At 36.5% G+C, this 72,089-nt stretch overlaps 4 protein-coding genes and 2 long non-coding RNA genes across 10 annotated transcripts in view; 4 read left to right on the forward strand and 2 right to left on the reverse strand.

Moving 5' to 3' along the window:
* Nucleotides 1-2,005: 2,005 nt before the first annotated feature.
* Nucleotides 2,006-5,646, forward strand: fam43b (family with sequence similarity 43 member B). Its single transcript, XM_048179089.1, has one exon. It carries the CDS (start codon nucleotides 3,667-3,669, stop codon nucleotides 4,609-4,611), a length of 945 nt encoding a protein of 314 aa, XP_048035046.1. The 5' UTR covers nucleotides 2,006-3,666; the 3' UTR covers nucleotides 4,612-5,646.
* Nucleotides 5,647-19,429: 13,783 nt separating this feature from the next.
* Nucleotides 19,430-22,818, reverse strand: LOC125260516. The gene is made up of 3 exons (XR_007183058.1): nucleotides 22,756-22,818; nucleotides 21,334-21,523; nucleotides 19,430-19,797 (listed from the first exon to the last, which is right to left on the reverse strand). It is a non-coding gene; the product is annotated as an uncharacterized LOC125260516 (long non-coding RNA).
* A 13,349-nt stretch (nucleotides 22,819-36,167) lies between these two features.
* LOC125260687 lies at nucleotides 36,168-45,266 on the forward strand. Its single transcript, XR_007183109.1, has 3 exons — nucleotides 36,168-36,590; nucleotides 42,624-42,660; nucleotides 44,875-45,266. It is a non-coding gene; the product is annotated as an uncharacterized LOC125260687 (long non-coding RNA).
* A 1,401-nt stretch (nucleotides 45,267-46,667) lies between these two features.
* zmp:0000001088 (trypsin) lies at nucleotides 46,668-57,255 on the reverse strand. 2 transcript variants are annotated; one of them, XM_048179141.1, is made up of 5 exons: nucleotides 56,747-57,098; nucleotides 55,017-55,188; nucleotides 52,249-52,390; nucleotides 49,819-50,082; nucleotides 46,668-47,665 (listed from the first exon to the last, which is right to left on the reverse strand). In XM_048179141.1, exons 1-5 carry the CDS (start codon nucleotides 56,811-56,813, stop codon nucleotides 47,495-47,497), a joined length of 816 nt encoding a protein of 271 aa, XP_048035098.1. In that variant the 5' UTR covers nucleotides 56,814-57,098; the 3' UTR covers nucleotides 46,668-47,494. The 2 variants fall into 2 exon arrangements, with proteins under 2 accessions (XP_048035098.1, XP_048035099.1); XM_048179142.1 differs by lacking the exon at nucleotides 55,017-55,188 and having other exon boundaries at nucleotides 56,747-57,255.
* A 7,373-nt stretch (nucleotides 57,256-64,628) lies between these two features.
* LOC125260608 (trypsin) lies at nucleotides 64,629-70,849 on the forward strand. 4 transcript variants are annotated; one of them, XM_048179070.1, is made up of 6 exons: nucleotides 64,629-65,190; nucleotides 65,469-65,527; nucleotides 65,915-66,065; nucleotides 66,193-66,334; nucleotides 66,654-66,902; nucleotides 70,092-70,849. In XM_048179070.1, exons 2-6 carry the CDS (start codon nucleotides 65,479-65,481, stop codon nucleotides 70,242-70,244), a joined length of 744 nt encoding a protein of 247 aa, XP_048035027.1. In that variant the 5' UTR covers nucleotides 64,629-65,190; nucleotides 65,469-65,478; the 3' UTR covers nucleotides 70,245-70,849. The 4 variants fall into 4 exon arrangements, with proteins under 4 accessions (XP_048035027.1, XP_048035028.1, XP_048035026.1 ...); XM_048179071.1 differs by having other exon boundaries at nucleotides 64,629-65,173; XM_048179069.1 differs by having other exon boundaries at nucleotides 64,631-65,173; nucleotides 65,421-65,527.
* A 231-nt stretch (nucleotides 70,850-71,080) lies between these two features.
* LOC125260609 (cytidine deaminase-like) overlaps nucleotides 71,081-72,089 on the forward strand; it is a 3,634-nt gene continuing 2,625 nt past the window's right edge. Inside the window, exon 1 of the mRNA XM_048179072.1 lies at nucleotides 71,081-71,282. Within this exon, the coding sequence (XP_048035029.1) occupies nucleotides 71,111-71,282 (172 nt within the window). The 5' untranslated portion in view covers nucleotides 71,081-71,110. The remainder of the gene's footprint in view (nucleotides 71,283-72,089) is intronic.

Consider the following 72,089-nt stretch of genomic DNA (forward strand, 5'->3'; position numbering starts at 1 on the left):
TGTTTCCTAAGTGTAATTTTTAGTTCAAGGTTAATGTTGTCATGGGATGTGCCTCAATTCATTTTTCCAGTCAGTGTCTTCTGTACATTTGTTCACAGAGACTGCCATGCCATTGTTTAAACTGAAAACTGTGGTTTACAATAATTATTATCTGATAAACATGCTCCTAAACAGAACATACATTTGCAATCGCAGAGAATCCATTCTTATTTCCATATTTATGAGTTTAATTACATTGATTGAACTATAGCACTCAACCTTGTCCATCTTTGTGAATGTTCCCAAGTAAACCTTAAGGCTTCTGAAATATACTACAGAAAAATATGGAAAATATAGAAGAGCGTTTGCCATTGCTAGACATTGTTTCTCTCAGAGTTAAACTCAAAACAACACTTAAAAGTTTATGAAACTGTACAAAGCACATTAATATTTAATGAGGCTACTGAGGCAGTTTATGATTGGTTGTCCGTTTCATAACGCAGTGTTACATTCCAGAACTGTGTAGTTGGTAAATCTCAACCTCAAACCAGTCAAGAAAATTGCATAGATTGAATTTCACTACAAAATCAAACTTTGATAAAAGAAAAGGAAGCTTAATTTTAGGACCCTTGAGGTTTATTTTTTTAAATTGTCCCCCAGAATTCTCATTACCATAATGCAAAAAATCGAATTTGCATTACATGAAATGCAAAATATATTTAAATATTAAAGCATTTATACATAATGGTAGTAATTTTTGTACTGCTTTTAATTTGTGGTCATTAAAAAATTAAATTTTTGACAGAAATGGCAATCGAATATGACCTGAATATTTTCTTTATACTTTTTGTGACAGTTGGACTATAAGGTGGACCAGGGGTTAAAAGCAAAACCATATGCACACAAAACACACAAAAAATCCCAGTCGGGATCATTAATATGTACGCCCCCAATATTTGCATATGCCAGCTCATGTTCAAGGCATTAGACAAGGGCAGCCAGTATTAACGTCTGTATCTGTGCACAGCTGAATCATCAGACTAGGTAAGCAAGCAAGAACAATAGCAAAAAATGGCAGATGGAGCAATAATAACTGACATGATCCATGATTACATGATATTTTTAGTGATATTTGTAAATTGTCTTTCTAAATGTTTCGTTAGCATGTTGCTAATGTACTGTTAAATGTGGTTAAAGTTACCAACGTTTCTTACTGTATTCGCGGAGACAAGAGCCGTCGGTATTTTCATTTTTAAACACTTGCACAACTTCATTCTTTATAAATCTCTCCAAACAGTGTAGCATTAGCCAGTTAGCCACAGAGCATACTATCAAATTCATTCAGAATCAAATGTAAACATCCAAATAAATACTATACTCACATGATCCGATCCATGCATGCAGCATGCATGACAAACATCTTGTAAAGATCCATTTGAGGGTTAAACTAGCTCATGACCAACTAATAAACCAGCTCAAATCAGGTGCCATGCTTCATAACATACCACAGCATATGCTGGTTTTTTCAACAGGGTACCCCTTTAAGTTAAAAATGCCTTGACCCAGGATTAAACATTGTGTGATGAAGCATGAGTGATGCAATACTTAAAAATAGTCAGCAACTAAGCAGTTAACTGCTTCAGCATGCTCTTTATATGTTCCATCCTTTGTTCTGTGAATGACTAACACAAAAATCAACACAAAAATTCCCCTGCGTGTTATAACAGTTCAGTAATGACTGATTGTAAGTAGGAACCAATCCATCAAACGGAGAAGTAATCTCAGAGTGACAGGAGCAGTTCCACTCCTCTGCGCAGTCTATCGGATTGATGGAAATGCTTCTCGATGTAATGCATAACTGCTGACCTGCCCCGGCAGAACGGCTCGTCCAATACACTTCAGCCCAATGAGATCCTGAGACTAACACACTGTGGGGAACATTGAAAAGGCTCATCAGCTTGCAAGCCGTCTAACATATAACTGTATAAAAGCAACACTGTAATCTGGTTTCAGTAGGAAAGGAACATTTATTGACATGTTTCATTTTGTAAAGCACATTCATTACTACATTACGGTTTTGTTATAGGATTAGTTCACCCAAAAATGACAGTTATTTAATTAGTCATGTCATTTCAAATCTGTATGTTTTTTCTTCTTCTGTGGAACACAAAAGGAGAGATTAATAAATGTACTGGTTTCTCATTTCCATTCAATTTTAAATTAAAAAGGACTGGACCTTTCAAGCTTTAGAAATTTAGAGATTCAAATGCTCTATAAAGTGGTCCATACAATTTTTGTGCCATATTTCAAGTCTTCTGAAGCCATACGATATTATCTTTGTGTGAGGAACTGTGCAAAATTTGCTATTTATTGATGATCTTTCCCTACACTGAGCTCAAGTTAACCACTATGACCAAGTCATTGAGTAAACAGGATGCGAGAACCAGATCTGTCTGATTTGTGAACAAATCATTCAAAGATTTGTAATGTTTCTCAATTCAGAAGACTCAAAAGAATAGACTCTCAGCATGCCAAAGAGAACAAAAGCTTATTTTCAGTGAGTCACATCTTACATTTTCATATCGCATCAAAGAACTGGTGCAAAATGTTATATTGTCTGCTTTTATAATACTTTAGGTTTTTGAAGCTCCAGTCCCAGTTCATTGTGATTGCATGAAAAAAGGAGATCAGCATATTATTGAAAATTCCTTTTTTTGTTCTCCGTGAAAGAAAGATATATATATAGGTTTGGGAAAACATGAGGGTGAGTACATTTTTGGATGAACTAGTCATTTAAGAAATTAATACAATTATTAATCAAAGAGGAATTTTCCTAATCTAGTTGTCCAATAATCCTGGCATTGTATAATATAAATATTGTTGTCTCCTGGATGAATTGCTTTTGTTCCTCTTTTGTAAGTTGCTTTGGATAAAAGTGTTTGCTAAATGCAACCATTTAAAAGTACATGTAAAATCAACTTGAATAATGATAAAAAAATGTGAAGTCTAGAGCAGAATAGTGACACATAGCTCTTATTCTCCTCCTTTCATTCATTGTAATGAAATTATAGCTGAAAAAAAGTGATTCATCCTTTCAGGCAAAATTGTGAACATGTTCAAATGTCAAGAAGCATATGTCTCTCCAGTCATTTCAGGTTCTGCAGCCTACGCAGTTGCTGCACTGGACATTTAATAACCACGTTAACGTGTTTGTTCTAGCACCTTTTTCTTTTGCACTCGTTACGTAAAGTCAATTCCTGGAGTTTTCCAGAAGCCGAATAAATTAAATTAGGGCTGGGCGGTGTGATGGTATATAACGATGGTAGAAATGACTCCCAGCAGGTCAAAGTATTCCTGTAGGACACTCTGACACAAGGATGAACCCTCTCCTTCTGCCCAAGGGTTAAAGTCCATCAGGTGAGAAGACGGTGAGGGGTTTGAAGGAGTTAAACGAGGATCGTCGAGGCTTCAAGCCCAGCGCTGATCAGCACTCAGTGATGCAGGAGGAGGAGGAAGAGGAAGGAGGAGCGAACAGAGCAGCTGAGCCTTTCTGCTTTCAGTCTCTCATCAGCGTGTGCCAGAGCAGTTTCCTTTGCTGTGCTTCTCTGAGAAACACACACACACCAGAACGCTCTTCATTACTGGTTGGGGGAGAGTGCTGAATCCTTTTCTCTCTCTGCTTGGATCATGCTGCCCTGGAAAAGGAGTAAGTTTTTGCTGGTGGAGAATGAGTCCAAAAGCAAGCCAAAAAGTCTTGGAGCCGGGCTGACCTACCATTCTTTGCTGTCGACTTTGCTTCACTCTTGCCCGGACCTCGTTCCAGACTGCCCATTCCAGTGGCTGGGAAGTGTCTTCCACAGCAAACGGCAGAAAGTGGAGCTCAATAAAGAGGAACCCACCTACAAGGTGCGTTACCTGGGCAGCGCGGTCACCATCATGGCTAAAGGCGAGGACTGTACGCAGGAGGCGGTGGCCAAGATTTGGACTCGCAGCAACTACGGCGAACAGAGCGCCAAGATGAAGCTCACCGTCGGGCCTCACGGCATTCGCATGGGGGCGGATAGAGGTGGCAAAAAGAAGCCCGTTCACCTCTATTCCCTCAACCGCATCACATACTGCACAGCTGACCCCTTTCGCCCCAAGATTTTTGCTTGGATTTACAGGCATCAGGTGAAGAATAAAGCAGTTGTGCTACGCTGCCATGCTGTCCTGTTGCCGAAGGCAGAAAAGGCCAGAGCGTTAGCGCTCAGCCTGTACCAAAACTCAACGTCCGCATTCACGGAGTTCAAGCGGCTAAAGCGCCAATCCGACTTCCGTCATTGCCAACAGCAGCTGTTGGGCGAAGACATTGTGCCTCTTATGCCTCTTCGGAGACTCCTAAATGGCCAATGCCACTACCAGCCACCTACAGAAAAGCCTGGGAGTGCAACACGGCTCTCTTCGATTACTGAGGAAGAGGAGGAGGAGGAGGAGGACCGACAGGGGGATGCGCAATCCAACGCCACCACGACAAACGCCGTAACATCCGGTCCCCCTCCAGAGAAAGATCTGGGGAAGATCGTAAATAGACTAGACGAGGTTTCGATTACCAGCTGGGATGAAGCACAGATGACTATCAGCACTCTGGTGTGAGGTCACACGGATACAGTTTAGCGCCCTCACCTTTGAGCCTCTGTCCTGTCGCCTTTCCTGCCAACCCACTCTGTCTGGTACGTCCATTGATGCACCGTGAAACAGCCCTCCAAAACTCGGGGTAAGGACCGTTGGCACTCGCGAATGCTGCCTGCAGAGGAAGCGTTCCATGAGATGCATGGAGAGGGAGAGCAAGTACAAGCACAATACAAGGAGGACCACAGGTACACCAATCATTCGGAGTTGGTCGAGAGCTTACACCGAAAAGCCTTTATCTACCCCCGACATCGAGCAAAGCTTAAACTGCTCACCCAAAGACAATAAAGCATTCATCTCGTACTCAAGCCACCAAGTGATTTTTTTTTTTTTTTGGTTGAGTACTTGCCAAGTGCTTTAGACTGATGGACTATAAGAAGGATCCTTAAAATGTGACTTTTTGTACGGCCAGTCTGTCTTTTGATGTTCGTAACTGTCCCCCGGTGACCTCTCTCTACAGGCTCAGCTTCAATGGGATGCGGTTAAAGCTGGTTTATTGGCACTGGGAGCAGCACTAATGAATTAAACCATAACTTAGGAATCGAGCCATTGACTTGACATGTTTACTGCTACCATTCGTCATAGCTCTGCTAATCAGTAATGCATAACAAGTGGAGGCATCACCTGTGATGTTTGAGATGGGCCTTTTAAAATGTTTTTAAATGGTATCAATTTTACACTGTGATTTGTCTGGGACCAATGGCAGCAACGTATCTTGTGTTTATATAAAAGAGCATTTGTAATTTATGCTGAATTTGTGTTGGTGTAATGTGGTAGTCATAAAAACTCATTTTTATGCCGTTCACATGAAGGTCGTAGCTTCCATCTGTCAACCCTGGCATGTGTTTTGTAATTTCAGTGCAACGTATTAATCTTCTGGAAACTGATTGGGGAAAACGGTGAAACATTTTTCTAATACTAACATCTTTTTCTGCACAATGGAACACTGTCAGTGTGAAAAATTGCATAATAAAAATGTTTGCTTATATTAATTATGAATTTTTAGAGCCCCAGCTTTCTATTTATTTCATCTCGGGAATATCGGATTGAGTTTATTTGAAGGATTTGAAAATGCGAACTGCTGATTTTCAGGCTGTATTTCAAAAGATCATTTCTAGCTTAAATAAATATTTAATTCAAAGAAAATGAAAAAAAAATCCATTGACATCCTGTGAGTGGGCTGTGGAAGGAACTGATTTCATCTGTTGCTGAGGGGCATTTAGCTTTTCCCTCAAAGTGAGGCAATTAATCAGCCGATTGAATTGTACAGAATGTGAGCATAAAACACCTGGGCAGGCAGCGCAGAGCTTTCAGCTTGACATGAAATCATCCAGAAGAGCCTTCAACAGCCTCTCAGCGCATAGTTGATTACAGCGAACAAAAGGACAAGCGCATAAATACACAAAATTCCATAAGATCTGCATCAAATTCACCACAACAAGATCTGCTTCTTGAAGTGCAGTTGAAAACGGTTTCAGTAGTGGTGCTTGCTAGGACAAATATCACGATTGCTATTGCTCATACTTAGGGTTAGGCAATTGATTAACTCGTTCCACACCGGTTGTGCTGTGGGTATGATTTATTCCTCAAATCATGTGATTTGTGAGGAGACTTGTGCTATTAGTTTTCTAAGTGATTATACCTGCAATTTTCGATAAAGTCCCATAGAGTTATGTTGAAGGACCCAAGCCACATCTAGAGACTTGAGGGTGGATTATTGACTATTATAGCCAGTAAGAAACCACCGAGCAATCAACCAGAACACCTATGAAACTGCATAGCTACACCTTGGCAATCATATACAAAACCCATTGTGGCACCACTTACCATTTTCTACATTAAATGTGCCAATGTAGTTTGTTTTGTGGTTTATTTAGTTTACAGCACCAGATACATTTTTAAATTATAAAACTTAAATTATTTGAGGTAGTGTAGGATGCTTTAGGTGACTTGTTAAGTTATCTTAATTTGACTGAGTGGATAGAAGTAAAAAAAATGCTTACTTTTTTTTTAGTGGTCTTTATTTTTTAACAGATATTTGAGGGATTTTTAACAGAAATGAACGAGGCAGAGAGAGAAAGAGAGAGAGAGAGATGTGTCAACAACACATACAGTCAGAAAATGATGTCCAGATGGCAGCAGAAAGGTGCATTATGAGAGGAACACACATTTTACATGATTGTGAAGCATGTGTTTCACAAGTATTATTTTGACAAATTCTGTCTTTTGCTTTCTCTGATGTTGTGCTTTATGTTTCGTGCTTTAATTCTGTATGCTGCTATTTTCATTTTGTGTTTGGAAAACAAAAGGAGTTAATATATGACTTAAACCCTTGGTTTCACAGACAAGGTCCCAGGCTAAAATGCATGTTTGAGCTGGTGTAACTGAAAGCAACTTGCACTGACATATCCTAAAATATCTCATTGCCATTGTTTTGTCTCAAGATGCACACCAGTAATGTATTTTTCTAAGGCGCGCACCTTTTTTAAAGCTACTTACATGTCCTTAATTGAACTAAGGCCTAGCTTAATCTAAACCTTGTCTGTGAAACCAGGCCTAAATCTACTGTAGTGCACAACTCATACAGTCTGCTTTTATAATGATTTTAGAGCTTGACAAATGTGGTCAATAACTGTTGTTTTATAAAAATGTGTTGTATATATATAAAAGAAAACTCTTCAAAATTTCTCTTGTGTGTACCAAAGAAGGAAAAAAAAACTGGTAACACTTTACTTAAAGCCCTTATGTATAATGCATTATAAAGGTATTCATAATGTATGCTATAATGCATTACATCTTTTTATAAATAACTGTAACCAAAGATAAAATGCCTTATAATATTTGCAGATTCTGAAATTGGTTGTTTGTCATGTATTTTTTCAATGCATTATACTTTCTAAATGTGTATTAATGAATAGATAAGTATTATAAAGTATTATAAATGTGGTTACATTATTCATCAGACCATATAATGCATTATAAGGTGCATTATAAGGCATAATTAATGAATTAAAATACTTAAAGGCTCTAATTAAAGTGTTAAAAATGGGTTTTGACCAAATATGAGGATGAGTTCATTTTTTGGTGAACTATTCCTAATAAGGTTGAGTTAACACACTACTTTTAAAAAGTTTGCGGTCAGTAAGATATTCTTTGTCATTTCATTCAAATGTGCCAATAAAGATATTTATAATGTTAAAAATTATTTCTATTTCAAATAAATGTTGTTCTTTTGAATTTTCTGTATTCATCAAAGAATCCTGAAAAAAAAAAAAGTTTTGCAGTTTACACAAGCTGCACAACTGTTTTCAACATTGATATTAAGAAATGTTTCTTGAGCAGCAAATCAGCATGTTAGAATGATTTCTGAAGGATCACGTGACAGAAATACATTACATTTTAAAATATAAATCGTAATAATACTTGTTGGGCATAAGAGACTTCTTTCAAAGACATTGAACAAATCCTGTATTTATGTGTCTAGGTATATGACAGATTGACATCCTGATCTGGAAATGTATTGGCTGTGATGGACACCATTTTGTCCCTGGGATGGGATTCTGTAAGTGTAATCTCACCTCTAACTCTCTAACTGTTAGAAAATGTAAGTGTGGGTTTGAGTGACACAATAATGGGAGTGAAGGGTGTAACTTCTCTCCTGTAAGCCTCAATGAAAGTGTTAATAGCCTCCTCTGGAGGCACAGAGGGGAACAAGGTGTGCTGGGCCGGGACATACAGGATCAATGAGCCATCTTTCAGGCATACAGGTAGAGAGAGCGATAAAAAGGATGACAGCACAGTTCCAGGTGTGGGTGTGTGTGTGTGTTTAAAAGCGAGAGATAAAGAGAGAGACTTGCATTTGTATTCCTCAGCAGCACTGTTCTTCTTCCCTTGAACAGCAGTGCTGTATTCTGCATTATTACTTCTAAACACACACTGTGCCAGATCAAATTCCCTGAAGGTTCAATCATAAATAGTTAATTCCCTGAGAAATATTTGCGCAAATAGTTACAGAGCAAAGATGTTTGCTCTATTCAAATGTAGTTAAGCAGTGCTTTTATAGTGTTTAGCTGCTAAATAAACATGGTTTTATTTAAATCTCCAAAACAAATTGTCAAATAAAAGGCCAAATAAGACAAACCTGATTGATTTTCTGAACAGATCTGGAAACAGAGTACAGAACTCAAGGTGGTTTGGTAGAAACTGTTTATGCATTATTTTAAAGTCATCAAGAAAATATAAGAAATATGTTTTTAAGAACCAAATATGTCACTCATGACAATTTGAGAGAGTTGATGAACTGGTATGATATTGTATGACTTGGCTTGCATGAAATGTTACACTACCATTCAAAAGTTTGGGGTCGGTAAGGTTTTTTTATGTTTTTGATAGAAGTCTCATATGTTCTCCTATTTATTTGATCAAAAACACAGTAAAACAGTAATATTGTGAAGTATTATTACAGTTTAATCAATAATCCTTCAGAAATCATTCTAATATGCTGATTTTTTTATAATAAAAACAATATAAATGTCTTTACTGTCACTTTAAAAAAAAAATATCTTACTGACCCCTAACGGTAGTGTCTATAATGAGGATTCCTGTAGCTCAAACAGTAGAGCATGGTGCTAGCAATGAACTGACAGTCTTAAAATTTACTTCAACATGCATTCCTGATATTATTGTGCGTGCTTTCCAAAGGAATAAATGTCTCCAAGATGACTTCCTATTTGAAAATGCGTCAAATTATGGAAGTAAAATGAGTAGAAAAATGCATTTATGTTAATTTTAGATCTTTATTTAAATAAGGATAATAATAGATTCAAAAGGAAGGCAATGCAATTCTACCACACAAAATCGTTGCATGAAATTAGATTGCCTGCAGTACAATTGTTATGCAACGCTATCATAAATCAGGCCAAAAAAAACCTGTCCACGCTGAACCAACAGTGTCCAAGCTAAAACAGCTTAACTGTTATTAGCGCTACAGAGCAGTATATTCCAAACAAAAGCCACCCACAAGAGACATGTGCTCACTGACACTCACAAATAAAGAGGTGCTGAATTTTGCATGACCTTTCAAAAACAGTGCTTGCACACCGTTACAACCATATATATTCCAAAGATATTATCCTCCCGTTAAGACCAGCCAACATCTGCACTGTTATAAGCTATAGAATCTGTGTGACCTGAATATTTCAGTGTTTTCATCCAAAATATTCTCTTTGCTTGTGCGTTTTCTCGACTCATATTTTTCTTTGCACACAGAACAAGATGAGGAGAAACTTTAATAGGGAGAAGATTCTTCAAAGATCAAAGCAAGACCTTTGATGTTGATGCATCGCTTGTTTTAGCATCAGCATCAAAATTTAACTGGCAGAAAAATAAAGAGAATAAGGCAGGCTCATTTGCCCCTAAGTGTCAGATGTTTGAGACTAGTAACATTTAAAGAAAACATGAAATCAAAATTGACCCATTCATTAATGCCCATTATTCATTAATAAATCACTTTCCTGCTGATGTAACAAAGTAAACTGAACTGATTTATCAGGATTTTAATCAGTCTGGAAATCCGGAAGCATGTTTAAAAGTTATGAGTTTAGTGCTTTAAATTTTGGCAAAGACTTAAGATATAAAAAGATGGTGCACTCATATTACTATGAGTGGGAGAAAATGCAATGCGGAATATGGCAGAGTAAGTCCCGCCTTCTATATAAAAGAGCCAATCACCAATTGGTAAAGTCATTGCATCACTGCAGCTGCCTTTAGAAGCTCTATTTGCTGTCGAAACAGTCATTGTTCTGAGCAAATTGGCTGGTCTAGTCTGAAAGATGCCATTTTTTGGCATGATTTGTGCATTTTAAGGAGATATACATGTGTTATATAAAGACACCTATAAATGTTTATATTTAAAGACCCAGTTATATTGTGATAAAAATTGAAAGTGAAAAAGTGAAATATTATCTGGAAAACTTTTACCAAATTTACAAGTCAAGTCAAGTCATCTTCATTTATATAGTGCTTTTCACAATTGTTTCAAAGCAGCTTCACAGTGACAATAGGAAAATTATTATCAAGCTAAAGTTTGTTTTTGATTGAATCACTTCCGTTGTAGAATTCGTTAATTATTACTTTAATAATGACACCGTTTAAATGACACCTTTCCTACTGAAAACCAAATACCTTTAATGCATTCTTGCCGCTCATTTACGTGTTTAGTCTATAGGTTTGCATGTTTGAGTGTGTATGTGCGCAGAAGCTTGGTCTTAATAGTAATAATTTAATCTAGGGTGCATTCCCAGGTTTAAGCATCTCTGGACAAGACTTTCCACCAACATGGTCATCTCGAATTCCAATATGACACAGTCTACGATCGCCAGCTGGCCTGCGAATCTACTGACGTAAATTTCAGCATTGGAGAGCTAATTATGAGCTTGATAGTGTGAAACAGAGGGCCTGCACTAAACTAGCCCCTGTTGTGCTAATATCCTCAATTATCCTGCTAACATTAGTGACACTGATGTCGCCTTTTAAATGTCAGCACTCTAGCAAAGAGCCAAACACTTATTCAGCACTGAGTCATAATGACCTCACAGACCCTGCCAACAAGCATCGTCCAATCAAACAATCCTCTGCCACATTGATTTATAATTACTGATACTTGCTAAGGCAAACATCGTTAAAACTATTGCTCAAACTTTGGGTCTGGGGTTTGTGGAAATCCTAAGCATTAAATACAGGTGCATCTGTTTATTTTTTCATGCAGTTGTTGAAAAGAGATGTGATGTGCTATTATTAAGACTTATGATTGCTTGGCAGACAATATAACAGGATCATGCATCAGACAGATGCATCCATCAGTAAACACTGGGGAAAAAGGCCCTAATTAGTAAATTATGTGTACTTTATTATTATGCAATCCTCCCTCACCTCATTGCTGGGCACGTTTTATTACTTTTCTGTGAAAAACAATATATTGGATTAGGTCTTATGACATGCTCCTCCTCTGGGTGAAATCCAGTACCTCAGCTGATGCAATAACACACGGTCTCTTTCCAATAAGATTTTTGCAGAACATTTTCTACCTCTGGCAAGAGCTTTCAGATATTTCTCTGATTGCCGCTTTGAGACATGCAGCTCTTAAACCCTTTATGCGTTTCAGAGAGAAAAATCGGGATGACTTTGAAATGCATGCAAAAAACCTTTATCAAAAAGCTCCAACTGCCTCTGGGTTGATCTCATTGGCTGCAAAGCAGCAATGAAACCTGCAGCCAAAAGTTTGTGATCCCCCTCAGAGGCGGAGAAATGACATGCCTGGAGGATATACATTAATACAGACACTAATTAACAAACAGGCATGCTTAGATCCAAACTAGGTGCGAAACCACTTTTCAAGTTAGTGGGTTGTCTTGAGCGACTTTTGATATTTATGACAGCAATATTTGGGCACTGCGCTTTAATTTAAAGGGTTAAATTTAGTGACAACTTCTCTGAAAGCATTTTAGCATGCTGACAGTCTCACAGTCTATCTATACTACACAAGCATAACAACGCAGCTATTTAAATTAGTCATGACACACTGCGCTGTTTGCTTTCCATGTAGACACAATGAAAGTTACATTAAGCATACTAATGCAGTTGAGTTAACACATTAAAACTCTCCCCAGGAATTTGCATCCGTAAAGGACATCCTTTAAAGCACTGCTGCTTAAAACGTTAAAGCTAAATCTAGATACTCACTAATTATATACTAATAGCCTATGTTGTTGGTTGAGCAGCAGATCATCCTGGCCAATCCGTAATGCACTCATTTAACTCAAATTTCACAAGAGAGGAAATATTTTATTACTCTAGCTATTAAAGGGTTAGTTCACCCAAAAATGAAAATTCTGTCATTTATTACTTACCCTCATGCCGTTCCACACCCGTAAGACCTTCGTTAATCTTCGGAACACAAATTAAGATAGCAATGTCAATTCGTCTCTCAAGATCCATAAAGGTACTAAAAACATATTTAAATCAGTTCATGTGAGCACAGTGGTTCAATATTATTATTATAAAGCGACGAGAATATTTTTGGAGCGCCAAAATAACGACTTATTTAGTGATGGCCGATTTCAAAACACTGCTTCATGAAGCATCGGAGCACAAATGAATCAGTGTGTCGAATCATAATTCAGATCGCGTGTCAAACTGCCAATGGCTGAAATCACGTGACTTTGGCGCTCCGAACAGCAGATTCGATACACTGATTCATCTGTGCTCCGATGCTTCCTGAAACATTGTTTTGAAATCGGCCATCACTATATACGGTAAGTCGTTATTTTGTTATTTTTGGCGCACCAAAAATATTCTCGTCGCTTTATAATATTAATATTGATCCACTGTACTCACATGAACTGATTTAAATATGTTTTTAGTACCTTTATGGATCTTGAGAGAGGAAGTGACATTGCTTCCTATGGAGGCCTCACTGAGCCATCGGATTAAAATATCTTAATTTGTGTTCCGAAGATGAACGAAGGTCTTACGGGTGTGGAACGGCATGAGAGTAAGTAGTAATAAATGACATAATTTTCATTTTTGGGTGAACTAACCCATTAAAGTTGTCAAAAATTATGTTTTTTCCCCCCAGTTTTATTGTACTTCAGTTTGACATGCCACAATAACCATGTACGGTCTTGTAGCAGAAGTTCATTTGAGGTGTTTTGGCTTAAAGGGATAGTTCACCCTAAAATGAAAATTTTGGCATAATTTACTCACCCTCAAGTTGTTCCAAACCTGTATGAATTTCTTTCTTCTGCTGAACACAAAAGAAGATACTTTGAAGAATATGTGTAACCAAAGTATAGCTCCCCATTGTTTTCCATAGTATTGAGAAAAAATCAGTGGGTCCCATCAACAAGTTTCGTTACCGGCATTCTTCAAAATATCTTCTTTTGTGTTCAGCAAAAGAAAGAAATTCATAAAGGTTTGGAACAACTTGAGGGTGAGTAAATCATGACAGAATTTTAACAAAAGCTAAATTATTGATATAAATTGAATTCCTTTTAACTATGTCTGTAACTTTGCTTGACTTTCAGTTTCATGCAGTTGTCTCCAAGTTGCATCAAAGCTTTTTTCAAAGGTGACAGTGAATTTCACAGGAAATCAAACATAACCTCTCGACCTTGATTCAACCTCTACACTCTAATAAAATGCTCAGGTTTTCTTGGCACATAAATAAATAGATAAAAATTCAATAATAATCCTTTATAGATTCAACAGCACAGTGAGCTCTCCTCCATACAGACAAGCTGATTGAGTTAATGAGGCGGTAGAAACCTTTATTATTTCATAATATTCTGTCCTTCAGCTCTGCTCAGAGAGGTGTTTTATAATGCAACTGAATTTATTAAGACACTGGAATATGTAATATTCTCATTGGAACAGCTCAAAGCTACATTCATCCTTCATTAACCAGGTTATAAAATAGTCACTTACATAACATTTATTTCCTGTTACTAAACTTTTCTCCTGTGGCTGTTGAATGTGTCCTCTGAATAAATGTGTTGACATTTTAAGTGTCACTTTAGTCAGATGTCTCCCACAGGCTGACATGTCAGATCCTTGGAGCCGGATGGAAGGGATACTCAAGCATGGATTTTTGCCATTTAGTCCATTTACTTAATTAAAAATTAAAATGCAACTCAATTCTTGAACATTTTGTCAAAACTTATTGCATGCAATGAATGTAAATGTGTCATTTTTTTTTTTTTTTTTTTTTTTTACAATATATTGTATGAGGGCGATTGAAGATGAGGACGGCGGCTCTGGAGGAGGGTACAGAGCAGGCAGAGGAAAGGGAATCAGGGATGAAGACTGAGGAGAAAACCAGGGTAGCGAAGATGGTGAGAGGAGCCAGGGCGGATCCAGGAGCAGGAGGATCCAGATGGTGACCCAGAGTCCAGTCAGAGTCCAGTGCCCCATGGTGGAGTCGAGGGAGGAGCCTTGGTGGAGATTTTTATCGACGAAGCCGTAGAAACGACGGATGGAGACGGAGCTGGTGGAGAGGGAGCCCAGCACAGATGGAGAGCAGATGGACCAGCATGACACTGCAGGCTTTGGAGGCCGAGACAGAGCTGTAGCGACGACCCACCTAGGTGGAACCAGGTAACCGGAGAGCTGAGGTGGAGCCGGACCAACTGAGGGCCAAGGTGGAGCCAAAGGGAGGGCGGAGCCAGACAGAGCCGTAGGGGTAGACAGTGGATGGCTTACAAGTCCATGGCACGGGCAAGGTAACATTTGTGCGAGGTGGAGCTGGAGGATCGAGGGAGCCTGGTGGAGCCATAGGTCCGATGGTCCCAGGTGGAGCCGAGGGAGGAGCCAAGGCAAAGGAGACACGGCGACTGGCTGAGGTGGAGTGACGGGAACAGGTGGTGTGGTGTATTACGGTTACTTTATTTGGGTGGTGTGTGTGTGTGCATGCTTATCAGGGAGAAGTGCCTATACAAAGAATTCCGCTCTCTTTTGACGTCATACAGGACACACTCGAAAAAAAACTCTCCGAATCCGGAAGTAGTGTATTTGGCACAGAAATACTCCATCATACGTCCAACTTGTGTTTTGAAACTTTGGCCATGTTTAGCATGAGAATGCAACTCTTTAACAGTGTAAATAAGTCAGAATGCATGAAATAGCATTACACCCCTTCTTTAAATCACAATAGATCACTCTGAAAAAACAAGAAACACAACAACATTAAACTCAGACAATACAGGACAAAGAACTAGTGAGAACTCAGGGCTTATGTACAAACAGTTTAATCAATATAGAAAAATAACAGGTTTGGGGAACTAATTAACACCATAGAAACAAACTAGTGGTGGGAAAATAAGAACAAAGGAAACAGGAACTAGATCTAAATCAAAACAGAATATACACACGACCCATTTAACATTTTTACAATTTTAAATTTAAATCATGTAAAATCGTAAATTTTCATAGAAAATGTCTAACTTTCTAACTAATTATTTATGGTAAGCTTTATATAAATGTAGTAATGTTAATGATCTTAATCCAAAATTTTTTATAGGGGTTCAAGGGTTGGTTGAACATCCCTGAGTTTAAATTATTTCTCATTGTAATTATGTTAAACTTTATGTAATTTAGTAATGTTAATGTTTTTAAACATACTGTAATGTTTTTAAAATCTATATTGGGAGTCTCTGAGTCTGTAAAAGCTGAACATCCTTGTCTGCTTTAAAATTTAAGTGAATGAATGTAGATTAATTTGATTGAAAACTCTTGGCAGTAATATTGTCATGATTGCTGACTTAACTGATGGTGTGGACACAATTTAATTAGTAGTTAAAATGTTTATACAACAAGACTGAACAAATCCATTCGAACAAATTATTTGGGGTTGAAAAAGTGTTATTGTGTGGGAAAGTCTCCCTCAATTTAATTAAGTTTATTGAACATGTTCATTTCTTGAGTGAAGAGAATACCAATGGCTTTGAAGACAGCATGAAAAGTGTCTGAACTGCTGCAAAGCCAAACACGATGTGCATAAGAGAATCTGCAGTCCATTATGGTAATTTGTCCTTTTGTTAACTCTTTTCCATCTGTAACTTACGGTGCTGGGAAAGCTAAGTTTGAAACTCTATTTGTAGCAGTTCAAGTTATTCTTTTAAAAATGTAGTTAGCTACTAACAAGAAGCAGGGGTTAAAATCTTTATGATTAGATAATATAAGTGGAGAGGAAAAGTTCACTTTTTAATTGGCTGGTAACTGGAATTTCTTTCCTAACTGTCTGACTTTGAGTCCTTGGGGAGAACAGAGCCACTGTCCATAATTGAGACCAGCGGACTGGGCTGAGCCTTCGTGCATGGACTGCCAAAGGAGGAAGCTCCTATAAATCCCTTTCATATGAATGTCAGCGAATAGGGCCGTTTTTGAAGCCCTTCCAAAATAGGAGGTGCAAAAAAAAATCTTTCGATAGGTCCGCTTATCCTCAAGCGCAGGTGGCTAAAGCACAAAAGTTATTGAAATGGTGCCGTGTATCCTCGCCCCCTCGGCTCCTCCGTATAAATGGATGTCTTGATCATTTTCGCCGCAGAGCGCTCTGTCATTTATGATGGGATAGATAGAGGTGGCTCTTAAAGCTTTGCATTATTTATGCAAGATATGCTTGCTGTTTTTCAAGGCCAGATGTTCAAGGTTGTTTGCAGATGATGCTTTGAGAATGCATTGCTTTTTTCTTGCATGCAAGAAAGTTTTCATGCCACTTGGTTTGATATTTTGTGTGCAATGCAATGACAATGTCCAAAAGTGTCCTTTTTCAGCCACTATATGTTGTGCATTTATTCTATTCGATAATGCTTTTGCTGTGCCTGTAGTTATATGTCTGTCTCTTTCTCTGAGTAATCAATGTTAGCCCATCTGCTTATAAAATCATGCCAGAGCACTGAAGAACTGGAGTCTGAAAGCTGGGTTTGAGTTATGAGTTTACAGCTTTGATCGCATCATGTTATGCAACATTCAGGAACATTCTGTCTGCGCAAATTCTGCAACCCATTCCCAGACGCTCTCAGACACAGACATCAAACCGGCTTGCTAGGGAAGGATTTTTTAGACTAATTTGACAGAACAGGAAGCTGGCTAGCTGCAAATTTGCACATAAGATGAAACAGTTTCAGAAACACACATTGCACTTTGGGGAAGTGTAAAAATGGTAGTAAACCCTCTGAGTCCCACACTGGGCATTGCGTTTGGCAACAGAAAGTAACTTGTTTATACCTTCAATACCAATATATCAATACTTAATAGAGTTGTCAAATGTACCGACTCTACCAAGTTTGTACTGAAATTTTAAAATGTGACAATACCAGCATTTCCCCCTAGCATTTTGAGACTTGATTAGCTACAATGATCAACGCTTCAAAAACATGTTGTAAATAGACATCTTTGATGCTCTTCACCGAGCGCTTACACGGATACAAACGGGAGCATTTAAAAGTAGGCAACTATCAGTGGATCCCTGTTGTGTGCGTGAACACAATGGCTAATCAGAGGTGTTTATGAATCAAACAGCCCTCAAAATGCTAGGGGGAAATAGTCAAACGTTTCATCAGACCAGGTGACCTTCTTCCAATGCTCCAAGGTCCAGTTCCAATGTTCGCGTATCCATTATAGGTGCTTTCGACGGTAAATGCTGGGCACTTGCCTATGCAGCAGAGTGCGATTCACTGTGTTGTGACACATTCCTCCCATAACCATCATTAAAATTTTGTGTGACTTGTACCACAGTAGACCTTACTGTTGGCTTGGACCAGTTGGGATAGCTTTTGTTGCCCTTGTGCTTCAGTGAGCCTTGGGCGCCAAACACCCTATTGCCGGTTTATGGTTTGTTCCTCTTTGAGCATCAACACGTTGATTACTAGAACTTATTGTTTGCTTATTATCTAATCTACCCAGACCTATATTCGCTTCACTTGACTGGTCATAATGTTTTGGCTCATCAGTGTACATATTGAGAAAAAGCCCTGGGAATTATGAGGGAAAAGGTCTGTGGTGTGTATGTAATATTAACTATATATCAAAAGGTCACATGCTAATGCTGCCTGCGTCATTGCGTGCTAACCCAAGGACCAACATTAATCGCTGTTATTTGGGTCTGACACTTGACATTTTGAGGTTTCTGAATGGGTTTGAGTGAATGATGTGACTCAAGGTTTGTGCACTACAGGTTTTGGTGCTTGTGTGCATTGCATTTATTCTTAAAACTAAATCATTTCTCTAATATAATTTTGTATTACCTCCAACCGTAGACCCAGGTGTCAGGCAATGGGTTTTATGGTACAATTATAATTTCTGCTCAGCACATTGTGGGATTTACATTAGATGGCACTTGCAGCCCGGATGTTTATTTCCCCCCAATATAATGGAGCATGTTGGCAGGATTGTTAGGGCTGCAGAATTGGCGTGTTGAAATACAGGGGGGGGTTGGGAAGGATTAGTTTAAGTGCTCTGCACTGTAGGCAATACCTGTGTGGTTCAGATAACGGTCAAATGCTCTTGTATTTGCTGCTAGCTAGAATTGGTTCTGATCCACGGCTCTCTGGAGATAGACGACAGGCAGGAAGTGTCAGGCACCAGACTTGAAATGAGGGAACATGGGCTATGTTCCAAATCGGAAAACAACAGGTGCTTTGCCATGCCCATACACAAAACCCTGCTAAACTAACTCTGTAGTTAGTGTATATATATATATATATATATATATATATATATATATATGTACTCCTAACTGACAAAGAATATGCAGCTCCTTATATTCTTTGCTGTTATGTAATCTATTTGCATTCACTTAATCATTGTAATTATGACATGCAGTAGCGGGAATCATTTGGTAAAATTATGTGTTCAGTGCATTGCGTCTGGTTCTGCCCTCTCATGTTCTAGGTCTCTTATAAATTTGAATTATTCAAGGAATAAAATGTGACTCAGTGAGACAGAAAAGGAACAGACAATTTGTGCTAACAAGACAGCACTATGTAGTGTTCACAGTTCTTTATTACACCCACTCGCTAACAGAAGACAGACACTGGAATGATTGTGCCTTCAATTCTGGCTGATCAGCAATGTTGTAAAACCCCAAGATGCTGAAGACAGGCAATTACTTAGTTTACTTCAGACTCTCTCGCTTTCTCATTTTGTTTTTCAGTAGCATCTGGTCTGTGTTTGGATTAAAGATTAAAGATAAATGTATATTAGATATGCATTTAAATATTGGCTTTAATTACTATGTATTGATTGTCTCTAAGTGAAGTAATGAAAATATAAAATAAATAAAATATATCCCAAGCAATCAAATAAATTAATGTTAAAAAATCTATACCAGAAGTAGTTGCAAATTAAAATTCTGTCAGATCTCAAAAACTCTTTATTTATAGGGTTAACGGCTTGCTCAAGTGTTCTGCCTTGAGGGTTCATTTCCGTTCTCAGTCCAAATCCTCCTGCCAGTCACGTCTGCCTCTAGGCTTTGAGTGTGCCTCGGTCTGGCCACTTCATCATACAAACATACAGACAGGCTAATCTCTGAGCTCTCCAAATAATATCATCCTCATAAGCCAATGACAAGTCTGCTCACAGCGTGAAGGAACTGCTCTGACAGGGCCAAACAATAAACAGGAACAGACAAAAAGCATTAGGAAAGCATATTTTAAATGTTTTGAACTTCAAATATTTGTCTAATGCACTTTTGCAAATTGTATTAAAATGAATATAATACACATAACACATTAAATAGTGTAAAATAGATTTCTGTAGTCAGCGCCGATAGCCTCGTGGGTAGCGCCGTTGCGCTTGGGGCGACCCGAGTCCCAAGGACCTTTCCCGATCGTGCCCCCCTCACTCTCTCCCACTTCGCTACCTGTCTACATACTGTCCTATTATAATAAAAGGCAAAAATCTAAAGAAAAAAAAAAAAAAAGATTTTTATAGTCAACATTAAACAGTGTTCATAACCGTTTTACAATCTAACATGAACAGGAATTGATTGGGATGAAAATTAAGAGGGCTTGATGTCTCTGGTGTAAATATTTGTTATAAATATTTTGATGAAAAAATAAAGACATTGGATATTGTGCACTGATAAATCATGCATAAATGTATTAGGTCAATTTTGATTTCATGTTAACTTTGGCAGCTCTTTAACAGCTCTGGTCTTTGGTAATGTGTCAAATGCTATCTATGATCCCACATTGTTTCTAATTTTTGCATTCATTATTCAAAAGGATGTTTTGTATTCCATGAACAAACACATCCGTCCCAAATGGCTTGGCAGCATGAGAATGAAGGCACAGACTGTACATCTGAATCCAGACCCACGCCAGCAGCTGATAGTTATACCCATTCATATGGCCTCCAGAGATCTCCATTCAGTGTGTGCTGAAGGACCTCCATGGGGTTAAATGAATCCAATTAGGTGACTGCTGCCTAAAGGTAAGAATGTATATTTAAACATTATAAATACTATTTCAGTATCCAGTGAGTGGTGTTTTTTTAGGATGATGAAATCTTTCACTGGATGCTAACCTTCATAGAGTGGTGCTTGGCTGTGCAAAACTCAGTGGGTGGTTGCCAGGTCATTGCTATGCAGTTGCTAAGGTGTTTAGAATGTTTTTGGCATGTTATGTGGTTGCTAGGGTGTTCTGGATGGTTACATTCTGGCCCAAGTCACGACTCTTTAGTTGTCTCCCAAATGACGCACTGTACACAATGTGCTATGTACTCAACTGTGTAGTCTATGAATTTTATAAGGTTATTTTATCATCCAGCATCAAAGTCTGATATTTCCATCCCCTCCACGATTTAATTAAAACTGTGAGTTAAGTTAGGTGCATGAAGAGTCCAACTGTCCAAATTAGTGCATCATCTAGATATTTAAAGTGCACTTTGTCTTTTTGGAGTTTAGTTAGGATCATTTTACTGACTCGGATCTTTGAATCTCGTTCATCAAATCGAACGAATCTTTTTTCCAAGTCATTTAGTTCAATAGCCAATTCCCCAACACATCAACTTACGTGACATTTATCACATTTATAATAAGAAAAAAACTGCAATGCAAGGCTAAATAATGAGAAACAGAAACTATTAATTAATTGCTTTAACGAGTCTGTCAGGTCTGTTGGTTTACCTCACCTTCCGATCTGAGTCGGTCGTTCATCCCGTGACATGATAGATAGATATGTATATCTATGGTGACTCCCCATCCCCGTGTCGCCATGGAAACCCCTATTTGTTGTATGTAGGTTTCCGATTGAAAGGGGTTTTCAGCATAATGGTAGGTTTTGAGTGTGCTTCAGGTGTAAAGGTAGGTTTTCAGAGCGGTCTGTCAAAAAATAATAATATAATAAGTATGTATAATATACTATATATATACATATAGTATGTATATATAATAACAAATATAATAAGTAAATGATAAAGAATTGGTTGTGAGGGTTAAGTCTTCTCGATGTTCAAAGTTAATGAGAATAAGCGTGATTTTTTTTTCCCTCAAACCACTTCACCAGAATTCCAGCTAACTTCCAGCTAATTTAATTTGTTAACCCTCTACCGGACGCATTATGATAAATCTATATAAAAAAAATATTTGACTCTTTTTCTTTTCTTAGAATGGCTTAACTTGAAGTGCTGTAAAAAAAAGTTTGGAAAAAAATATTATTTTAAGGTACTTTATGATATGTTTCCATATGGCAACAACGTACAATAGTGGAAATAACCTAGAATTAGTGTAAGTGTATATAGTTAATATTTTTCCTCGGAAATTATGTTTGTATTGAATCAATTGGTGCTATTATAAGCTTTAGCAGTAAATATAAACAACACCTTATACTTATTTTCCAACATCTTGTGCTTTTATTTATTCCATTTCATTTTTTGCTGAATAATGCTTTATATTCTTTGAATTTCATTACGTTTTTCGTGAATATTATTTAAATTAGCAAATGTAGACAGTTAAAAAGAAATCTAATACTGTTCATCATGTATCATAAAACATAAAATCAAAAACATTGCATTGTGGCATGAAAATTCAACATTACGGGCGAGATCTTATGAGAGGAAGGTTATGAACATGAACCCCCCATAATCCTTGAAACTTCACCTTTTTTCTGTACGAAACTTCAAAAAGCAGTTTTTTTTCAGAGGTGAGACACATGTACACATCACATTTGGTGCACTTTACCCTAACAATACACTTACATCCACTTGCACTTGCCTTTTTGAGACACCATGGCAGGCCAATGGTAGGCCAATGGTTGGTCTGGGCCAGTATACTGGCTGTAGTGGCAGGTCTCTGATGTTGATTTAATCCATAATACAAATGCCATGGCAGTCCTTAACATATGACTAATCAACATTATATCACTAGCATTAATGTTTTTATTGTTACATCTTAACAGACTGCAGCTGGCCTTTGCTAGCTTGCTAACCTATTATAATAATGGCATTCCATTATTGTGCAGTGTTGCCATATGGCAACACAGACATTTGATCGATTTACCAAAAACTAATTTCATAAAAACTTTTTTGAGTGGTGAATATGTCATCATAACTTACCTGAGATGATGTTAACAATTTTTTTTGTGAATGTGACATGGGCGGGGCCTTGTTTGTTAGTTTGCTTTCAGCAACTACCAACAAGAGACGGCAGTCTGTCAGAAATCACGCCACAGAAAAAAATTGCATGTCATGTGACTTAACCAAAGCACATCATTGGCTAAACTAAAGTCTTCTCTTACCAAAAAAAAAACAAAAAAAAACGAGAATGTTCTCTTAAAGAGACAGTGGCAAGGAAATGAACACAAAGAGTATGTTGCCATATGGCAACACTATGTGGTAGAGGGTTAGGTTACAGTGATGGGTAGGTTTGGGGTCAGTTTTTGATGTAGGCAATAGGGTATAATACTGTGTTAGACATGACCAATAAAATTGGCTGCAGGGCGGCATGGGCCTGGCTTCACACTTGGATGTGGGTCGGGTTGGACGTCCACCGCATGCAGGCTGCAGCGAGATGCTTCTCACTGCTCCAGGTGTGTATGTGTCCACAGTTTGCAGTGTGTGTGTGTTCACTACTCATACTGTGTGCACACTATCTTGGATGGGTTAAATGCAGAGAACAAATTCCGAGCAGGGGTTAGCACTGGCCTTCACATGACATTCACTTTTTCCTTTTTTTCGCTTTCACTATTTATACTACAAAACGGCTCTGAATAGTGCATAAGTACGCAAATAGGGACACACATGGCTTCAATGCAAGAAAGATTTTTTTCACCCATTTTATCATCCATCAGGTGAAAAGTCACAATTTAAGAAATGTTAAACACATTTAACATACAGTATATCAATTAATTCCACAGATTTTTCACCACAATTAGAAGATGTGTAAAGATTTTGCCTTCTCATCATAACTCTTGCTCTTGCTGGAAGATGCTATGTATAGCAACGCTATTTATCTGGCATTTTTCTCCATTGATGGTGATATAAATGTTTCCATGTATTTTGATGGAATACATTATCTGCCAGCAACATATGAACTGCATTCATTATATTAAATTTTTTCTGAGCCTGATTTTTTTTTTTTTTTTTTTGAAGGCTCAAAGCATGAAATAGACTCACGATGGCTCAAAACAACCTGCCTTCAGCAAAGATGAGCAACCCATGAGCAAAGATGTTGAAACTGCGCACTTCAGGGAGGTCCTGTGCCATTTTAGCAACTTCATTTGAGATGGAAAGCTAAGGTTTTGCACTATGAATTGCTGTAGCAAATTATCTACTTTAACTGAAAGCTAAATACATGCTTGAGACAAGTTAGACTGCAAGAAAGAAACCAATTTCCAATTGCATAGCAAGTCCCATGTAAACAATTCCCTGTTAAGCAAGGTTTACACGACTGATAGACTGTAATCAGTAAAAAGTGTACAGTAATGTAGATATCCTCTGATCTGGAAAATTCAGATAGTCGCTATTAATTTTTCTGCCCTACGGCACGCTCATTACGCTCATAAATAGTGTAAATCTCATTTAAACCAAGACTGCTGTAGGTGCATCTATCCATGCATATAATTCTCAGACATACTCAGAAGAACAGTGTCGGCCCACATCTCCCTGCTGGCACCGTGTGGAAGATGTGTATGCAAGCTCTGCTTAAGTAGGAGCAAACAGAGACCGCATTTACATTTCAATTTGGCAGCGAGATATAGCAAGATTGTACAATCTCTCTCTCATTTTCTGCAGGGCTCAAGATAATTATAGATTGATTCAATGCTTCCTGCCTTCGAAAAAAAACAAGCTTTTCAGTGACTCTGCTACTCCCAGAACCAAAAGGTAATCTAGGAATGAGGTTCATGGCCGATTGGACATCACTTTAATGCACAACTAGGGAGCAAAATGCAAATGCCAGAAATAATGTAGTTCAGAGATTTTAAATAGGGAATCGGGGAATAGGGGAAAATGAATCAAAATTATATGCCAGTTGGTTAAATCATTATTAATATTGATTATTAACACTGCGGCAGGTAAATCTAATCATTGAATATATGTTACAAAAGTGACTTTTTTTAAGTGTTATGCACTCATAAGCACCATGTTTTAAAGATGCTGCTTAAAGTAAAAATGGTAAAAATAAATAAAAATATGCATGTTTAGGCCCCTCTATTCTATCAGTCAAGCCACAATTATTTATATAGTTCTTTATATAATATTTAATTGTTTTAAAGAAGCTGCACATTAATAAAACAAGAAAATAACAGTGTTAATGAAAGTACAATTCATTTAAAATTATGAAACAAGTTCAGTTCAGCTAGAAGCAGCTCTAAGGCAGTTATTCAGCTCAAGTCAGTTCGATGTTGATTCAGTTAAGTTCAATAACAGTGTTGATGATGCAAAGTGTGATATATCCAGCTCAGTTCAGTTCAAATTTTGTTCTTATCTGATAGTGTCAGTGCAGTTAAATCGAAAATATTACTGAATATTAATTTAAACCCCTATTAGAAAATCATAAAAGGCAAAATAGAAGTAAAATTACAAAAACAGTTTAATGGTCATGTCAGGATAAAATATTAATATTTTGAAATCAAGCAAACTTGAGTAGGAGTTATGAAAGTGGACTTTGGAGAAAAAGATATAAAATGCTTCAAATGTGGAGGTATTTTTTTCCGTTTAAACTAAAAACTTTAATTAATTTCACAATTAATTATGCAAATTAATTTTACTTCTAGTAATTAGTGATGTGAAGTGATTTCATCTGGAATTATTTGGAGATGTGAAAAGAAGACATTCCTTATTACAATAAAGCCAGACCAAATTAATTTTTTATTTTTATTTTTTTGGGAGTAATGTTCACCGTTTATGAATGTTTTGTGTTCAAATGTTTATTAAGAAAATAAAGAGGTTAAATTTTGATTTCACATTGACTTTAAGCATGTTGATATGTAGTTTGTCCTGTAAAATGTCTGACAATGTCAGGCCCATTCACACCAAGAACAATAACTATGCGCACTGCATAGTTGCATAGTATAGTTGCATAGTACTAATTGCGCACTGCAGTTTATGTCATCTGCCATTTTAAATCCTCGAGCTCTTTAAAGCAGGATGGATTCTGTCTGGCTGTTGATGTTTTTATCTTTCATCAGCTGGAAAAAATCGTTCTGAAAGTGATTCCAACGATATCATTCCTCTGTGCTGTTATCGTTATAGTTGTGATGTGGACTCTATTTAGAAAGATTTTTAGAACTATATCTTTATTGTTATCGTTATAGTTATCGTCTTTGGTGTAAACAGGAATTTACAGTTTGTTGCATTGCATTGTGACAACCAGACAACCTAGACAACCAAGACAACCCAGAATGTTTGTTGTCATAATGCGTTTCTATTTAGTATGAAATGCACTCAAATCTTGGTTGTCTAAAATGGAGCAGAAAATCAGTCTGTCAATAAAAAACCTCTCACTGAGGAAAGTATTGAGTGTTGATTCCCGATTGTTGGCCGAGTTGAGCTTTTGTGCCAAAATAAACCCTTTGGATCTTGAGATTGCTTTGGAATTGACTTTCTGGGTCGACAGCATTTATACACTTATAAACTGCAATTACAAGGGAGAAAAGGACCAGGATCAGGCTTTGTTACATTATCTGCACGGTGACAATTTTCCATTGTGCAAACCTGTAATATAGTCCACATGATAGAACAGTTCAGCCCACGATGTGAATGAACTAAAGGTGAGAGAAGAGAGGGAACAACAGATAGATAGAAAATAAAATAAGACACATTTTCCTGCAGCCCAAGCAAAAAAGGAACAAAGCATTGTTTAGCTGTTGTAGCATTGGTCTGTTTCTCACACAAAGCTGTCGCATTGCTTCAGATAACGTATCTATAGTGCATGAGTTGTATAGGTGACATTTATGATGCTTTTGTGTCCTTTTTGAAGCTTGAAAACTTTAATCTTCATTCATTAAATTTTTTGTTCACAATTTCTCCTTTTGTGTTCTACTGAAGAAAGAAAGTCATATGGTCTGGGATGGCATGAGGCTGAGTAAATGATGAGCTATTCCTTTAGGTTTATTGATTCAGCCACAGCGAACATCCCATTTTATCTCTCAGTTTGACACAATCAGAGCGAACGCCTCTAAGATTGAAGAGTCCCTCATATGAATAACCATCTCTGTTTACATGGAGGAGGTGTTTGGTGTGCTATATCGGGAATGCTAAGTGTCTTTCAGAAGTGATGGGACATGCAACTATGTATACTTTAGTTTGTGTTAGTAGTGGGAAATGATTGATAAACTGATGCATGTGTGCTAGACTGACGTATGTCATTCCTTCTGTAGTGTAATGTAACATATTGCAGTATTTAATGACAATTTTATGCTGTAGTTGACTTTCTGATGACGCACTTCGCAGTGTCATTTTCACGGTTTATAAAAACAATGCAGAATCCATTCAAAACAATATGTGCTTGTTTGCAGTCTTGGATGCTAGCTAATGTCTTTAAGTTAATTTATTTTAAAGGTGTCCTAGAACATTTTTTCACAAGATGTAATATAGGTCTAAGGTGTCCCCTGAATGTGTCTGTGAAGTTTCAGCTCAAAATACCTCATAGATTTTTTTTTATTAACTTTTGTAACTGCCTATTTTGGGGCATCATTATAAATGCGCCGATTCAGGCTGCGGCCCCTTTAAATCCTCGCGCTCCCCGCCCCCAAGCTCGCGACTGCCTTAAACAGCATAAACAAAGTTCACACAGCTAATATAACCCTCAAAATGGATCTTTACAAAGTGTTTGTCATGCAGCATGTCTAATCGCGTAAGTATAGTATTTATTTGGATGTTTACATTTGATTCTGAATGAGTTTGATAGTGCTTCGTGGCTAAAGCTAACATTACACACTGTTGGAGAGATTTATAAAGAATGAAGTTGTGTTTATGAATTATGCAGACTGCAAGTGTTTAAAAATGAAAATAGCGAAGGCTCTCTTGTCTCCATGAATACAATAAGAAACGATGGTAACTTTAACCACATTTAATAGTACATTAGCAACATGCTAACGAAACATTTAGAAAGACAATTTACAAATATCACTAAAAATATCATGTAATCATGGATCATGTCAGTTATTATTGCTCCATCTGCCATTTTTCGCTGTTGTCCTTGCTTGCTTACCTAGTCTGATGATTCGGCTGTGCAGCTCCAGATGTTAATACTGGCTTGTCTAATGCCTTGAATGGCTGGCATATGCAAATATTGGGGGCGTGCGTATTAATGATCCCGACTGTTACGTAACAGTCGGTGTTATGTTGAGATTCGCCTGTTCTTCGGAGGTCTTTTAAACAAATGAGATTTACATAAGAAGGAGGAAACAATGGAGTTTTAGACTCACTGTATGTCATTTCCATGTACTTCCATGTACTCTTGTTATTCAACTATGCCGAGGTAAATTCAATTTTCAATTCTATGGCACCTTTAAAAATCTCCTGCTGATATTGCACATCTATCTCACTAGCTGACATTGTTGTCCATATGGTATCCATGCTTTTCATCTATATTTAACAGCCCTTAGACTACGAGAGCCATTTCAATCTTTTATGAATCAAGAACATTACCCAGTATTTTTAGTTCAGTTTCCTTTTCTCCTTTCCCTCTCGGACTCTGTACTAGCAGGGTACCTAGGGGCATGTTTTTGTCTGGCATTAAAGCAGCCATGCTGAGACCATCAGACAGCTTCCAGATTAGAAAATGAAAGACTGTGAGCAACGCAGATTCTGTTGCCAGGGAACTGCATAAATCAACTTGTCATTGGCTAGGCCGTGATGATTCAAAGGTTTGCTGACCACTTGTTGTTCAGCAGTTTGGTTGTAGTCGTATTTTTCTGGTGAACGTTGATGCTGATTGTCTGATTTTCAGTGCCTGATTTAGAATAACAGCAAATAAACCTGATAGCTTATAGAGCATCTAAGTTTTTGCCAAGCAGCTGCACTCTGTTTTCAAACTAGTTTAATGCACTTTTTAGGGCAGGGGTGCTGAGTGCTGCACCTGGAGATCTACTTTCCTGAAGTTCAAACACACCTGAACCAGGTCAAGTTGACTTTAAAAATTACAAACAGATGTGTTGGAGAAGTTTAAATTCATCCAAGCCTCCGATATAGAGCATTGCAGTGATGGCGTATTTTTGTAGGCCAACCTGCAAGTTAGCATTACCCATGGTTCCCTCAACAAAAACCCAATAGGATTTTCCCAGTGGCTTTTGTGTAATTGCAGAAAATAAGCTTTGTGACCAACAAAAATTGTATGATTCTTACTGTGCATGTTTTGGTACTCATGGTAATCTTTGCAAATGAATACAACTTTAATGAATTTTGAAGCCTAAATTCAATCACCTAAAGTAAAAAGCTAAATGTAGGCTATAAACGGTACACAAGGATCGCATGACTTCAACCTCTCCATCACTTAACTTCCGACAACTTTTTCAGTCTTTATTTAAAATACATTTTCCCTGAAAGTTTGAATAAGAATAGTTTGCAAAAGACATAATGAGACTATAAAAGTGATTAGTAGATGCGTTTTCCTGTTTGGTGTGGTGATGTTTTAATGTCCCCGACAACCTCTGTAGTCCCATTTTAGACACTTGTTAGCAACCGCCTTGTTCGAGACAAGTAAAATCTTAAAAAATACTAACCCGATTCCAAAAAAGTTGGGACACTGTACAAATTGTGAATAAAAAAGGAATGCAATAATTTACAAATCTCATAAACTTATATTTTATTCACAATAGAATATAGATAACATATCAAATGTTGAAAGAGAGACATTTTGAAATGTCATGCCAAATATTGACTCATTTTGGATTTCATGAGAGCTACACATTCCAAAAAAGTTGGGACAGGTAGCAATAAGAGTCCGGAAAAGTTAAATGTACATATAAGGAACAGCTGGAGGACCAATTTGCAACTTATTAGGTCAAATGGCAACATGATTGGGTTTAAAAAGAGCCTCTCAGAGTGGCAGTGTCTCTCAGAAGTCAAGATGGGCAGAGGATCACCAATTCCCCCAATGCTGTGGCGAAAAATAGTGGAGCAATATCAGAAAGGAGTTTCTCAGAGAAAAATTGCAAAGAGTTTGAAGTTATCATCATCTACAGTACATAATATTATCCAAAGATTCAGAGAATCTGGAACAATCTCTGTGCGTAAGGGTCAAAGCCGGAAAACCATACTGGATGCCCGTGATCTTCGGGCCCTTAGACGGCACTGCATCACATACAGGAATGCTACTGTAATGGAAATCCCAACATGGGCTCAGGAATACTTCCAGAAAACATTGTCGGTGAACACAATCCACCGTGCCATTCGCCGTTGCTGGCTAAAACTCTATAGGTCAAAAAAGAAGCCATATCTAAACATGATCCAGAAGCGCAGGCGTTTTCTCTGGGCCAAGGCTCATTTAAAATGGACTGTGGCAAAGTGGAAAACTGTTCTGTGGTCAGACGAATCAAAATTTGAAGTTCTTTTTGGAAACCTGGGACGCCATGTCGTCCGGACTAAAGAGCGCTCAGTTCAGAAGCCTGCATCTCTGATGGTATGGGGTTGCATGAGTGCATGTGGCATGGGCAGCTTACACATCTGGAAAGGCACCATCAATGCTGAAAGGTATATCCAAGTTCTAGAACAACATATGCTCCCATCCAGACGTCGTCTCTTTCAGGGAAGACCTTGCATTTTCCAACATGACAATGCTAGACCACATACTGCATCAATTACTACATCATGGCTGCGTAGAAGAAGGATCCGGGTACTGAAATGGCCAGCCTGCAGTCCAGATCTTTCACCCATAGAAAACATTTGGCACATCATAAAGGGGAAGATGCGACAAAGAAGACCTAAGACAGTTGAGCAACTAGAAGCCTGTATTAGACAAGAATGGGACAACATTCCTATTCCTAAACTTGAGCAACTTGTCTCCTCAGTCCCCAGACGTTTGCCGACTGTTATAAAAAGAAGAGGGGATGCCACACAGTGGTAAACATGGCCTTGTCCCAACTTTTTTGAGATGTGTTGATGCCATGAAATTTAAAATCAACCTATTTTTCCCTTAAAATAATACATTTTCTCAGTTTAAACATTTGATATCTCATCTATGTTGTATTCTGAATAAAATATTGAAATTTGAAACTTCCACATCATTGCATTCTGTTTTTATTCACAATTTGTACAGTGTCCCAACTTTTTTGGATCGGGTTTGTACATGCACAAGGGGTTATTACTGATTTATTTTATGTCATAGAATAAAATGTGAAAATATCTTGAGCTTGTGTTTACCACAGACTTTATTTCAGGCATTTAAAAACCCATTTAAAGCTGTAGTGTGTATTTTTTTTTGGTTAAAGGGTCATGAAACCCCCCCTATTTGAGCCTGGTCGTTCACATCTCAATGCTTAAAAACTCTGTAAAAAAATGGGCGTGTAAAGCTCTGGAAAAAAGGGAGTGTAGAGGGGGGGAAGAGGGGAGAGAACAACCAATAAAACACAGACATACAACACATTCATTATACAGCATAATTAATATTAATATATAAGCACGGAGAAAAATGACAACAAACTCAAGACTTGATGAAATATGTGTGCATACACCGTGCTGGTTCATGTTTGGTGCAGGAGAATGTGTGAAATATGTATATAAAAACTTTAAACACAGATACTTTATTCTGTATATGAGCTATGAGCCATGTGGCTAGGGTTGTTAAATTCATCGCGGAGCTCCACGCTGAAACCGATCATGTGCGCTCCACGTGTAACAATTGTAATTTTCAGTGTGGTGACTTGACAGCAAACATTAGATTCAACTGCGCTGAGGAGCCGGGCCGATACACAACCCACGTAAGGATGATAATTCCGCAAATAACTGCAATTGCAGGTTTCAAACAGAGATGGCGACAAAGAAGCAAAACTTACAGACTGCAGCTTTAAACAACTAATTGACTTTGGGATGATGGAAACAAAGTGTTAAAATGCTAACGTTTCTGTGTTTTGGCCTACAAAAATGCACCATTCCTGCAGCACTCTATAGCATACACAAGATTCGTCGTTTACTGCATCCTAAATCATATTTGCTACATTGACAGTAGGATGCGAGAATATGCTAGTATGACATACGGTTTCTGATAGATTTTTATAAGAACTCCATTCATTTGTGTTTGCTTTTTAGGCTAATATTGCCCACAGCCCCTTTGCAAAGGTTTTCTGATAGGGTATTTGCTCTTAAATCTCATTTTCAAACAGATTTTTTTTTAAATTTAAATTAATAAAATTACATCATGAGTGGTCCCATGACACTGGAGAATCAATGGTATCAACATCAGACCTGAGGTGAAACATCTAAAGATACCATTTTTAATTTGAACGTGTGGACTTTGGGAAGCTTAGAAAATAGTGTGAGTTGTATGGACCACATTTATAGTGCTTTTATGATGTCAAAATGATCTCTGGGAGTGGGTGTTACAGGAGGGATGTGACAAGTAAATTGGTGTGTCTAAATTGCAGTGTCATTTTAACAACCTCAATTTATGAAAATCAACCCTATTCCCACTCACAGGTTTTATCTCTTTGTCAAACACAGAGAACAGAGTGTTTGAGGTGCCGAGCAGAAGAAACTTGCTGTTAATTAGTTGTTTAAAGACGATATCTCACACACTGAACTGTCAGCCACACAAGGTTTGTCCCTGCAAACACGTCCACTAGGAGTTTCTGTTCCTCCTGTCATTATGTAAAGATTTACATGCTGTAACAATGAGAAAGAAAGTATTTGATATTTGATTATGTATTTAGAATGTTCATCTCTGTCGTTACTTGCTCATCCCAATGGATTTCACTTGGAAAACAGGATCAACAATTATCCAGGTTTTCCAAAGTAGCTCATGGTGGAACTGCAGAGGATTCATGAAACTGTACAGTTGTGGTATGTAACATCTTTTCACAATCTGGTCAATTCCCATGCACTGGATAAAATCAAATCTAGCACTACATCAATTTGTACTCAGATTTCTCTTCTGAATATCAAGTTTTACTCTGAAATATATCTGATTATGGAAGCTAAAGGGTTTGTGAATTGTGATGGGCATGTTCGAAACACTGCTTTACGAAACCTTTACAAAGCTTTTGTTTCAAAGAAATGCTTTGAAGGGCATATCAAACTGACCAAATCACATGATTTCAGCAAGCGAGGATTTGTCATACGACTTCAAAATATTTTGAAATGTGAGGTTGATGATAGTTCAATAAAGTAGAATTTCTTTAAAGGTGCCCTAGAATTAAAATTGAATTTACCTTGGCATAGTTGAATAACAAGAGTTCAGTACATGGAAATGACATACAGTGAGTCTCAAACACCATTGTTTCCTCCTTCTTATGTAAATCTCATTTGTTTAAAAGACCTCAGAAGAACAGGCGAATCTCAACATAACACAGACTGTTAAGTAACAGTCGGGATCAATTAACATGTACGCCCCCAATATTTGCATATGCCAGCCCATGTTCAAGGCATTACACAAGGGCAGCCAGTATTAACGTCTGGATCTGTGCACAGCTGAATCATCGGACTAGGTAAGCAAGCAAGGACAATAGCGAAAAATGGCAGATGGAGCAATAATAACTGACATGATCCATGATAACATGATATTTTTAGTGATATTTGTAAACTGTCTTTCTAAATGTTTCATTAGCATGTTGCTAATGTACTGTTAAATGTGGTTAAAGTTACCATCATTTCTTTCTGTATTCATGGAGACAAGACTGTCTTTATTTTCATTATTAAACACTTGCAGTCTGCATAATTCATAAACACAACTTCATTCTTTATAAATCTCTCCAACAGTGTGTAATGTTAGCTTTAGCCACGAAGCACTATCAAACTCATTCAGAATCAAATGTAAACCTTCAAAATAAATACAATACTCATATAATCTGATGTATGCATGCAGCATGCATGACGAACACTTTGTAAAGATCCATTTTGAGGGTTATATTAGCTGTATGAACTTTGTTTATGCAATGATAGTGTTGAGGGGGTGGAGAGCGCGAGCAATTAAAGGGGCAGCAGCCTAAATCGGCGCATTTCTAATTATGCCCCAAAATAGGCAGTTAAAAAAATTAATTAAAAAAAATCTATGGGGCATTTTGAGCTGAAACTTAACAGACACATTCAGGGGACACCTTAGACTTATATTACATCTTGTAAAAAAACGTTCGATGGCACCTTTAAACTCTTTAAACTTACATGATTGATGTCCTCAGCACACAGAGACTCGAGTTCTTCGAAACAATAAAGCATTTTTGAATCAAAGTTTTGAAAAGCATCACTCAAAGCGGTTCATTTAAACCTTATTTTTGTGTAAACAGGTTTTTTTTAATTAATAGCTATTTTTATTTTTTAAAGTGTGAAGATTTTCAATAATATTTTCCAAAAGGTACTAAAAGTAAATCATGCTTTTTTTGTTTATATCATAAATTTGATTTATTTTTCATATTTCCGAACTCTGGAACTAAGAAAACGAAGATGAAATAAATGTAATATGCAGTGGTATTACTGTATTTCATTAGTTCACAATTGTGTTTAATCCAGTGAAAACCAACAAAACAATCACCAAAACTCAATTTTCAAATCTATCATTGACCGTATAAACGTAACTAAGAATCTAAACCCATCTTAATCAATTGGCATACAACTCCTCTAATCAATTCAATGCACTGCTTTCAAGGATTATAGATGGATCAGTGGCCAAAAGAGCCATTTAATCTTTTATTCATCAGTGTTTGTTGAACACCTCAATTAATCATTATGCAGTGCCACATTGCCAAGACTGTCTAACAGGCTTTCCATGGCACTTCTGAACAATCATACATTCTTGTATCTTTGGAAGCCTTGAAATAGTTGTGTACTCATTCTCAGATCTGGTTTATGGACTGTAGTTTACCATGTTTGGTATAGCCATAGCCAAATTTAAACTAATTGAACACTTTGAATGGCATTGTAATTTCACAACACCAACAGAGGAGTCAGATTAGATTGAATAGACAGACAAAAGGTGAAATTATATTACTGCTTTTACTGCAGGTAGAAAAAAATATATACTGTAGGTAATAGATTGAGAGACAAATGTGTGGAAAAAACTACTGCAGCAGCATTTTCTCTGCTGTGCAGGCCAGATAAATGGAATTTATAACCTCCCTCCAATTCAACACAGCTGCTCACAGTAATGAGTAAATGAATCTGATTGGCTTAGATTGAGAGGTGTCTAATTGGATGTGTAGCAAATCTCCAGCTACTTAAAGGGTTAGTTCACCCAAAAATGAAAATAATGTCATTAATTACTCACCCTCATGTCGTTCTACACCCATGAGACCTTTGTTCATCTTCAGAATATTGTTTGTGCACCAAAAAAAAAAACGACTTTTTAACAATATCCAGTGATGGCAGATTTCTAACACTGCTTCAGAGTGTTATGAATCTTTTGAGTCGAATCAGTGATTCGGATCGCGTATCAAACCGCCAAAGTGCTGAAATCACGTGACTTTGGCACTCCGATCCACTGATTTGATTCGTAAAGCTCCGAAGCTTCAAGAAGCAGTGTTTTGAAATCTGCCATCACTAGATATTGTTAAAAAGTCATTATTTTGTTTTTTGGCACACAAAAAAATATCGCTTTATAATATTAAGGTAGAACCACTGAACTCACATGAACTGATTTAAATATGTTTTTAGTACCTTTATGGATCTTGATAGAGGGAGTGCCATTGCTGTCAATGCAGACCTCACTGAGCCATCAGATTTAATCAAAAATATCTTAATTTGTGTTCAGAAAAAGATGAACGAAGGTCTTACGGGTGTAGAACGACATGAGGGTGAGTAATTAATGACATTATTTTCATTTTTGGGTGAAGTAACCCTTTAAACGCTCACCAGCACATACAGTAAGCTATATAAAGCTATAAAATTGTTGTAACTAGCTCAGATTATTTTATCTTGAACATAGTTGATGAGAAATATATAAGTTTATATTTAAATCTCTGATGTTTGATTGGAGACTTTGTATTTTGAGACACTGTTGAGATATTTTTGTATTTTTTTATGAGGCTTTGTCCACATGATATATACAGATATTTCTGAAAACATTATCCACACCGACAGCATTTTACAACTAGATAATGTAAAAACACTTCAAAACACTGACATAACCCAATATTTAAAAATATATAATAAAATTAACCTGTTTACATGAATCACAGAAAACTGAAAATCTTTTTTTCTCTCTCTCTCTCAAAAAGATCAGTTTTCAAAAACCTCAATATTCAGTGATCTAACATGCTATTTACACATAATTGGCAGGCCAAAACTCAAGGGACAGAATTACTCAAGTCAGAATTACTGTTTACTTATGGATGGGGAGTGAAACACATGAGTGATTACTGGGGTCATTTTTGTCAGGATAAAACTTGTCTCCGTTTGCTCTTACTGCTGTCTAGGAAAAACAGGTGAGATTTTAAAGAGATGTGATTTTTCTTTCCTATGAAACTCTCATTACTCACTGTATATTACATATTCTCAGCTAATATTAGAGTCTCAGTGCAGTGCTGCCCCAGAGGCTCCCTCAGGCTCAGAGATAATTTCTTCCTTGTTTTAGGAATGACTCCGACATAACCTCCTGATTCCCATCAGCCCCGTGTCCGGCAGCATTCCATCACTCTTTGACTGTATCGATTTGGCCGTCTCTCTTGTCGGCCTCATCACTGCACCTCATCACTGTATACGTATGTCTGAGGATGACTGCAGGTGTTGTGGGTCGACGTGCTGCAGCATACGGGCAAAATGCAATTCACCTTTGTTTCGAGAGCCCTTGGCTTTTCTGTCTGGTAAGTGGCCACTAAGGGGAATAGATCTGTTCGCTTCCATTATGACACTCGGAAATGCTCGCCTGGTGGACAATCATGTCTGACCTTAAAATTGATCTTGAGTATAAAAGTTTGTGATGTTCTTTAACCATATAAATTCTTTGGAAGCAAAAAACATCACAAATTATAACCACGAGTGTAGTTGTTGAGGCAGACATCACTGCTGTTCACTTTTTCAAAACTCTTCGAAGTATAATTCATCCTGAACAGAATATCATACAGACCTGATTGCTGGTTCTTTTGACTTGGGCCACCTAGCAACAACCCAGAAGACCCCAGCAACAACCTAGTGACCAACTAATCCCTACAGCAACCACATAGCAATGCCTCAGCAACCATTTGCAAGCTACGGGAACTGTATGGGAAAATACTAAGGGTGTAACGGTACATGTATTCGTCCTGAACTGTCACAGTTTGGTGCATACAGTCGGACGACGAATACTGTCAGTCACAGGTGATCCACATTCCAATCCAGAAGGGGGCGCGCACGGTAATGCAATGCTGTTTTCTAACCGCCACAAAAGGAAGAAGCGCATGATCTATGACAATCTATGCATAGATATTTTATGTGTAATCTCTTAATCCTTAAATGCATGACTGTTTCGCCAATCATTCTTACATATTCGGGTCTTTATCAACCCAGATCTATATCTAACACAGAAGGATCTCTACCTGTCGCGATAATATAAAACTCCTCTGATATTAGAGTAACAATTACAGAAGAATAAAATAAAGCATATTTTGTTACCTTTTGTAGCTTGAAAGGGCTCCGTTTGAGCAGATGTTTTATGCCATCATTACTGTCCTCGTCAGAGCTCATTTCCCAGTAAATTCAGCAAATAATGGGCTAGTTTTATGTTTGAGGTCACGAATATGAGCCCATTCACGATCTCAAAGGTATTCTCAAAACTATATAATTTTCAACATCTTCAAAATCAATATTTCTATCGCTAACAGCTTCACCAGATCCAGTAAGAATTACAGTCATATTTGATTGCATTCAGTACTTGCTCTGCAGTAAATCGCTGAGCCATTTCATGTTTTTCTTATTATTTAGTTTTTTGTCTGAATGAATCGTCACTTCATCATTGTATATCAGACATTGCCACCTTGTGGAATAAAGGTGAATTGCACTTATTCTGTCATCTAAGATTCAATTATTGTTGTGCAGAAAGAATATATGTACACTAATACACACCTCGGGTCGTTAGCGTCCCTATACAATTTTTACAAAAAATGAATACAAAAATAGGCATTCTTTTATAATTTTATGATTTTTTCTTGTTATATTCTTTATAATGAACTGATTGAGGAATACCAAGAAGGTTGATGTCTAACTTTAAAAAATGAACGAGGAGGATGGTAGTGAATGATGTCCCGGGTCACTAAAGACCCGAGGTATGCATTTAAGGGTTAACCAGTGTTTCAACCACGGAAAGACATCAATAAAACAGCTTGAGAATAATATTTCACGTAGCATTACATTTACCTCAGGCAAGTCATTTACTGTCCACAGCGTTTTAGTTCACTAGAGAAGTGAACTCTAGAGGGGAGGATTTCACTAAATATATGCACAATATTAGCTTATATATTCCTTATATTTACTTTATCTCTTAGTAATGTCCTAATTATTTAATATATGTTTAAATAAATTTGTCATTTCAATACCGAGGTACATACCGAACCTTCATGTTTGTGTACCGTTACACCCCTAGAAATTATGATTCCTGACCACTGTCAATCCTCCTGGGTAGAAATTGGCATTAAATAACTTTTAAATGACAGGAAATGTGTTGTGTTTATACAATCTCTGAGGTGTCCCATTGATGTCTTTTTTACCATTTCTGAAATGATTAATTTTCAAGCCCAGAATTTGAGGGTGAATCTCAGCATGTATGACACCTCCATTAGATTCAATGCTGTTATATTGGATGTATTGGATGCATATTGTTGTATATTTGACTGCATATTGCCAGAAAACGATGACTGGGACCTTTTGAAACAATTTACCCATTTCTGCTAAGTGTATAGGACTGTCTAATCATTTAATGGCCCAAAGCAGATTGGCTCAGCAATAACTGCAGAGAAAAATGAGCATTGACTGCAACAAACAGAAAATACTGATTGCCAAAGCACCTTTATGGATGCGGGTGAAAAACAGGAGACGTGGTAATTTCAGCTCTGCACTGTAATGATGCTATAAAATTGGAAATATCTCCTGCAATTTTGTACAATAGCTAAAACTGATGTTTAAATAAAATACTGATGAAAAGCACCTCTCAGCAGTATACAGAGGAAAAACAATTCAGCTCAGTGAACATTCAACTGACCAGACATACCACACTTCAAAGCTGAAATGATGTGTCAGCTGTAACCTACGGTGAAATTTCAGTGAGTGGGCGCAATAAAACGACGGTGACCTGCTTTTCTGCATCTCTCTTTAAAGGCTTCTAAGTGCACTTATGCATCTGTCCTCAAGACTTAAGCACAGACGAAGACGATGAACAATGTGAGATTCATCACCATTTCGACCTTTTGTTATGAAACACTGAAAATACTGTAGGATGTGAGTCAGGGGGTAGGATGGAGAATGTTAATTATGAGCCATTAAGTCTTCTACCAGGCTACTTCAGCAGTGCATTGCAATGAAACATTATTTATGTCCAACTGATGTCCCATTTTCTCCATTCACCCACTCAGTTCCGGTCTCATCTTTATGGGGAGGGCGCCAAGCTGATTTATCTGTGCAGGTCTCTGAGGAACTGTAGAAACTAGAGCACTTTAATCAAAACTCCTAACATAGTATGTCGTCAAAGGAGACAAGACTCTTTTCTTTCTGAAAGGACATCTCTCTGAGACATGCCCACTGCAATATGTTCACATGCACAGTGGTATTTTGATATTAATCAGAATTTACTTTATATTAGAATTGTAGATACATCATGTAAATGCACTGCCATAACCTGATTAAACCAATATTTTGTTACAAGAAATCTGAATAAGACAACTGGCATATACCTTCGATGTTATGGAAAGTTACTTTTAAAAGTACAATATATAATATGTTACAATATTCCTTTTGAATAATAATAATAATAAATATAGCTTCAAGCAGGAATTAAGGGGCCAAGCACAACAGAAGAAAACAAGGAAGCTAGCAGCAGACAAACAATGTCATATTGGACTATGATAGCAACTGAGACAAAGGCACTGCATGTCAATTTTGAAGTCAATCAGACCAACACTACTGTAGTTAGAGCCAATTTCATGTTTTGTTCAATTATAGCGCCACCAAGTGGCGCAGTCCCACTGCTTTTTGTGTGTCCTCAGCGTGCCCCCATACCTAAGCGTGTCAAATTTGGTGAAAATATCTCATTTCGTTGAGTTATAGACATTTAGATGTATGAACACAAAAAATAACCCACACCTAATTTTGAGTGCATTTTTTGTCACTTACTATCAAAATTTTGACAATTGGCCATTAGCGTAGCCAACGACCTATGTTTTCAATTTTCCTACGGTGGTTTCATCTCGATTGGACTAATAGTCTCTAAGATATTTGTGAATGTTGTTTAAACACTAAATCACAAGTTGCACTAACCATAAGGCGAAACCTAGCATGTTTGGTACCGTTGGACTCGGCAAGGATTCAGGAATCCAAGGAGATGGCCCGTGAAAATAAGTCATCCACATCCAAAGTTACAATCATGTAAATAATTTTTTTCCACTAGCTGGCACTAGTCCGAAACTTCTCAGACTCCTTCAGGGCATCATGCCGTTGACCCATATCGAATTTCATAATGATTTGAAGATGCATTCATAAAATACAGCATTTTACTACAAAATTCAAAATGGCTGATATGGGAATATTATATCAGATCCGAAAACGAATATCATTCGATTCAGCATGACACTCTAAATCTAACAAGGCCACTTTTATGATTTTTGGACAAACCATTCAGAAGTTATAAGCAAAAATAGCCATTTTTCATATCTCCGGACCAGTAGGTCATGACATGAACCAACCCACACAGCAAAAGAACTCTGCGGCAGATCGGCCGCGGAAGTATTGCGAATTCCGGACCGTATCCGCGAACGGACCCGTATCGGCGTCTACTTGTGCGCAGTGACAGATCCGCAACAAAGGCGGATCGCGGACCCGCCGTGGCTCCGCGATGCATCCACTCCATATCCGCGATTAAAACCTTACCTCAGCGGCGGGTCCGTTTGGGACCCGCAAATTGATACAACCGTTACAGTAAAGGCGCGTGCGCGTCCACGGATCCGACATCGGTCCGCTCAGGATCCGCTGATTGACAGTAGAATTTACGGCGCAGAGCTGATCCTCTGGGCGGTGCCAAAACGAATGTGACAGTCACGCGGGTTTGGTGACTTGAATGCGGATCCGCCTAGGAGTCTCCTGCTGTTTGGTCTGAATACGATAACTCGTTGAGGAGATAGAGCCTCGTGTCTATTTTCACAAGCGCTACGTAAAATTCCTTTGCACGTTTTTCGAAACGGTTGGACAAATCAACTTGAATTCCACAACTTTTTGTTGGCATGGTCTGAAGATGATCTGGTTCAATTTTCGTGAAAATCGGAGCAACAGCCTAGGAGGAGTTAGAAAAAGTTCTAAATGCTGGGAAAATTTTCATGATGGAAAATGACATCACAAGGTGCAATCGAATCGTCTTTAGCCAAGGAATCAGAGGGAAAAGTTTTTTTCTAGCCCTTACGATTTAAAAGTTATTAGCATAAATATAAGTGCAAGTTTGGACAGTTGGTGGCACTACAGGGATTGAGTTAGAGACTCCAAATTTGGTATGGTGATAGTTCAAAGTGGTTCTATTGGCAGCCATAGTCTTCCAGAGTGGAAGAAGAAGAAGGAAATTTGAAAAGGAAACTCAGATGTTTGTGTTGTATGTTTAAAAGTAATGTTACTTTTCTAGTTACTTGAAAAAGTAATCTGATTACGTAACTCAGGTTACTTGTAATTCGTTACCCCTATTAATCAGAATTTAAATGCAGTCAATAAGTGGTGAAAAAGTCCATATGTATGTAGTATGTAGAATGTTTTTAATAATCCATTTTAGAATTGAGTTTGCCATCTGTCTGACTGTATGTGCTGTTCATGCAGGACACGTTCTTGTATTCTCTTTGTGCCATTGTTTTTGGTATATGTTAGTCTAGATCTGCGTATTCTCACAAACATGCTGTACAAGATGCTATTTCAAGCTTGAATTGTTTAAAGCAATTGCATTGAGTGATAGTTTCTCAAATAGCTGCATGATTGTGGCAAGGACATTTAATTACTTTAGTTTCATCCAATGTTTCACTGTTCTACTAAAGTCAAAAGGTTTTAATGCATGTCCAAGGACTCTCAGGTAAGCTGTTAAATGTGCCAGACCTGTGCAGTAGCGCTATTCATCTCAATTGAGCTTCTCTGCATGCTGAAGGTGAATAATAGAAGCCGTTATCTTCAAATGTGTTTTTCTAACACTAAGTGGCTGGGTACATCTGAAACTGTTAGAGCAATCATTGCATCATTCGTTGGGAGCAAAGTGTGTTTTACTCAGCTTTGACTGATGGGACTCATTAGCTGCAGACTGTGAGTGTTGCATTTACCTGGTATGAAATTTAGTTGGTAAGCTGCTCTCCTGCTCAGATATGACACTGTATTTCCTCTTTAAATCCACAGCCTAAAGGGACAGTTCAACCAAAATGAAAATTCAGTCACAATTAGACTGATTCAGACTGATTCATTGATTCATTTTGAACTATAGGGTAGATTTTGGGATTGAACTACTGATTTGTTGGTCTGTTTCTCACACAAAGCTATCATATTGCTTCAGAAGATAACTGCTTAAGTCGTTTTAACTACTTTTATATATTTTATGGTGCTTTTGTGTCCTTTTTGAAGCTTAAAAGCTATTAGTTGCATGGAAACTCCATGGAAAATTATATATTTTGAATTTTCTCATTTGTGTTCTGCAGAAGCAAGAAAGTCATATGCGCTCAGAACAACATGAGGGTGAGTAAGTCATTTTAAATTTTGAATAAAAGATATATAAGGCTTAAGTGCAAACTGAATGTAATGGTTTGGACCTTTAATTGTAACATATAAATTGCAATTATATTAACATTTATTATAGTTTAAATTGATATTAAATGCATTTAATTGAATTTAAGAGTGCTTTTTTTGGTAGGAATTAAGTACATCTTCAAAAGTAATTTCATAATTACCTCTGAAATATGTCATTTATATCGAAACTTATGTCATGTATTTAAATATATTTGTAATTGCACATTTGTAATGAAGATGCAATTGAGTACATTTAACTTTTGAAACTACAGTTAAAATTATAATCAAGTCCTTTAGTATGTTAGTCAACACATCAAAATAAGTGTACTTCTTTAAAGCACAACAACAACAACAAATCAATGAATCAATTAAGTAGCCTTTTATTAAATATATATATATATTAAATAAGCTTCTTATTCGTACTTCACACTTCTTTTTTACAAGGATACCTACAGGTAGGAGCTCTTCTGTGACATAGATGTTGGAATTTCAAGCAATGACAAAAACAAAAAAGCTATTTAGGCCACTCATCTTGACCCATCCTTTCTTTGAGAGTGTATTTGAGAGCATTCACCATAAGTCACAATATCTTTGCTAATGCCAGAGGGTTTCAAAGACAGGCTAGAGCTGTTTCCAGGTCAAAATTCAACCTAGTGGCAAAGTTAGTAGTTAATTGAATCAAGTGAACCCCAAATGAAGCTGCATTAAAGTTCCTAAGTGTGTCCTGGGGCCACAGTCACGTTTCTAAGAGAATGCCATGTTTCAAAGTCAAAAGTGGGATAGTGGATTTAAGATATATTTCCAGCTTTTCAAAAACATAGCAATACTATGGTTGGCTTTCCAATTGAATTGTCAATTAAAGTGTCCAACCAAACAGCAGAGGATAAATAATGCTATGTTAAATGCAATACATTTTATTTACATGTCATCAGAGAAGAAATGTCGTTGCAAGAGGAAGGGGAAGATATTTTGATTAAAGTTTATTTTATGCAATTTGGTTAAGTTGCAGCTGAAGGGCCCTATCATACACCCGGCGCAAAGTGTTTTTTGCTAATTTCAGCCTGGCACAGTTATCATTTTCACATCCTGCACCACGTTGCTTAAATAGCAAATGCATTTGCGCCCATTTGTGCGCCCATGGGTGTGCTGGTCTGAAAACGAGGTGTGTTCAGGTGCATTATTGGCGCGTTGCTATTTTGAGGCAACTGAAATAGACTATGCTATTGACCAAATGAAACCTGGTCTAAAGTCGATGGCGCAGTATTTTTTTTTGTTATCTAAAGAGCGTGTTAGTAATATATGCCTCTAGATGGGCTTACACTCTGCTTATTAGATTTTTATTATTGTGTGCATAAAGATAGATGATCCCACTAGAGAAGCATTCAGTTTTTCCACTTGCAAATTCCGCCATCTAAATAGCGAATTCGCCATGGCACGAGAGCAACTGGCTTTTAAAGGGAATGGGAGATAAGACTCTGATTGGTTTATTGCACATTACGCCCCAAAACACACCCATGACTCATTAAGAGAATAGGGACAACCCTTTTAGACCACGCACCGGGCGCGCCGACCATTTTTCCTGTCATTAAACTAGCAAAAGTGGATTCAGACATGCCCTAAGTGTATTTGAGTGTACTTGTATTTTAATTTATGATTAAAAAATACTCTCTTTTTGTGGACTCAAGTGATGTAAGTTTTCAGTACTCATAAATATAGGTTGTTCAACGCAAATGGTTTAAGGCAATTTGTTTCCTAAAGTGGTTTGAGTTATCTTAAAGTCATAAATACCTATTTATTATAAATGATTTCTCCATGCACATCACTTTCTTTAAGTAAAAGAACTCTTCCTCCCTTTTGCAGCATCATCTCTTTTCTTTTCTGTTGACGTGTTTACTGGCACAAGGGCGGGGCAACCTGTCAATCACATAAGGTCAACCAATAGCAAACCACAACCGCATCCAATCATGGACAAAATCAAGTCCTGCCCTAAATTTTTCTTTGTTTCAGAAGCCATTTCAGTCCGTCTCAGATCTATGTCACAGATTCAGCTTTGGAGAAGAAAAGACTATTGCAACTTCCGTTTCATGCTGACTTTAACTTACCTTAAATTTTACAGTGTTACATGTTTATCATCCTCACCTCGTAATTGTGCCTGATTTTCAGAGAGCAATGAAACACCGCATCAGTCAGGAAGAGGTCTCTTATGATGTCAGAATATTTTGTTCTGTCCAGCAGAGCGGTCTCCTGTCAGCCATGGGGCAGCTGGCCAACCAAAGGCAGAGAGGAAAGACAGACACAAGGTTCTTTTGTATTTCTGCCAAAAATAACAGCATATTCTGTATGGATATTGTACAACAAAAGATCCCACATGACTTTATTCTAATGGATGTGGATTAATTGCCCTCTTGTGGTTTGGAGTCATAAATCCTCATAGATCACTGCAATATTATCTTGATTATATGGTGTGCATGGTATAATATAGATTATAATATAACATACACATCCTATCTATCTACACTCTAAAAAATGCTGGGTTAAAAACAACCCAAGTTGGGTTGGGAAATGGACAAACCCAGCATTTGGGTTAAATGTTTGGGTTAAATTACTGTATAATCTATCTATCTATCTATCTATCTATCTATCTATCTATCTATCTATCTATCTATCTATCTATCTATCTATCTATCTATCTATCTATCTATCTATCTATCTATCTATCTATCGTTCTATCGTTCTATCTATCTTTCTATCTATCATTCTATCTATCGTTCTATCTATCATTCTATCTATCTATCTATCTGTCTATCGTTCTATCGTTCTATCTTTCTATCTATCGTTCTATCTATTCTATCGTTCTATTGTTCTATTGTTCTATCATTCTATTTTTTTCATATACAGAGGCACAACCTGTTTCCACTAATGTTTGTCCACCAAAAAGTTCAAAACCAAGTCATCTCTATTATTTTTTCATTTAAAACCTACGCATTATTGTGAAACATTTTTCTTCATGTGCTTGGGCTATATATATATACAATATATCTTCAAAAAAAAATGTATCTAATGCTAAAGACATTTTGTTTGTGATTTGAGCACCCAAATGCTAATCTACACATGACAGTTCAGTTCTATGCACGCGTTGTACTTTGTAAATTTTGTCTCCAACTAGACAAGGGAAAAACTGATAAGGCTGGCCTAATTTCAGACACATCTCACTGTTACATGACATGTTTTGTCTATTTGACAAAAAAGCCAGATTCCCCTGAGAGTTGCGATCATGAGACTACTGTTAGTCCGTGCTAAATCCTACAATGTGAAAATCTGCACAACAAAAACTTCAGATTTTCCTTTGAAATGCTCCTTGTTCGAGACTATGGCTGAATATGTCATGCGATAGGTTTTCAAAGTCCACTGTGACGTGTTCAAGTTATGGATCTCACAATAGAGACATCTCTTTATGTAATCCTTAAGGCTGGAGCTTCATATCCATCACTGGATGAAGGACACTCCCTTAAGCTGAAGGACATCTCCCTAGTTGTGTAATTTGAGAGTTGTCAAAGCAGGGCGTGCAGTATTTATGGTGCGCTGATATGGCCTCAGATGACCTATCGGGTGTAGTTTAATATGTCCAGATTTCAGCCACTCCTTCTTGGAATCACGTTCATGCCTGCCTGGAAGAATAGCCTAAATACAGCCATTCATGCGGTAAACATCAACATAAGAGAACAGATGATAGGGAACAGATTGAACACTAAAGGTAAACTACAGGCAGACTATTAAAACTATAGAAGAAAAAAAATCACAGATCTCTTGAATATCTCTATTGCATCTCCTAGGTAGCAGTGAGATTAAACTAAGACTTTTGCATGAATCTTCTGCTTTTTTTTTCTTAGAAAAAGGCCACAGAAAGAGTGTCTCAAACTGTGCTCAGATTTGATATCAAAAGTCAGAGATTTCAGTCTTTATTTATTTATTTATTAAAAAAATTAAATGAGAAATGTTTTATTAGTTTTACATCAAATTCTTTCGAGACTAAATCATGAGATATGATATCCACACCTTTAAAAAAAACACTCACACACACACATTTAAACCAGACTTTGATGGTTTTAGCTAGTTTGAGATGGTCTCCCTGGCTGACCAGCTGAAAGTGCCTAAAACTCCTTTTAAAAATCATTGAAGACAAGCAAACCAGGTTCAGCGGGGCATTCAGTCTTGCCTACAACCTTGGCTTGTACATTCAGTGATTCATTTTGTGTTCCACAGATGAAAGAAATAAAGGCAAATTCATACAGGTTCGTCAAAAAATGAGGGTGAGTAAATGATAACTTCATTTTTGTGTGAACTATTCCTTTACCTTGCATCTGACTTGTAGGCACTCACAAAATGCTTAGTCTTAAAATATGAAACTGGTTTGATTACAGTCCAAATGAAAGTCTGTTTGCATTCATTTTAATGTTGAATAGGTCGTTCTCACAAGTATCATTCCATAAAAGTTTGTAATTTGTTTCGTTTGTTGGAAAATATTCCTTCAGCTTTCTATTTTTAGTTTTCACTGACTTTGCAGAGAAGCAGCATTATGGCACATTTAAGGAACAGTTTGCACAAACTATTGTTTAAAAAAAAAGGTCTACCGGTCGTTGAGGAACAGATGTGCTGTTTCAGAAGAGCAGTGTACTCTTCTGAAAAACAAAGTTCACTAACTTTTCAAATATTCATGTACAAGTTGGCATGTTTCGAGGCTGTTTCAAGTTCGATTAGGGGAGTGCTGGGGTAACACTGCAGTCTAATACTTGAGGCACCTTCCATAAAAGCCAAATATAGTTCCATCGATCCATTGGCGAAACCTTGAGACGGAAGTGTAGACGCCAGGGTACTGGGCATCAGCACAGCCATTGCCCCAGGAGACGATGCCGTAGACGCGGCCCTCGCACACCAGCGGTCCTCCAGAATCCCCCTGCAGAAAAAACAATAATGTTAATGTGATTTTGGACAGGATGGTGAGATGGTGTGCAAGAGTGAAGGAGGTCAAACTAGAACTAGAAGGTGAAACTCGCAGTGATGTGAGACACATTGCCTTTGCTATAAATTTCATTACATTTCTTTTTATTTCAGTGTTATTGGTGAACTTGACACGTTCTAATGCCAGCAAATCTGCTGCTTTTTAGCAAGAAATGGGACGGGAATTGATTTGGATTAGAGAGTACATTATTTATTTATTTACACTACCATTTAAAAGTTTGGGGTCAGTAAGATATTTTTTATTTAAAAAATTTGTGTCTTTATTCAGCAAGGATGCATTAAATTGATTAAAAATGACAGTAAAGCAAATCAGCATATTAGAATGATTTCTGAAGTATCATGTGACACTGAAGTAATGATGCTGAAATTTCAGCTTTTGCCATGATTATTATTTTAAATTGTAATCACAATTTTTTTTAATCAAATTATTGCAGCCATGGTGAGCATTAGTGACTTTCTACAACATTTAAAAATCTTAAAAGATTTTCTTTTACTTATTTGTTTCTTACTTATTTTTTGACAAGTCCTTAATTTCTGGCCTAATTGAGTAATATTTATCACATACACTCATCAGATAAAATGTCAAGCTTCGATTTATTCATTATTTTACGGAAGAGGATTATGACCAAGCAATAATAAAAAAATAAAACCATCTCGAGATTAAAGGTGTTAAATTTCGAGAAAAAACTCGTTAAATTTCGAGAAAAAAAGTCGAGATAAAATGTTGAGAATAAACTCGTTAAATTACGAGAAAAAACTCGTTAAATTTCGAGAAAAAAAGTAGAGATAAAATGTTAAGAATAAAGTCATTAAATTACGAGAAAAAAGTTAAATTACGAATTTGTTCTCATAATTTAATGACTTTTTTCTCGTAATTTAATGACTTTATTCTCATAATTTAATGAGTTTATTCTCAACATTTTATCTCGACTTTTTTCTCGAAATTTAACGACATTTTTCTCATAATTTAACGAATTTGTTCTCGTAATTTAATGACTTTTCTCATAATTTAATGACTTTATTCTCAACATTTTATCTCGACTTTTTTCTCGAAATTTAACGACATTTTTCTCATAATTTAACGAATTTGTTCTCGTAATTTAACGACTTTTTTCAATTAATTTAATGACTTTATTCTCAACATTTTATCTCGACTTTTTTCTTGAAATTTAACGAGTTTTTTCTCGTAATTTAATGACTTCATTCTCATAATTGAATGACTTTATTCTCAACATTTTATCTCAACTTTTTTCTCAAAATTTAACGACTTTTTTCTCATAATTTAATGACTTTATTCTCAACATTTTATCTCAACTTTTTTCTCGAAATTTAACGAGTTTTTTCTCGTAATTTAATGAGTTTATTCTCAACATTTTATCTCGACTTTTTTCTCGAAATTTAACGAGTTTTTTCTTGAAATTTAACAACTTTAATCTCGAGATGGTTTTATTTTTTTATTATTGCTTGGCCCCAATCCTCTTCCTTATTATTTTGTTAAATTAACACCTCATTAGCTTATTAGAAAGTTTCTATCTGATTAAATGAGCTCCATTTAACTTTTAAATTATTTATTTAACTGAATAGTCAAGGCAACACATTTTTAACTTTAATTTTTAATTAGACCCAGTCAGTTAGTGCAGTCAGGAGTGCAACCAATTAAATTTATACAGTAAACAGTTTTATAATTGGCAATGCAATATCCAAATAATGACTGAAATTAACATGACAACAAAGTCAAAGTCCAGTAAACTACACTACAATTGTGCTAACAGTTACCTACTGGTTTATTCCAAATATTTTTTAATTACCACATTTCCAATTAAGCATTTATAGAGATAGTCCATAGTAATCCATAGCATTTTTTCCATAGTATGGAAGTCAATGGGGCCCATCAACTGTTTGGTTACACATATTCTTCAAAATATCTTCTTTTGTGTTCAGCAGAAGAAAGAAACTCATACAGGTGAGTAAATGATGACAGAATTTTCATTTTTGGGTGAACTATCCATTTAAGGTCAAAGTTCAGTCCATGATAATTGCCATTCACATTAAGTTAAGTGCATGTGAAGCAGTAATCGATTGTCTCACCTTACATGCGTCTTTTCCTCCAGCACTGTATCCTGCACAGATCATATTCTCTGTGATGTTTCCATTAAAAGAATCTGTGCTGTTACACACTGCAGTGGACACTATGGGCAGCTTCACCGTCTGCAGCGTTGCAGGGATTCCTCCCGTTGGAGTGGTGAAGCCCCATCCGGACACCCTGCACACGCGACCCACGGCCACCATGGCGTCCTGCCGAGGCAACGGCGCAAGAGACACGTAGCTGTTCAGATAGACCGGAGACTGCAGCTACACAGGTGAGAAAAAGAAACAATTAATAGGACCCATAAAGCATGCATTAAGTGTCTGAATACTCGATTCTAATTGGCTGGAAGGTGTGCCAAGTCAGTTTAATCACAGTTCCGTTGTTTTCATTGAAGCACATACAAACACATCACTCGCACACAGAGATGGGAATCACGCTGCATATTCACGCTTATATTTCTCAGCAATGAGGGGGTAACATCGCTGGTTTTGAAGTAATTAAACTCACAGCTTCGTATAGAGAGACACTGAACAGACGCAGGTAATTTACACTAGAGATCTGCATTCCCGTGGGAACTGCGGGACCCGATCCGATTTCTTGTGGTTTGGCATTAAATTTCCCAATGAAAGACGGTAGCGGTCGGTAACTCTGGTAACTGTTTGGACAGGAGTGGGCAATAGCCCAGCCACTCCCAACACCTTTTGACTACAGCGTATCCGTGTTTGAACTTGAAGTGAACAAAACTTTCTGCAGTGGTGGCGTTCACACAGTTCCCAGTTCCCTGCCCTGAGCAACCTGGCACGATATGTCCTTTGCATCCCAGCCAAGACTGTACCTTCAGAGAGAACATTCAGCCTTTGTGGTTGAATTTTGGTGGAGAGATGTAGGCTGCCGAAACCGTCATCAGTCAGTGACATTCTGTTCCTGCATGGATGTTTAATGTCATTTAGCGGTATAAGCCTACAGTTTTGTATTTTATGCGAAAATTCGTACCATATTCATACTACTATATTCATATTTGGCTCAGTGAGGCCTGCATTGTCAGCAATATAATTAACACTTTCAGATGCCCAGAAAGCTACTAAAAACATAATTAAAACAGTTCATGTGTCTATAGTGGTTCAACCTTAATGTTATGAAGCGACGAGAATACTTTTTGTGCGCCAAAAATACAAAATAACGACTTTATTCAACAATATCTAGTGATGGCCGATTTCGAACACTGCTTCATGAAGCTTCGAAGCTTTACGAATCTTTTGTTTCGAATCAGTAGTTCAGAGTGTGAAAGTCACATGATTTCAATAAACGAGGCTTCATTACGTCATAAGTGTTTCGAAATTTCAATGGTTCACCACTGGGGGGCGTGACTTTGGCAGTTTGATACACGCTCCGAACCACTGATTCGAAACAAAAGATTTGTAAAGCTTCGAAGCTTCATGAAGCAGTGTTTTGAAATCGCCTATCACTAGATATTGTTGAATAAAGTCGTTATTTCGTTTTTTTGCCGCAAAAAAAGTATTCTCGTCGCTTCATAACATTAAGGTTGACCCACTGTAGTCACATGAACTGTTTTAAATACGTCTTTTCTGGGAATCTGAAAGTGTTAATTGTCTTGCTGGCCTCACTGAGCCATCAGATTTTATCAAAAATATCTTAATTTGTGTTCTGACAGGTGTGAAATGACATGAGGGTAAGTAATTAATGACAGAATTTTCATTTTTGGGTGAACTAACCCTTTAATTGAGCCTATTTCGAGATTTTTTACTGTGTTGACAGTATCATGATAAGACAAAAATAAAAAATAAAATTCTTGTATAGCCAATATTTTTTAAATATTGCACTGCAAACATCAATAACAGCTTTAAGTTGTCAAAGTTGTCAATTGATCATGGCAGGATAACCCACGGCTAGCTGTACATTAAACTATTTGAATGTGCTTCGTGTCGGGTGGTTCTTTGCCTCCATGTCGTGCATTAAAATAGTTTAATGTACAGCTAGCCGTGGATTATCCATACTTAACAAATACAACTTTTGATTTCAAAAATGTATGTAGATATAAACTTTAACTCACATTAATAAATGCTGTAGAAGAGTTGTTCATTGCTAGTTCATGTTAACTAATGAAGTTAACTAATGTTAAGAAATTTTTTGCTTATATACTAAAACTGAAACATTTAAGCTATTCTGTTGATATACTAAAAAATTATATAATGTATTTAATATAAAAGTATACCATTTTAATTACAAAACTTTAGATGTGTAAAAAATTCATGCAGTATTGTTGCATTACTGATTACTAAGAGATACATCACTTCATGTAATCGAACTCGATGCTGGATTGTCGTGTTCATTTTGTATGCATGAAAAGAATCAATGATTCACAGTGAGTCAGTCAGTGTAACACAGGAGCATTGATTCCACTGCCTCACCTTAATGAGCATGATGTCTGCGTTATTGGTGGCTTTGTTGTACTGTGGGTGAGGTATTAAAACATGAGGTCTGCGAAACTGCTCCGTCCCCTCATATAATCCCACGGAATAATCTCCGGCCACGATCCTCATGTTTGCCTCCCTGGAGACACAAACAAACACTGATTTTTAACAACTGAATGACTCTTAAAGTTCAAAAACTCCAAATTAAATGTAAAATACACTGTAAAAACATGTTCATCGTAAATGACCTTTATCATATACGTTTACAAAAAAATGGTTAAACGATGCATTATATGTACTTTTACTATGAAAAGTGCATATTTCGAATAACCGTATAATTTACAGTTGAAACCAGTAAAAAGACATTCCCAGAAGTTCCTTCATGACACAAATATTTTATTATTATTTATGTATTTTTTTCAATACATTACACTCTTAAAAATAAAGATTCCAAAAGTTTTTTTGTTTGTTTGTTTGCAGTGATGCCATAGAAGAACCATTTTTGGTTCCACAAGCAACCTTTTAGCAAACAGTTCTTAAAAGAACCCTTTTTTCTTAGTGTAAAGAACATTTTAATAATCTAAAGAACCCTTTAGTCCAATGAAAGGTTCCGTGGATGTTGAAGGCTCTTTATGGAACCATTGATGCCAATAAAGAATCTTTATTTTTACCACCTGTATTATTCAGATTATGGAAGTTCAAGTAGCTTGGTATATTAACATTATATCACTTATACAGTTATGAGTTATAAAATGCAAGCACCAACATAACATCCCGTAATTGTCACCATATTTTTTGTTTCTACAAGAATTCAAAGGAATGTGAGTCGTCTACAGAACGTGAATGTTAATTGTTAAATTTACTAGATAACCTATATTTAAATCATATTTAATTTGTTATATTTTTTTAAAATCTATAATGAAACGAAATAATGGCAGTAACCCAGCTTACAGGGAACGTTCTCAGAACGTTCTGGCAAGGTTCAGAGTAACGAACAAACTTTATTCCAGTAATGTTAATAGAATATTTGTTCAAAGTTATCTGGTCATTAATAATGTTCTCAAAATATTTGAATTTTTTTTAATTTGTGACCCTGGACAACAAATCCAGTTATAAGTCGCTTGGGTATATTTGTAGCAATAGCCAACAATACATTGTATGGGTCAAAATTATAAATTTTTCTATTATGCCAAAAATCATTAGGATATTAAGTAAAGATCATGAAGATATTTTGTCATTTTCCTACTGTAAATATATATAAAAATGTATTTTTGTGAGTGGATATGCATTGCTAAGGACTTTATTTGGACAACTTTAAAGGTGATTTTCTCAGTATTTTTTTTTTTTTTCCACAGATTTTCAAATAGTTGTATCTCGGCCAAATATTGTCCTATCATAACAAACCATACATCAATGGAAAGATTATTTATTCAGCTGATGATTAATGTCTGAGTTATTGGTGGCTCTGTTGTACGGTGGGTGAGGTATTAAAACAAACTCAATTTCAAAAAATTGACCCTTATGACCTCCAGGGTCACATTTATGCATCATTCATGGAAGGCTTTTTTCTATTATGTTTTATATGGATGTTCATCTAGCATTTTTTAAATGTTTCAGAATGTTCATAGAACATTCAAATGTAACACTCCCATAATGTTTGAAGAATGATAAAATGGAATGTTTCCTAAACGTTCACATAACCAAGAAAAAACATTTTTAAAACATTCAAAAACTGGACGTTCAGAGAACATTCAGCAATAACATTTTTATAACTTAATTGGAATGTTAACAAAACATTCTTAAAGGGTTAGCTCACCAAAAAATGAAAATCTGTCATTTATTACTTACCCTCATGCCGTTCCACACCCGTAAGACCTTCGTTCATCTTCAGAACACAAATTAAGATATTTTAGTTGAAATCCGATGGCTCCGTGAGGCCTCCATAGTGAACAATGACACTTCCTCTCTCAAGATCCATTAATGTACTAAAACATATTTACATCAGTTCATGTGAGTTCAGTGGTTCAATATTAATATTATAAAGCGACGAGAATATTTTTGGTGCGCCAAAAAAACAAAATAACGACTTATTTAGTGATGGCCGATTTCAAACCACTGCTTCAGGAAGCTTCGGAATGAATCATAAATGAATCAGCGTATTGAATCATGATTCGGATCGTGTGTCAAACTGCCAACGGCTGAAATCACGTGACTTTGGCGCTCCGAACAGCAGATTCGACACGCTGATTCATCTGTGCTCCGAAATCGGCCATCACTATATAAGTCGTTATTTAGTTTTTTTTGGCGCACCAAAAATATTCTCGTCGCTTTATAATATTAATATTGAACCACTGTACTCACATGAACTGATTTAGATATGTTTTTAGTACCTTTATGGATCTTGAGAGAGGAAGTGTCATTGCTCCCTATGGAGGCCTCACGGAGCCATCGGATTTCAACTAAAATATCTTAATTTGTGTTCTGAAGATTAACGAAGGTCTTACGGGTGTGGAACGGCATGAGGGTGAGTAATAAATGACAAAATTTTCATTTTTGGGTGAACTAACCCTTTAAAACATATTTTTGTGCCAAACTGTTGCTATGGTTACCACCCCAGGTGAATGCAACATCTATTCGCTGTGCCTCCTAACTGGTACCAAATGGAAATACCCACTGACTAAACTCATATCTCATACTGAAATGCTCGTATGTACAAATGCCCAATCACAGCTCATCAGTTCTGTATCCAGTGATGCTCATCTTACCCTATATTGCAGTGTGCTGCGGTCAGCACCCAGTATTTGTTAATTAAGGTCCCGCCACACAAGTGCTGGCCCGTAGCGCTCTGAATGGACACGATGTACTTGATAGAGTACGGCGTCGGGGCATATCCACCCACGATACGGCCCCCCGGCGGATCCAGATCTGTGAAACCATCTAAGAGACACGTGATTATGTTGACAGCATCTTTAATCTCAGTGATATTAGTCTAGATTTTCCTTTCACACAGCGGAGACATGTGTGCACGTGGATCTACACCTTTGTCTCGAAAAGGAAGTGTGTAACTTAAGGTTGCTAAATCTGCCATACAGTAAGTCAATACTTAACAATGTATAGTAAACAATAAGGGTTTTTCCCTATCTAAATCTGTCAGCAGAAGACTATCATTTCCTGACATGTGCTTCACGAATAGACACTGCGTTTGATTTGAATGAAGCCGTTAGCAGGTGACTGGAGAGTCATCTCTGGTATATAGAAATGTTGCCCTTGGGCATATTGATCGCAGTGTAACAATTAGGCAGTTGTACGTGCTGCGGTTCAAGTAATCCTATACAATATTTGCAGCCGGATTGAACCTATTATGTAACCTTGATTGAATGACCTTGGACCTCACGAGGATTGGCAGCAGTGTGACCTTTATCTGATTGCTTTATGAAGCTCTCAACGTGAGGAAATCCTAAACGTTAAAGCGCACAAAGCACGTGGAGAGGTTATGTACATCCATTGTTTGCTGTTTTATGTCGTGAAGTAGCGAAAAACAGTAAACAATGCTGAGGTTCAATGTTTAGGGATTTAAATTACAGCGTTTGGGGATTTAAATGTCTTTGGTATGTTTTTATATAATTCAGCACGTGTTTTTACGTTAGATTCCATCATCAGATGGATTGTTTAATCTTTCACGTGCATTCTAAACTTTAGAATTGCATTTTAGGGCTTTTTTATGTTGGAATTGAAAAACGATTTGCTTTGGATTTCCTTCAGTGAAGATGCAGGCTGTCAGGATGAAGGGCCCATCCATCAATGAAACTAAACTTAACTTTGTCCTCATATTTCATTTCTGTAATAAATCAAAGCGCTGACAAAACCTCAGCCAGAAAAGCTACACAGTATTAAAAGCCATCACCGGAAAGACCCATAAATATCTCGCTTTTTTTATTTTGTAGCTCAGGAGATTTCACTTATATTTCTACTATAAGTATTAGCATCAGTGTTGCCTCTGTAACATTGTAAAAAATACAATAAAGCTCAGAAAATTTTGTCTTGGATGAATTTGAGAAGCAAGTCTTGAAGAAACTCATTTTGAGATCTGAAAGTCATAAGAATAAGGAGGCTTAAGCAAAAGATTTAATCTGTTCTCCATGTGATCTTTTGTTATAGAAAGAACAATTGAGATATATTGTAAATTATTTTATTTTTAAGTTTTATAATTGACAACTTGCCATAATTTTAATATTTAACAATAAAACTTCTTTAAATAATAAAAAGACAGACACAGTAAATGTTCCAATGGCATTTTAAAATAAAGGTTTTCCTTATCTTATTCACATCAAAATGAACAGCAAGTCACCCAAGCATTTTGAAGTAAAAACGTGACTCACAGATTCGCTCGAGGTACAGTATACAACTGCTCCACAATGCACGGCACTCAAGCAGCTATACCATGTTAATGCACTGAAAGGATTTTGTAGGATTGAAGTCTAAATCTTTTACTTACACCACTGCGAGGAGCTCACCGCGAGGAGCTCCAGGAGGACACACAGCTGAAGAAGCGGCAGGTTCATACTGATGGAGACGCAGCCACAGAGACAGACACATGCACAGGTGCAGACCAGACTGAGACGAGCTTTGCTTCAGGTACTCTGATTCCACACCTGGGGAAGGATTACCTCTGCATTCTCGGGTTTCCTAGTTCCTATTTCCGTCTCCATGGTCACAATGTCGTCTGAGAATGGGAACAATATATAATTGAAGCATGCTTAACCAAACTTGTGATCTTTTGTTTTGGGTCTGATTTAGGATCAGTACAATTGCTTACGTCACATGCTATTTGCGTCACATCGCAGATTAAATTCTACAGTTGAAAAAACTGTCGGATTTACTGTATCTTTCAATTGTTCTTTCTTGAAAACGCCTTTTTTGATTTATATTACAAATGTAGGTACGTTTAGTGGCCCCAGAAATGATCTAGTAACATTTCTGAGATTCTGAGAAATTCTAAGACATTTTTACAATTGCTTTTAACTGGTTATTTTATTTTATTTGAAATATCTTTCTATTGTTTTCTCTTGTGGTAGATGAGGTTTTGTTGAAATTGCGAGAATGATTTCTGATTGTCAAAAAAATGGTCAAAATGAAGTCAAAAATCAAGTGTTATCTTGTACCAAGTGATAATTTTATCATTTTTCGAAACTAAATTCTGAGCCATTTTTGCCATTACTTTTAACTGGTTATTTTTTATTTTATTTTATTTTAAATTGCCTTCTATTATTTTCTATTCAAGTTGTAGATGAGGTTTTGTTGAGATTGTGAGAATCATTTCCGAAAGGCTGAAAATTGTCATAATGTCAAAAAATCAAAACAAGTGTGATCTGATAACAAATGATAATTTGATCCTTTTTCGGAAATAAATTATGAGCCATTTTAAACATGAATTAAACATAATTTATTTCATTTTAAGTAAATGAATTCAATTTAATTACTCGTTTTTGTGCATTATTTTAAAATGGCCTGAAAATCATTAGACCTGAATTAAATTACCATACATAATATAAAACCAGCCTCACCTTTTGTGTTAAAGAAAGAAAAATGTACAATATTGCACACTGACTAAAACAATATTTTCTGTGAAAAAAAAAAAAAAAAACACCACATACGGAAGTAGTTCTAATATAAACAAAGTTTCAATACTGATGTATCAAATTAACCAAATCAGACAGTATTGAGACACTCCTGAGACAACCTGATTTTATCTTCATGTTCGGTAAAGCTCCTATAATGTCAAACTTTTCCCAAGAGAGAGTCTTAAAGCGGTTCTGTAAGCAGCCAACCGTTGTTCTGATAAAACTCCCACAGTCTGAGAGGGTGTGAGTTGGAGGATTAAGGATTGAAGACAATAAGATGGTGAGAAATGGGATGTGTTTGCAGGGAATCATTTCTGATTGGCTGAAATTTGTCAAAATGCCAAAAAATCATTTGTGATCTGATAACAAAAGATAATTTGATCATTTTTCGTAACTCAATTCTTAACCATTTTTGCAATTACGTTTAACTGTTTTATTTTATGTTATTGTATTTTATTATTTAATTTAATTTTAAATCTCTATTTAAGTTGTAGATGAGGTTTTGTTAAAATTGCAAGATTCATTTCTGATAGACTAAAGATTCTCAAAATGTCAAAAACAAACTGAAATCAAATGGTCTTTTGATCATTTTTCCAGAACTAAATGTCCAGTTTTGCAGTTACTTTTAACTGGTTGTTTTATTTTAGTTTAGGCGCTATGAAAATAAATCTGCATTGTTAATCCTTTTGATCTTTCATTCAATTCAATTTCATTGAAAGAAAACAGTTGAAAGTGGGGGGAAACTCACATTATGAAATACATGCTTTTCTCCAATACATGTTGGCCACAATTATTGGCACCCTTAGAAATTCTTGTGAGTAAAATATCTCTGAAGTAAATTCCCATTCATATTTACATTTTGTAGCACACCAGGGTGATCATGAACATGAAATTGTCCAGCCATGACTTCCTGTTCCACAGGAGTATAAACATGAGGAAACACAAAGTCCAAATTCCCTTAATCATTGATCACAATGAGTAAAACCAAAGAATATAGTTCTGATGTGCAGCAAAAGATTGTTGAGCTTCACAAAATAGAAAGTGGCTGTAAGAAAATAGCTAAAGCATTGAAAATCTCCATTTCCACTATCAGGGCAATAATTAAGAAGTTCCAATTATTGATGTTACAAATCTGCCTGGAAGAGGATGTGTGTCTAAATTGTCCTAATGTGAAGTGAGGAGGAAAGTTTGAGTAGACAAAGACTCTCCAAGGATCACAGCTGGAGAATTGCAGAGATTAGTTGAGTCTTGAGTCTCAGAAAGCCTAAAAAAATGATCAAACAGCACCTACATCCCCACAAAATGTTCGGGAGGGTTTCAAGAAAAATCCTCTGCTCTCATCCAGAAACAATCTCCAGCATATTCAGTTGTCAGACACGACTGGAACTTCAAACCGGACCGGCTTCTATGGTCAGATGAAACTAAAAAAAGAGCTTTTTGGCAGCAAACCCACCAGATGGGTTTGGTGCACACATGGATAAAAAGTACCCCATGCCCACGGTTAAATATACTGCTGGATCTTTAATGTTGTGGGCCTATTTTTCTGCTGGAGGTCCTGGACATCTTGTTCAGATACATGGTATCATGGATTCTATCAAATATCAACAGATAAAAAATCAAAACCTGACCGCTTCTGCTAGAAATCCTATAATGGGCCGTGGTTGGATCTTCCATTAGGACAATGATCCAAAACAAACATCAAAACCAACACAAAAATGGGTCACTGAGCACAAAATGAAGCTTCTGCCATGGCCATCTCAGTCCCCTGACCTGAACCCTAAAGAAAATGAGTGGAGTGAACTGAAGAGAAGAAGCACCAACATGGAGCTGGTTAAATCTTTTGCTTAAGCCTCCTTATTCTTATGACTTTCAGATCTCAAAATGAGTTTCTTCAAGACTTGCTTCTCAAATTCATCCAAGACAAAATTTTCTGAGCTTTATTGTATTTTTTACAGGATCTGGAGAGATTCTGTATGAAGGAATGATCTCTGATCTCTTGTCAGGTGTTCTCCAAACTCATCAGGCGTTATAGGTGAAGACTCAAAGCTGTTACCTTGGCAAAAGGAGGTTGCAAAAAGTTTTGAATAAAAGGGTGCCAATAATTGTGGCCAACATGTTTTGGAGAAAAACATTTATTTCATAATGTGAGTTTCCCCCCACTTTCAATTATTTTCCTTAAATGAAAGGTTATAATTTTGTGAATTTTTTGAATGAAAGATCAAAAGGATAAACAATGCAGATTTATTTTCACAGCCGCTTTTGCTCATAATTACTAAGGGTGCCAATAATTGTGGAGGGCACTGTATATATATATATATATATATATATATATATATATATATATATATATATATATATATATATATATATATAGTTTTACATTCTTTACATTTTTTTTCACACAATAAACATAAATAAATAAATCAGTTGTGGGGCAAATTAAAGTATTTACAGGCCAAGTATGAATTTGAACCAGCAGAAAAACTGCTAATAAGCGCTGTCTGCTGGGAATTGTGGGATTGGCCCAGATCTGGAGCACGGATCATTAAAAATGAAGGTGCGGTGCTGAAATAGCCCTTGTCTTGTTCTCGGTGTGATCTCTTTGGCCAGTGTTAGCTAATGATCTCTTCTGAATCTGACACAGCACAGTCTGCGTCTCATTTATTGTCGCTCTCTCTCTTTTCTCATGGCTGGTTCCCCCCGGGTGCTGACTGCTGCCATTTTTACGCTTGATCTCTTGTTCTCTTGGTGCTACCACAACAGAGTGATTAGCCCCCTTCCTCACCCTCCTCATCATCGTGACATGATGCCTCTGGCTTCTGTGTTGGATTCACTGCTCAGAACCCTTCAGGATCCGGTCATGGTTTAATAGAGAGTTTGTGGACTGTTCTGTTGTCAGAAGACTATTAATCATTGGTTTAATGAATTGTCATTCATTAATATCTGACCTCTTAAATGGGATCATCCACCAATACACTTGTCATGGTAATTAGGGTGACAGTGATGTCACAGCACTGCTGTATGTGGCTCTGCTGAGATTGCCACATGGTGGGAGTGTTGGCAAGTATTAACAAAATTTGATTTTATAGATTCCATAGTTGTGTAACCATAAAAAAAAGATTTAAAGTATTTTATAGCAGTTTGGGAGGGATTGAATTATGTGGAATAACTTTAGATGACAAACAACTAAAGCTGATGACCTGTTTTAATTATTTTTTATTATTTTGTTTGATTTTACTTGCAAAATGATTCCAAACCATAAAATTAAATATAATTATTTGGAATAACTTGACATTTCCTTGAATTATCTAACTACAGCTGATGACAACGAACCCAGATCATTTTAAAATACCACATTTAGCATTTTTAATATGAGGATAATTTATTTGATTTAGTTTAATTAAAATCAATTACTAATTTTTGCTCTTTATTTTAAAATGGCCTGAAAATCATTAGGATTGTATTTAATTACGATACATAATATTAAACCAACCACATCTTTTGTTAAAGGAAAAATATACAGCATTACACACTGACTAAAATTACAATATTTACTGTAAAAAATAATAATAATACAGAAGTAGTTCTAATATACACAAAGTTTCAATACTGCTGTATTGGCAAAATTGGCATTTGCAAAATGATTCCAAACCATAAAATTCTACATAATTATGTAAAATAACTTTAGTTTATATTCACTGTAAGTATCAAACTACAGCTGATAACCTATTTTATTTTATTTTCAAAATGATTCAAGACCATTTTAAAATCCCACATTTAGCAGTTTTAACATTAGCATAATCTAATTAATTTGAAATAAACAGATTATATTTAATTACTCATTTTTGTGCATTAGAAAATCATTAGACTTATATTAAATTATCATATATCCTTTTGCATTAAAGAAGGAAACTGACTACATATGGAAGTAGTTCTAATATAAACAAAGTTTCAATACTGATGTATCAAATTAACCAAATCAGACATTATTGAGACACTCCTGAGACAACCTGATTTTATCTTCATGTTCGGTAAAGCTCCTATAATGTCAAACTTTTCCCAAGAGAGAGTCTTAAAGCGGTTCTGTAAGCAGCCAACCGTTGTTCTGATAAAACTCCCACAGTCTGAGTGGGTGTAAGAAATAGGATGTGTTTTGGAGAGAAAAGCATGTTGTCAGTTAAAACAAACAAACAAGTTAAATAAATCATAGTCTGGGTATGTGCAACTCTTTAGATGCATAAACAGATATAAATATATATCTGAGGAATAATGCGTTCATTATGTGCACATCTATCAGAATATAATGCATTTATTTAATGACAGACAGGAAAACCATATTTAAGTCATAAATGATTAATTTCTTATATTAGAGTTACAATTGAACACCTCAGCATACAGTAAATTTAAAACACGCAAATCGTATTTGGCTGTGACAGCCTATGGCTTCATTATGAGTGCGACCGTAAAGTATATAAAGGGCGCCTAGAGAACGTCATCCACTTCGTCTAAAGGGACCATGCAGGCAGCTGTGTGTCATTCCCCTTCTCAGGGAACCAAGATTCATTTTTAAAGTGAAAGGGGACCTACAACGCTATTTGAAACCTAAAAAATAGCACTCACTCACAAGACCCAGTCATAAGGACCACAAGGATCGTCAGAAAATTGGTTCCCTTATTCACATAAGGAACAATACAGAGCAGTACAGCTCACGGTCGTACTAGTAGTGACATCATAGGCTGTCGCCAGCCAATACAATTGCTGTGTTTTAACATGCTTTAGAGTTCAGTTATGCGGTGGCATTCCCCATTAGCGTCCAAGGATGCAGTGCGAGTTCCCATTCGAAAGGGAAGCGTATATATTCAATTTCAATCAAGGTATTTTATTAATCTAAAATCAAAACTAGGAATGACTTCTTTTTATTTATTATATTTAGTTTTGATCTGCTAAACTGCTGACAAATAGCTTATTATCAAGATTCATAAAGACTTCAGTGTTTCATTGAGAGACTCGTTTTCATTTATTACAGGCTTTCACAATATTTTACTTGCGTTTCAGATGCTTTTTTCTTGTTAAAGTTTCTTGTGCTCGCTGTATTGGTCAGAGGTAAGCAATTCAATTCTTTATTAAAGGGTTAGTTCACCTAAAAATGAAAATTCTGTCACCTCATGCCGTTCCACACCCATAAGACCTTCGTTAATCTTCAGAACACAAATTAAGATATTTTAGTTGAAATCCGATGGCTCCGTGAGGCCTCCATAGGGAGCAATGACATTTCCTCTCTCAAGATCCATAAAGGTACTAAAAACATATTTAAATCAGTTCATGTGAGTACAGTGGTTCAATATTAATATTATAAAGCGACGAGAATATGTTTGGTGCGCCAAAAAAAACAAAATAACGACTTATTTAGTGATGGCCGATTTCAAAACACTGCTTCATGAAGATTCGGAGCACAAATGAATCAGTGTGTCGAATCATGATTCGGATCGCGTGTCAAACTGAAATCACATGACTTTGGCGCTCCGAACAGCAGATTCGATACACTGATTCATGAGGCTAAGTAATAAATGACAGAATTTTCATTTTTGGGTGAACTAACCCTTTAAATAGCAATTATTTGACTCCATATGCCATTGTTCTACACACAATGTAGTATGCACAATTATAAGTAATTAATCAAAATCAGCATTGTATTCTCTTCCGGGTCTGTTGTCAATCCGGGTTCACGACTCTGCAGTGACGCTGCTGATGTAAGACGCTGCTGACGTGTTATCCGGTGCGCCCGAGCTTCGTTTACAGTCTGAGGGAGACGCACGCTGTATTCAAGCTATTCTACATTGTTTGTATTTTGGTGTTGCTATATTTTTGAAAATGGTGCGTAAGTGTGCATGTCGCGGATGTCCTAATCGCCAAAAACAACCACGGCGACGTAAAAGTGCATTACCAACGCCGACAGATGAAAGGATTCAATGGAATCAATTCAATGGAATCAATTCAATGGAAAGGATTCCGGAAGAGAATACAATGCTGAATAAAGTTGTAGTTTTTGTTATTTTTGGACCAAAATGTATTTTCGATGCTTCAACAAATTCTAACTGACCCTCTGATGTCACATGGACTACTTTGATGATGTTTTTATTACCTTTCTGGACATGGACAGTCTACCGTACATACATTTTCAATGGAGGGACAGAAAGCTCTCGGACTAAATCTAAAATATCTTAAACTATGTTCTGAAGATGAACGGAGGTCTTACGGGTTTGGAATGACATGAGGGTGAGTCATTAATGACATAATTTTCATTTTTGGGTGAACTAACCCTTTAAGTCCCTCAGTTTGTTCTGCTCCTTTTCCAGTATTATTTTTTGTGCCCCTGCATGTTGTTTTGTTGATTTGCTATAGTATTGGATTACCCGAGTTTAAATACCCAGCCCTCTTCTTCATCATTACCATAAAAGGGATAGTTCACCCAAAAATAAAAATTATGTAATAATTTTCTCACCATCAAGTTGTTCCAAACCTGTATGAATTTCTTTCTTCTGCTGAACACAAAATAAGATATTTTGAAGAATGTGGGTAACCAAAAATTTCTGGTCCTCATTGACTTCCATAGAATTTTTTTTTTTTTTCTTTTTTTCCATACTATGTAAGTCAGTGGGGTCCATCATCCGTTTGGTTACCGACATTCTGCAAAATATCTTCTTTTGTGTTCAGCAGAAAAAAACTTGAGGGTGAGTAAATGATGACAGAATTTTCATTTTTGGGTGAACTATCCCTTTAAAATGTGACGGGTCTTTAGCTCCAAATCATTTGTAATGTTGAACAATTTCAGGCTCCGATTTTGAAAATCTCTTCTTGTTCTGGGTAATTTATTTATAATGATTGCATACAAACAGTCACATGTAATGTCCAAGCAAAATGATGCAAAATAACTAATTCACTTTAAAACATGTCTTCAAAAACATTTCTGTCCATGTAACTCAAGCTGCGATATTTTGAAACGCTTAACTGACAACACCCACAGTACTTGTATTTAACGCTGCCATTGAAATGACTGAACAGGGTGTTGTTCACAACACCAGCAAACAATAAGTGATCATAAAGAGCATTGAATCAGATATACATGACACTGAGGGACTTCAGCTTTGTCAGGTATTAGGTCAGTGCCTCTTATACTGTGGGATAAACATACAATTAGTTGTTTCACAGGCCCACAAAAGCACTGGACATGGATATGGTGTCATTATAAAAGCTCTAAGAGAAGAGAAATCAGCAGTTGGAGGTCATTCAAGGCTTGGAAGGTGAGGAATTATCACTGGTGAGTCTTCGGATATTTTATTTCCTTTTCCTTCTCGTAATGTATTTGTAAAAGGCATTAGAAAATCTTGTAATACATTCATCAACTCGTAAAAAAAAAAAAGTGACATGATCTCGTGATCAGATATTTGTTCTGCACTCTTGAACTGTATCAGGTTGCTATTGTACAGTTTTGAAGGATGCAAGAAGGCATAAAGACTTCATTGAGAGACTCGTTTTCATTTATTACAGGCTTTCACAATATTTACTTGTGTTTTGGATGCTCTTTTCTTGTTAAAGCGCTGGAAGAATGGCTCAATTATTGTGGGTATTTCTTGTGCTCGCTGTATTGGTCAGAGGTAAGCAATTCAATTCTTCACTAAATAGCAATTATTTGACTCCATATGCCATTGTTCTACACACAATATAGTATGCACAATTATAAGTAATTAATCTAATATGAGGAGGTTGTGTTTCCATCCACAAGTCTGATCCACATTAGAAATTTCAGGATGAAGCATTCAATATGAAGTCATGATTTTTATACATATAAATGCTAAAATCGAGATATGTGGGTCACTGGTTTTCTGACTGCATAACAGAAATATCAGAATGCATTTTAACATGATCTAATCTATAAATGTTCTTCTAAAATTATGGATAAATAGCCTATATAGCAAAATGTGAATACATTTACTCCATATTGTTCCTTATATTGACTTCCTCTTGTTCTTTATATTGACTAGATACATTACCACAAAGGATCATTGGGGGTCAAGAGGTCGTGCCTTACTCCATCAAGTACCAGGTGTCTCTTCAGGTTGACAGGAAGCATTACTGCGGAGGAACCCTCATTCAGCCCCAGTGGGTGGTGACTGCTGCCCACTGCTGGAGACCGTACGTACTGCAACACTATATCGCTTCAATGATATACATTTACTCAAAAGGTTTTAAAACAACATTTTATTTGAATTGAAATAAGTTATTGAAGTAGTTAATTGTTTCATTGTATTTGGATCAACAGGGCAAGCGTGATTCAGGTGGTGCTGAGTGAGCACAATCTCATGGTAGAAGAGGGATTTGAGCAAATACATAATGTCTCCAGAGTCTACAGTCATTTTGCCTACAATCCAAAAACTTTTAACAATGACATCTTGCTCATTAAGGTAGGAAACATAATAAAAAAATACTAGAAGCTACTGATACTGAAACATTACAAAACTGACAAGATGAATCCTGCAACAGAAATTCATTTTTTGTTTGATAATTTCTTCAATATCCCAATTAAATGCGGCGTGATATTTTTTTAACGGCTTTGTATTATAATGCAATCCAATGAAGTGAGCTCTGGGGCGGGGCTATCTGTTTGTTTGCCCATTGGTATATGGGGAAAGTGTTTAGAGAAACCTGTTTGGAAAATGTCATTATATTTGTAATTTCTGCAAAAATTACACACCTCATGTGAAGATATTTATTTTTTCCCAGCTTAGTGCTCCAGCTTCACTTAATGCTAATGTTCAGCCGGCCCCACTGCCAACCCCAGACAGTGATTTAGTTGGACCGTGCACCGTGAGCGGATGGGGAGTGACACGACTGTACAGCTTCTATCTGTCACCGGTTCTGCGCGCAGTAGATGTGGAGATCATCCCCAACTGCCAGTACTACTACTACTACAGAGTCAACGACAACATGATCTGTGCAGGCTCACGCTTCGGGGGGAAAGACTCTTGCCAGGTAATCAAAGTGCAGATCTCATTTCCACAACACTTCATCACATTACAAACTTTGATATAAAATGATATTATTGATATAAAACTACTGATGCTTATTATGTACTGTATATAGAAACTATTAATACATTTATTTCAATGTATATATTGAGAATATATGAGAAAAGATCGAGTGAGTGAGTTTATTAGCATTTTCTTTCAGGTCAGTCCTATGTTCATAATAAAAAATCTGTTTAAATGTCCGATGTATTATCTTGTCCTTTTAACGTTAAGGGGTTTTCCCATGACTGACAGCACTAGTCAAAGCATTTGTCAGTTGCGTCTTGTTCCGCGTTCACAACAATTCAGTCTTTTCAATGTAAAAGTTTTCGCTACTAAATGACACACTCATGAAGACTAGGGATGGGCAGATCGATATGAAGTATCGATATATATCGATACTGACGTTGAGTATTAAAAGTATCGATACTCAAATTAAAATATCGATACTAAGGTGTTTTTTTTAACCAATGATTTTGTTTATTTCACAATAAATTTAATGCATAAAATATGCATTGGATTGGACAAATAACCTATGTAAGCGAATAATTTGTAAGGTAACACTTTACTTGAAGGGTTGTGCATAAGACTGACATGACACCTTCATAATCTTGACATGACACATGTCATGATTATGAAGGAGGTTTTATGCATGTTTATGACAACTGTCATTAAGTGTCATTCGCTTCAATTATGTCCTTTTAAATGCAAAGATGACATTGTTTGAGATGTCTTTGTTACGACAACTTGACATAAACCAATACATCATAACCTGTCAGTGTCTTTGTCATGACAACTTGACATTAGCAAAACATCATAACCGGTCATAAACATGACATAGCAGATTAATTATCAAACTTAAAAAAACTACTTAGCTTTATGGGTTAACATTACATTACATTATTTTGGTACATTACATTTTAATGACAAGTTCAATTTGTACCACTGTACTTGAGCTCAAGATACATATTCATGACACTATTATAATGGCCTCATGACAGCCAATGTCAAAACCAACCACATGACAGTTTAATGTAATGTTAACCCATAAAGCTAAATGATGTCAAGTTGTCATGACAAAGACACTCACAGGTTATGATGTATTGGTTTATGTCAAGTTGTCATAACTCGGACATCTCAAACAATGTCATCTTTGCATTAAAAATGACATAATTGAGCGAATGACACTTAATGACAGTTGTCATAAACATTCATAAAACCTCCTTCATATTCATGACATGTGTCATGTCATGATTATGAAGGTGTCATGTCAGTCTTATGCACACCCCTTCAAGTAAAGTGTTACCATTTGTAAAAGTATTTTCTTGCTCATCTGAACACGCAAATGCTGCAAGTCAGAACCAATCGAACACAGAACGTTCGCTCACTGCCGACACTTCATTCAAACAGCTGTAGGGCTGCGTTTAATATCGTAAGAAACCATTGATGCTTTTGTGAAACGCAGCCCAGAACAATGCTTAACAGAAGACAGAAAAATATAATATTATTATTATTAGTTATTTCACAATAAACAAAATGAAATATCCTACATAGTTTGTGCAATTACATTTATTTAAAATGAATGTTAAAAGTGCATACTGATGTTCTGTCAGAATACAAATGTTTCATTTAATGGGTGCAACATCCTGTCAACGGCAGTCCCTTATGACCATAGTGACCATAGTTCAGCTAGGCACATAGTAGGCTTATTTGTAGATTTTCCATACCAAGTAAACATTTTAACCATGTGTAAACAAAAATATAATCTAATATAATGTTAAGTGTTAAGTATTAATCTTCAATATAATGTTAAGTGGGTATCATAACCCATTTTACTCTTAGTAATTCAATAATTGAATAAATGTTAAAATCTAAAAGTTCATATTAGAGGTATCGTATCGGTATCGATATCGATATCGGCGATATTGGCCTTGAAAGTATCGGTATCGTATCGAAAACAAAATAAGTGGTATCGCCCATCCCTAATGAAGATAGTCTTTGCTGCCATCTAATGGCGTGAAACTGTAACTTCTGTTGCTGTTCATGGTCAGGGACTATTTTTTCTGGCGGAAGGAAGGCTTTTAGAAAAAGTTTACTTCATGAAAGTTGGTAAAAAAAAAATGTATACATATTTCTGGCTTTAATATTTGTATTGTGTGGTAGCTGTTTTATAAAAGCAATAAGGTACTTGAGGCTAGTGCTGTGTCGTGAAGTAAAAACGCCCTTCAGCCGTGACTTATTCACTATACTATTCACTCTCGTACCTTATTGCTTACATAAAGTGTCCTCCACAAGTATTGGAAGAGTAAAGACAAAATTGCTCTGTTAGCTGTGGTGTCGTACAGAATGTCACAATTTATTATTGACGGTTTCAACACACACACACAAAAAAGTTTTTATGTTTTATTTTATTTCAGTTAACATTTATTTTATTTTAAGCAACAAAAGTGTATTTATTTATTAATTTGTTTATTTGTGGTTTTTAAACCCTGATTAGATGCAATGAAAATGACACTATTTTAGTGACACTATAGGGTTGTTCAAACCTGTTCTGAGCTCTTCCTGAATTTAGTTTGACCCCTCACACACCTGCTTTGTCACGACAATTGGCAGTTTTCTTAATTTATGATCGCACACAATCCCTCCCAAGGGTCCTGCCAATGGCTTTTCTGTGAAAAAGGCATTCTGGGAATAAGGGTGCGGTCAACTGCTGACAATTCAGGGAGATGTTAGATGTACTCTGATATGGCACAGCTATTCAGGGCTTTATGTTCAGACTCTTTATGTTAGTTCAAATCAAGGCGTGATATCTGTATGAACTTACTGTAGGTACACAATAGATAATATTTATAGCTTTGCAAGTAACAAAGAAAAAAAACAGTAAAAATTTGCTTGAACTACAGAATAACACACAAGCAATGGGATCCAGAAGTGAGACCACTTTTTTTTTCTCTGTTTAATTGGAAATAAATGTTTTGTGTTGTGTTGTATTATATATATATATATATATATATATATATATATATATATATATATATATATATATATATATATATATAATATATTCTGCTTCTGTTCCAGTGTTATGAGGATAATGTCTATATTATTATAATAATAATAATAATCTGTTTGCACATGCCGCTGTCTTTCACAGGGAGATTCCGGCGGCCCTCTCATTTGTGATGGGAGTTTAGAAGGCATTGTTTCATGGGGAATCGGCTGTGCTCTTCCATACTATCCTGGTGTGTACACAAAAGTCAGGAACTACAACCGCTGGATCGACTGGATCATCACCTCTGAAAGCTAAAATACATGTTCAGCAGAATGTGGGAAGAATTAAGAAAAGGATGTAATTTAACAGTAAATCCTACTTCAAGTACTGATCCATTTAAATGAATGAATCCAGAAGTTTATAGAGTAACATGCATATTTTGGACTTTTAAAGTGAAACAAATTAACTTTATGTTGTCTTTTACAGAATGTTATGGCACTTTTTCATTTATATTTCTGTTTTAAAGTAACACAACTGACTGAATTTCTCATTTCGCTTTTGATCTAAAAGCTTTTATGTTATGTAGGCAAATATAAGCTGACTATATATGAACTTCTTTACAAAACTTGTACCTCTACTTCAGTACAATTTAAAAAGCATCTCAATGATGCACCTCAAGAGAAAATGTCCAGGAAGAAATTGAGCTGTCAGTGAGACTGATGGAACTGTCACAGTCATGTTTTTAAATGCATAAAATTTACAACGAGCTCTTACTTGTGTCTTTATTGCGGTCATTTCCACACGAATGTCTGAACTCTGGACTGAGTAAACAGGATCATTTTTACTCATCTGTCTCGTTACCATCTGTTCATTACCTCTATTAAATATTTTCTAGTATGAGAATAAATGGTTAAACCACATCAACGTAAGTGGAAAATGTTTTATTCATTATGTATTCATTAAGTGTGCTCTGTCTAATGATTGTCAGTCTTGTTCATGAAAATGTGCCTATATCCCAAGGGTGAATACTGTATATAAATTAAGTAAATGGGTATTTTGCAAGCAAACTTTGGCATTGCTTTAGCGAATTACTCCATTGTAGAGTCAAAGAGTCATTGCATCACTAATTTCCACACACACACACACACACACACACACACATTAACTTGTGACTTGAAGCCATGCAGTGCCTGTCTGTTGGAACAGAGTCTCCAGTCAGCAGCATTATGGATAGCTGGAGCCCACAAGCGCTTGTTCAGAAATCTCAGGAAGCCAGAAACCTGGCGTACTGTCCCTACAGCAAATTCAGGGTTGGAGCAGCTGTCTTAACAAGCGATGGAAGTGTGTTCACAGGTGAGGACACTCTTACACATACATATATATACATGCAAATACATATATACCATTCAAATGTTTTAATGTTATGTCCACCAAGGCTGTATTTATTTGAATTTATCAAAAAATACAGTAAAAACATTAATTTAATATAATTGTAATATAATATAACATAATTAATTTTCTATTGTATTATATTTTAAAAAGTAATTTATTCCTGTGATGGTAAAGCTGAATTTTCAGCATCATTACTCCAGTCTTCAGTGTCACATGATCCTTCAGAAATCATTCTAATATGCTGATTTGCTGCTCAAGAAACATTTCTATTATCAATGTTGAAAATTTGTGTTTTTGTTTTGTTTTGTTTTTTGTTTATAAATTTCATTTATTTGAAATAGAAATCTTTTGGATGATTATAAATGTTTACTGTCATTTTTGATCAATTTAATGCATCCTTGCTGAATAGAGTCCATACTTTGTTTGGAAAGTAAACTTCATTTGGCTCAGTATGCAGACACAGGCGTTCGACGCATGCGCTGTATTGAGCAATCTCTCCCCACGAGTTACAGCCCAACATATTCTTTCATGCTAGAGTTATACTAGGTACTTTCTAACCTCTTCGCACAATCTCTCGTCTATGTAGGCCTCCATTGTCGCTGTAGCTTGCATGATGCGTTCTGTTTATGCAGTTTTTCTTTGACAACCTTGGCACGGCTGCCACCTTGTGGATAAACTAATTACTGCAACAAAAAAAAGTAAATGCGCACCTGAGCGTACATTTCGCGCGATTACAAAAATCCGGTGGTGCGCGCAAAGTACTTGCAT

The sequence above is a fragment of the Megalobrama amblycephala genome, linkage group LG24 (genome assembly GCF_018812025.1).
Source record: "Megalobrama amblycephala isolate DHTTF-2021 linkage group LG24, ASM1881202v1, whole genome shotgun sequence".
Taxonomy (NCBI): domain Eukaryota; kingdom Metazoa; phylum Chordata; class Actinopteri; order Cypriniformes; family Xenocyprididae; genus Megalobrama; species Megalobrama amblycephala.

Coding starts and splice junctions, on each gene's coding strand:
- fam43b (XM_048179089.1), top strand. CDS start 3,667: ATGCTGCCCTGGAAAAGGAGTAAGTTTTTGCTGGTGGAGAATGAGTCC.
- zmp:0000001088 (XM_048179141.1), bottom strand. CDS start 56,813: ATGAACCTGCCGCTTCTTCAGCTGTGTGTCCTCCTGGAGCTCCTCGCG. Junction 55,189..56,746: donor GGTGAGCTCCTCGCAGTGGT/GTAAGTAAAAGA, acceptor CGTGTCTCTTAG/ATGGTTTCACAGATCTGGAT. Junction 47,666..49,818: donor GAGGAAAAGACGCATGTAAG/GTGAGACAATCG, acceptor TTTTTTCTGCAG/GGGGATTCTGGAGGACCGCT.
- LOC125260608 (XM_048179070.1), top strand. CDS start 65,479: ATGGCTCAATTATTGTGGGTATTTCTTGTGCTCGCTGTATTGGTCAGA. Junction 65,528..65,914: donor GCTCGCTGTATTGGTCAGAG/GTAAGCAATTCA, acceptor TATATTGACTAG/ATACATTACCACAAAGGATC. Junction 66,903..70,091: donor GGGGGAAAGACTCTTGCCAG/GTAATCAAAGTG, acceptor TGTCTTTCACAG/GGAGATTCCGGCGGCCCTCT.